At 39.3% G+C, this 72,089-nt stretch overlaps 3 protein-coding genes across 3 annotated transcripts in view; 1 reads left to right on the forward strand and 2 right to left on the reverse strand.

Moving 5' to 3' along the window:
* Positions 1-14,191: 14,191 nt before the first annotated feature.
* On the reverse strand, positions 14,192-21,514 carry nae1 (nedd8 activating enzyme E1 subunit 1). The gene is made up of 20 exons (XM_078244839.1): positions 21,324-21,514; positions 20,776-20,879; positions 20,630-20,690; positions 20,506-20,536; positions 20,209-20,280; positions 19,955-20,034; positions 19,599-19,708; positions 19,165-19,274; positions 18,990-19,052; positions 18,805-18,868; positions 18,625-18,716; positions 17,496-17,555; positions 17,215-17,348; positions 16,969-17,044; positions 16,384-16,423; positions 15,694-15,780; positions 15,468-15,560; positions 15,142-15,256; positions 14,987-15,036; positions 14,192-14,873 (listed from the first exon to the last, which is right to left on the reverse strand). The coding sequence occupies exons 1-20, from the start codon at positions 21,371-21,373 to the stop codon at positions 14,764-14,766; spliced, it is 1,602 nt and encodes a 533-aa protein (XP_078100965.1). The 5' UTR covers positions 21,374-21,514; the 3' UTR covers positions 14,192-14,763.
* A 1,296-nt stretch (positions 21,515-22,810) lies between these two features.
* ca7 (carbonic anhydrase VII) lies at positions 22,811-31,066 on the forward strand. The gene is made up of 7 exons (XM_078244840.1): positions 22,811-22,847; positions 23,482-23,679; positions 25,356-25,474; positions 25,733-25,828; positions 27,453-27,515; positions 27,618-27,773; positions 29,669-31,066. Exons 1-7 carry the CDS (start codon positions 22,811-22,813, stop codon positions 29,786-29,788), a joined length of 789 nt encoding a protein of 262 aa, XP_078100966.1. The 3' UTR covers positions 29,789-31,066.
* Positions 31,067-45,783: 14,717 nt separating this feature from the next.
* cdh16 (cadherin 16, KSP-cadherin) overlaps positions 45,784-72,089 on the reverse strand; it is a 26,395-nt gene continuing 89 nt past the window's right edge. The window contains exons 2-17 of the mRNA XM_078244833.1: positions 71,903-72,001; positions 69,430-69,564; positions 68,880-69,009; positions 67,399-67,557; positions 65,995-66,191; positions 62,063-62,188; positions 60,178-60,328; positions 58,970-59,182; positions 57,493-57,569; positions 55,219-55,410; positions 50,824-51,065; positions 50,602-50,732; positions 49,527-49,766; positions 46,929-47,045; positions 46,217-46,333; positions 45,784-45,955 (exon numbers count right to left, since the gene is read on the reverse strand). Coding sequence (XP_078100959.1) covers positions 45,855-45,955; positions 46,217-46,333; positions 46,929-47,045; positions 49,527-49,766; positions 50,602-50,732; positions 50,824-51,065; positions 55,219-55,410; positions 57,493-57,569; positions 58,970-59,182; positions 60,178-60,328; positions 62,063-62,188; positions 65,995-66,191; positions 67,399-67,557; positions 68,880-69,009; positions 69,430-69,564; positions 71,903-72,001 — 2,427 coding nt within the window. The 3' untranslated portion in view covers positions 45,784-45,854. The remainder of the gene's footprint in view (positions 45,956-46,216; positions 46,334-46,928; positions 47,046-49,526; positions 49,767-50,601; positions 50,733-50,823; positions 51,066-55,218; positions 55,411-57,492; positions 57,570-58,969; positions 59,183-60,177; positions 60,329-62,062; positions 62,189-65,994; positions 66,192-67,398; positions 67,558-68,879; positions 69,010-69,429; positions 69,565-71,902; positions 72,002-72,089) is intronic.

Raw genomic sequence — 72,089 nt, forward strand, 5'->3', positions numbered from 1 at the left:
TTATTTTGATTAGTTAAGCTGCTCCACAATCTTTCCAAGTACCCACTGGCTACAGCAGAGATACCCCTTGCTGGGGCATCACTGGGTGCAGCGTGATTTGAAGCCACTGCAGTGGGCATTGGTTTCCTGGGGATTTGAATATTTTCTAAATATTTAGCTTTACACTTGGTGACACATTTAGATATAACATTTACATTTAACATTTAGATATATATTTACGATTTAGATTTAGATATAATATTTAGATATATATTTAAGATTTAGATATATTTAGATTTAACATTTAGATATAAATTTAACATTTAGATTTAACATTTAGATTTAGATATAACATTTAGATTTAGATATAACATTTAGATTTAACATTTTTATATATATATATATTATATTTAATTTCTGTCTCAAATGTGAGGAAAGTGAGCTAAATGTTGAAAATTTATCAGCTAAAAGATTTTAACCGAACTTTTACATTTGGCACCCCATATTTTCCAGCGTCGCGACTCCGAACCGTAACGTTAGTTGGGACAGACGCCTTGTTTCTTTAGGCTAACTATATTAGCTTTAGCCAGGCAGGGAGCAGCTTTCTGCGGTGAAAAATGTCCAGTAGACGTCATGAGAAAGTTGCGTTAATCAGGTAATTTAGTTTGTCTTTGCAGAGAACAGAGATGCTGTATTTTCTGTTTTGTAGCTGATTGTCTTATTTTGTTTACAAGTTACAGATGGAGTCTGGAGAAGATTTGGGGTACTTATTGTTTACATCTTACTTTACACAGTTCAGGCTGTTGCAGCTAGCTCAGGGGAGAGACTGTATGACACTAGGTGGTACAGCCTGAGACATCAGTGTTTCCCACACATAGACTAATGTGTGGCGGTGCGCCTCACTATCAACACCGGCCGCTGCACATTGCGTTTCGTTATAATTTTTTTTTTTTAAAACGCTATTTAAAACACGTTCTTCTGCATTTCCTTTCCCTGCTCTCCTCCGTCTCTCTGTCACTTGTGTCCCGCTCGCTCACATACACACACACAGCTCCTCCCACCGTGCCCCCAATGTAGCCTTCCAGGCAGCGCGGCAATGGTTATGTCAAAGAAGTTATGTTAGTGTTAAGGTGAGGGTTAGCTGCCTGTAAGGCGACATTGGAGGCTTAAAACACCATTGAGCCCACTGTGCACACAGCTGTCTGTCTCTAGAGAAGGAGAGAAGACGGCTGGCGAAATTCACAAGTTCACTAAAGGTTGGTATCTATCTCGTGAACACCTTTACACAATCACACATTCACAATCACCGACCCGACTCTTAGCAAACAAGCGATTGCGCCTACTTTAGAAAGTTAACTAGTGGCAAGTTTGCGGTAAAATGCAGTTGGGTTGTCGAGGTCAACCCAACTTGCAGAACCGTGATGTCTGAACCGAGGTATGAAACGAACCGTGACTTCTGTGTACCGTTCCACCCCTAATATATATGAGCAGTTGGTGTGCAGCTCATTTTGTATACAAGACAAAATTGCAGCTATTGTTTCAGAATGTGGCAGGCAGGACTCATAAAAAAGGAATCCCGCCAGCTTGGCAACACAGCAGATACACACATAAACACACCCTACGCCCAACACACAATCACGTTAATAGTCTTTTTTGCTTCCATGTGCACTTACACATATTCAATAATATGCTTAGGAAAGTATTTTCTGGTGCCTGCATTTGTGCACTAGTGTCCATGAAAGACAAAACTGAAGTGAAGGCGGTGGACAAAAGGACTGAGATGGAAAGTGTGGGGGGGGGGGCGGTGTCTTATTGTATTAGAGTAACAAGGACTTCAAACTGGCCCCTCCTTTAGATGCACTTACAGAGAATCACTGGGCAAGTGTCAGGACCTCCTTCAGTCGCTGACCCCCTGCACGCCTCATTAAATCCCTAACTTTGTCATAGATTCATCCCAACACACACACATATGCACACATACATTAATGCCCACATAAACACACACACACACACACACACACACACACACACACATCATACACACAGTGCCCTGTGCCTCCACCCCCCATGATGCCCCTGGCCCACGGCATTGCCATATGTCCACCACGCAGGCCCTGGCAGCTCCTCACTGCTTTGTACTTTCTGCACACTTCAACCTACTGCAACATGTGAGAAAGACCCTGCAGAACGACTGGCAGGCAACTATCAAACACCCCAGGCTTTTGTGAAAGATGGTGATTCAGCTGATCCCACTGTTGCCTTACAGAAATACTGTTCAATTGGTATAGACATAATCGAGCACAATCTGATGTAACAGTTATCCACGAAAACCCTGTTTCATTACAGTTTTGGCAGTTTTTCCACTTAATGGATGACATATTCCCTTTTGAGTTTTGACATTTCTGCAAGCTCTTATTTTCTCACTCATTTTGTGTGTGCTGTGGAAAGTATTTATAACGTTCTTTGATGTATTCTACATCAAAATTTCAAACCCTGAAAACGACCTTGTTTTACTTAGAGAGAAATCAATGCACACAAAGTGGATTATTACCGCTTGAAGCCTTGGTAATGTGTAAGCTGCTGCCCCTCACCGAGCCACTTGTACTGCCCCTCTAATGTTACTTGTTACACCTTTTGTGCATGTTGCACTCAGTGAGAATCACCACCGTCTCCGCAGCAGGATAATCATTTGACAGCGTTGATTTTCTATCATCTAGGTCATGTCAACCATTGACAAGAGTCCAGTGTATTCTTGTCACTCAGGATCTTGTTTCAAAGTGTAATGAAGTAACTTTTTTAACAGTAACTTCATTCTACTTTAAACCCTGTGATCAGTTCAGGGTTAATGGTTAAAATCCAGAGATCCGTTATCCAAAGAAATGGTGCCAGCATTATATTAATTAATTATTTAACAAATGACTGTAACATTTCAAATTGCAGATACAATATCAATACATGCATGGCTTGCAAAAATGCGGTTTGTTTTGATACGAAAAGTGTTAAAATTAACGTGAGAGGAAATGATCTGATGCTGAAAATCATGGCTTGTATGTTACAAAGTTGGTCACACGGGCCCCATTTTTGTGTATCAGAGAAAATTTGGATACCAAGATACCACAGGGTAACACAGGTACCACTTGATTTGGCTACACACAAGGATTTGAGAAAGTACCACTCACTTTGGCTGTTATCTTCTTTTTATGCAATAGGATGGGTATTTTTACGTTGGCTTTGTGTGTTGTAGAAACATTTGAGTATTACTCTGAAATAAACCCATCAGATCAGTTAGACAATCTGCCTTTTGGAGTGTTAATCAAAGATGAAAGATGAACAGAAATAAAGTGATGAACAAAGAACCCCTCCAGCTCTATGTTGTTAGACTTTTTCACAGAGATAGGAACTCATACGCTAACTGTAAACATTTTGACAGCAGAGTCAATATGACCATGTAAAAAAAGACATATACAGTACAAGCATGATTTAAAAAAGTATATGCTGACAAAACATAGAGCAGAGTTTTGAGGCAGAAAGGATGTTCAAAAAGAGAGATAATAAGGGGAAAGGCAGGATTAAGTGAACAATGAAGATGGGTCCCCCTCCCTCCCCTTCACAGCGCTGCTCTATCCTCTTGCAAACCAGCCTGGCGAGTTGCTGGAACAGGTAGAGCCGGCAGAGTGACTCAGCACCGGGCACTGGGACGTGACCCAGATCCACCACTGCTGTGCATTTCTGATTGAGAAGTGTCAGATAAAGCAGGTCAGGACCTGCCATCACTTCAAACTATTACTGACATTCAGAGGGAACAAAGGAACAGCTTCTCTGGCACTACTTAGCAAGACAGCCAACTCAGCTGATGCTCAGGGGAGAGCAGAGAGGGAGTGAGGTAGGAGGAGAGCAGCACTGTGTGTGTGTGTGTGTGTGTGTGTGTGTGTGTGTGTGTGTGTGTAACACTTAAGAGTAAACCTCCCAGAAAGGTTCTCAATAAGTTTCTTTCCAAAAAATAACAATGAGTTATCCTTAATAATTTTGCTGTACAACTACAAGATCAAGCTGCTGACTTTCTCCTGACCCTTACAGAATTGCTTATTGAGGCTTAAGGAGAAGGATAAGATTACACAAGTGCATGTGCAAAAGAAGTGGGAATGCAGCATTACACACAGCGTGCCGTGCATACATTGTATGTATGTACTTTGTAAATTCACACTAATATGAGCTTACAGCTAATTAACCTTCTTAAATGTTAACAAGATCTTACTGTATTGTGGAAAACTCTACAAAGTTCTTTTATTCAGAGCGGTGGACGCAGCCTGCTGCAGAACATGGAATGTAAAACACTCTTTTGAGATGAGACGTCCTGTGTTTTTCTTCAAAGTGTGCCTGTAAGAGGGGAAGGGGTGAGGAGGGGGAGGCTTGTTGAGGGTGACTGAGGGCAGGCAGAGATTGCAGAGAGCAGAGGTGGATAGACAACTCAAGTTACTGCTACTTGAGGGTTTCTCATGTTGAAATCAACTCACAAATTGATTTTTTGAAGACTACTGTGAGATGGCCACATATGCTCACTATGAAAGGGCCAATGTGGCATAATGATCATAATAATTTGTAAGGAATAGTTCCACATTTTGATCTGCTTTCTTTTCGCAAGTTAGATGAGAAATTGATACCACTTTCATGTCTGCATGCTAATTATGAAGCCATATCAAGCAGCCGGTTAGCTTAGTTTAGCATAAAGACTGGAAACAATGAGAAACTGCTAGCGTGGTTCTGTCTGACAGTAACAAAATCTGCCTACCAGCACCAGTAAAATTGGCAATAATCCCTCATTACACAGGCAATGAATACAGCAAGTACGGCATGCCAAAATTGTAGTAGGAAGTCTGTGAACTTTGATGGTTGTTTACAACTAGTCAAAGTATGTTTCCCCATCAATTATTGTTTCCCCTTATCTAAACCTGACCCTAACCTCAGCCTAACCAGTTATCTCTGAGAGGCCTAACTATAACCTGACTTAAGCCTTAACCCCAACAATGGAGGGCAGCTGTGTGGGAAACTGTTTATGGAAACACAATTCAAGCGCAAACTTCAACATAAGACAACAGACTTACGGACCTGATAGGATTACATTTGACTGAAATTGTACCTTGTACTATTAATGTGACAACAAAAATTGATTGATTGGTTGATTGATTGACAGTTTGTGTAATAGTTTTATTGTTTGTTTTCTTTTCCAAATACGTTTGACTGACCTGTGGGTTTGTTTATAACATTTGACCACTCATGCCTCTTGCCCCATTTGATTTATTTTTAGCGTTGTCGCTGCGTTTCAAGATCTCAGCAATTAATCTGGGACAAAGGATGGACAAAAAAAAAAGAAAGATCCAAATTAATAAAAAACAGAATTATCCCAAAAACCCGCCCAATTAGATATATCTAGCTCACTAGTTGACACATTTAATAATTTTATCTATTCATACAAATTACAAATACAAACAGGTTTCAGGAACAATATATGCTGGACTATTTCTTGGCCAGGAACAGTAACTTCCCAAAATAGTTTCCAAAATGTCAAACTATTACTTAAACTCTGTAATATCCATCTTTTCCAGAAGTTGCTGAATACACCTCATAACACATCAACATATGTGAAAATACAAGACTGATTTAAGCCGTTTGTAAGATGATATTTGTTGAACAGCTGAATAAAACTGAGTGTGTGTGTGTGTGTGTGTGTGTGTGTGTGTGTGTGTGTGTGTGTGTGTGTGTGTGTGTGTGTGTGTGTCCGTCTGTATTAGATAATATTCTTACAGCCACAGACATCTTCCCCAAGAGCTCTGCCAGGCCTCAATCTCCTAACATGGCAGTACAATCCTCCACTTGAATCTGATTGCACCACACACACCCTGCTGTCTAATGAGAGGATTAGACACTAAATATTTGTTACGATCCCCCTGTCTCCTCCTCCTCCACTCTGTCAGGCACACTGCTGTGTTTATCGGTCTCTGTGGTTCAATAGAGTATCTACTGGCCTGCTGACACATGCAAAGCACAAACATTTACGCACGCGCAAATACAACCTTGAAACGTCTACACACACACACACACGCACACACACACACACACACACACACACACACACACACACACACACACACACACACACACACATAACCTCATGTATACACTAACACAAACCCAGGCTACACACAGCAGAGAAGATTTTAGGCTCCAAATGTTTTGGTTTTGAACATGCTGTAAATAGAGGTGCCTCTGTTTTCCCCTCACAAGCTGGTGGTTCTCCATAGTGTGTTGTGAGTGTGTATGAACATAGCAGGATATGAGGATGATCAGCACCATCCTTCCAGTTTGTCGATAAAAGGCATAAAGCTGAATCAAACCTGCCAGTCTAATTACAGGCAGGAATCTGAAGAATGCTGTGATCTGAAATGAGCCTGACACCAAGTACAGGGCCCCATGCAGCTGATTTACCCGCTCCCACAGTGTGTGGGTGTACGTGGGAGATTTTGACCTTGGTGTTAGCGGATGCCATTTGTTATAAATGACACCTTTTCCACAGTTTTCTGGGCATCATGTATCATACCAATCGATCACTAACTTTGCCTGATATTTAAGCAGATTTTTGGAGACTGCTCCTGCAGTAGTGGAGTTGCATCACTCTAAAAGAAAATGTACAACCCACTTTCTCACTGTACACTCCGAGCCAACGAGCTCCAGTTTGTGTACACATGCGTTCCTGAGGTTTACCATATAGAGCCTGTGTGCTGTTCTCTCTCCTTCATCCAGAACAGAAAGAGCCCATGTCACTTATCTGAGGAATTCACCCTGAACATCTCCTCTTCATAAACACTCCCCTGTGGAGCTCATCCCTCGCTCACAGTCTCTTTCTTTCACACACATATACACACCCCTCTTGATCTGTGCTTTATGACTAGCAGAAAGTAAAAGCTATACAAGAGGGTGTATTAACTCAAACAATATCCATCATGCAAACCCTACACAACCACAATCACCACCTGGAACTTCCATAAACTTCCCACATTGCTGACATAGTTCTCTGTCTCTGTTTTCAGTGTCGTGGCTTCACCGAACAGGTGGTCCTCATTAATGCATGTCTTGAAAAATGAGTTGAGACAAAGAGTAACACGTGCAAGCGTCTCTCGTAATGGTGTTCATGTTGGTGGAGTTTGGTGGAGGCATATCTGCAGAAATTCCTTACCAACCAGTATGAACATCACACACATTTACAGGAAGTGACAATAGTTTGTTGAGGTAAGGGCATTGTTAGTTAGTCTCTACCTCACAAGGGCAGATGAGTATCTGACAAAAGCATAAACACACACATAGACATGGTGGCACAAAGGAAGGTTGTGTTTTACTCCAATGGAATTCCGGCCGCCTCGTTTCCGACTGATCTCAGCAATGATGAGAATGTCAGAGTACGACGACAGAGATAAGAATGGCACCTGGAGAATGTACTCTGAAGCACATTCATGTACTTCTGGAGGAAATGATATGCTAGAAATGAGCAAACATACTGACATACAATACTGTTGTAGACCTTTCTACACAGCCCTGTTAAAGATAGGAAGATATGAGAATCATGCTGAATGTCTGAAATGTAAACACTTACTTATTGTTAAATTAGGACCAAGAAGTTAGGAAGATTGCAGACTAATCATATGAATGTTCTGCATACTGTATATAAGAGTGGCTGCCTGTGTCCTGTGAGTATATGTGTACTGTGCTACATTCTGTGCATACACTGATGTGTGTGCTTGTAAGTGTGCATTTTAGTAATGTAACGTGATACCCATAGGTCTCGCAGGGACTGAATCTCTGACCCCATCTGGAGATGTTGACTTCCAGACTCTCTGCTAATGGAACATGAATCCAGATGAATGGATGGTAGATGTGTACAGACAATAAACCCATTAATCCCCTGAGCCTCCACCAACGTCATCCCATATAAAATACTAAACAATAAGAGAAGATGGTTAATCAAAGAGTTTGAAGGAGGTGTATGACACCAAAAGATATTCCTGAATCAGTGTCAAAGGTTTAGGGCATAATTCGGATTAGATTTGATGTGATTAGACCTTTTCACAGCAGACATTTTGACTTTTCATAGCAGGAAACAGGTGATAGTAATACTACTAACAATGGCTCTGTTCCAGTGTCCCAGTAAGCCATGACAGTGAGCCATAATGCACATTACCAGGGACACTAAAACTGAAGCAGCTAAATGGAATTCAGCCATCCTTAATTTTATTACCTGTGATTTTCTTACTGTGTACATTGAGAAAGTGTCAAAGGCCTATAATCCCACAATGTTTTAATCCTCAACTGGTCAAAGAAATGTTGGCAGAAGCCTCAAAAACATTGTTTTTTCTGCCTCCGTCCTGTTTTGACCCATTCATAATATCAGCGCACTCTATCATAATCATGCAGTCACGTTACGTCATTGTTACCTTGTGTGGCCCGCATGTCCGATACATTGTGCAGTTGCCCATTTTACACGCACAGATGCACATTGCACCAACACACACACGTTTGGGTTAGTTATGCGGAAGTATAGTTGTTAGGATGTTTACCTTTTGTCACAGCATTGCCTGTGAATAAATCTATGACAAGTTTAGCACAGACACATATATTATCTGACAATTCTTATATTAACAATCATTAGTATCTGTTTTATACTGTATTTAGATGGCCGTCAGTAAAGGAAAAGTATGAGTTGTTTTCTTACCTCAGCTCCAGAAACGTTTGTCTTCAAATAGCAGAATATTTAGATGACGACAACAAGCTGAGAAAATTAATCATACAGTGTACAGATAAACAACTTTCTTTGTCGTTACTGACGGCTCCACAAGGAGGGTTTTTATCAACAACTCCAGCTCAAATAATCTGAGTCCCACTGTAAACTGTTTGTTTTGCTAAACTTGAAAAGCAGCGCAGCACTTTCTTCCGTGCTTGCTTGTATGCATGCATGTGTTGTGTATACTGTATATTGCATTGCATTCCATATTTCTAATGAATATAACAATGAGAGCGGTAGCTTGGTCTTCAAATACCTTCCAGTTTTGGCAGAGGTCATAGTCATATCTCCTCCTCAATCAGTGGATTGGATACCAACTGTCCTATGTGTCTGTGTGTTATACATGAACTCATTAACAATGCAAGCATACTATAACCATTAAGGTCTGGCAGCTGCGACAGCTCCACCCTCACAGACTCTTGCTGGCTTAAACTGCACCGCTGTTAACTGCATATTTCATAAAGCCTATAGACCACTTCTATAAGCTGTAATGTGCAGTACAGTGAAACATGCACAGTGTTACTAATTTATTACTAATGTACTTTAATTCTCACTCACTCAGGCAAATCATTTGTATGGTTTTAATGTAAATGGATTTACAGTCCTCTACATCTTGGTAACAAGGAAACACAACTGTTGCTGTTGCATTGTTCGTGTCTTTCCTTCATTTCCACAAGGATCTGTATGTATTGTACATATACATTCCTCCGTCACAGCTCCATCTGTTTGTAGGAAGAATAGAGAGGCCCTCAGCAGACCCCTGAGAGGTTTAAAGTATGCCGGCCTCCTGCAGTCTCCAAGCAAGCACACTGAATACTCCACTCTGCTCTGGCAGGCCGGTTTTAATTCAGCCTGGGCCTCATGAAGAGGTGAACTAGTTGGACCCCAGCCAGGTAAATGGCTCAAACTAACAGCCATGAGCCATCAGAAGACATCACTCTCAACCTCCTCATGCCTTTGCCTCTAGCTGCCTTCAGTGTAAAATGCAAACTTTTATCCAATGACAGGGTGTGACAAGGACACATACACCCCTCGTCCTTGAGGGAGATATGAGCAGCAGTCTGCCACCTTTACTGTGCAATTTCCATCATTTCCCTAAGATGACTCATCCAGTTCCCTCCCCCTTTTTCTCTCCTGTTATTGCTTAAAGCTTCCAGTGAGAATCATTGTTGGCAGTGTGGCCCTTCTGCAGGCCGTGCTTCTTGATTTACTGATTGATTTTAGTATTATTGACCAGCCCCTCCTCCCAACTAACCCCAAACACACACACACACACACACACACACACACACACACACACACACACACACACACACATCCGAACACACATCTATTGTTGGGCCTCTCCTGTGGCTTTAAGATAGAGCAGTTGAGGAACAGAGAAGGCAGAGTACATATACAGTATGTTCATCGAAGTGTGGAAAAGGTTAATTTCCATCTTGTTTCTATTAGCTGTATTTTCACTCTCGTTTCATAGTAAAACAGATTTTGAAGTAAATCTAGAAATCATATGTATTGTTAGTTGTCACCTGTTTCTTACAACGGCATATTTGGTTGACGAATCAGTGGGGTTGGTATGGTTGTAGTGTGATTGGCATTATCTGAAGTAAAAGATTACAGAGCAGTGGATAATAATCTCTCCTGAAAGCAGCTACAATCAATATGTTTTATCGTTACAATGTATCAAATGATACATAGATTCTCCTACAGAGAATTGTCATCCGAATCTGCAGTTGTATAGTGAGTTTCAACTTATTGTTTTTTTGCAGCTACAGTCCTATTTGGTCTGTTATGACCAGTAGGTTCTGGCTTGATCTGCCGTGTAATTGACAAGTGACAGGTAATTGACATTACTGAGTCAGTTTGTGAACTTTATAACTCCTCTCTACTTCTGTTGCACTATATTTTAGCATTTTACCATTATGCCACGCTTCTGCTGTTCAGCAAGAGACATACATAGGCTCACTTTAACACAAAAATGGGTTTGGCCATAAGGCCCTAATTCACACTATTGATTTGAATCAACCGTTTGCTGCAGACTGTGTTGCTTGTTCAGGAGATCTTGTGACCCCCAAGAGAAACATGGTAATTTATGAACAGAAGGTACTGTGTAGTGGTTGTGTGCTTTATAAGCCCTGAAATTATGACCTGCAGGCGTGCGATAGCCATGGGGCTAACTAAGAAAATATCACTTTTGGTGCGTATTCCGATCAAGCAAAATAATACACAATAAAACATGTCAGGTCGGCACAGCAGGAACTGAGATAGGACAGAAAAGCCATAATCAAAGGATATAGACCTGATCAATTTGAAATGAATAAATCAATTCAGTATTCAGGTTTCTTCTATGTTTTATTAGAAAAGCAAGGCCACTCTTTTTAAAGTTCAAATGTGTGATTAAGTGTTTAATTTGTCAATTAGTTCTAAGAGGAAAATAGTAACCGCATGCTAACATACCATGGACCTGCTACTTACTACACCATTATCACTTGCCTAATTATTACATAATACAGACACATTTTCTGTTTTTGTGGAATATATTAAAGCATGACTAATCCACCGAAAGGTATTTCAAAAATACAATTCCAGTTCTTTTTTATAACCATCAAGACAAAAGGAACAATCAGATTAACAGGTGACTGAAAAACAAATATGTCAGTTTGCCTCGTTTCCCTACTGCAACAAAGGACCGTTTGTTGTACCTACTGTACTGATTTTGGTGTATGTGACGGTGCATGTGACAGTGGAAAAAGTAGGTATTTTATGTATTTGGGAACAGTCTGTGAGAGCCGTGTGGAGACAATCCCAGCCTGCTGTTTTTAATCAGAGAACGGCCCTTTTAACCTTTTTAGAACTAATCATGTTTGGGTGTCCTCTCTCTCTATGTCCTCTATCAAAATATACCATTTGCTTTAGTACTTGACTTTGTTTACCATATAAACACTTGAGGAGAAATAGGCCCAAATATGTTTGGATCAGACCTCCTTGGCCTGTTTGTTTCTGTTATCTCGTCAGTAACCATTCTTACAAGAGTGGGGGTTAGAGAGACACACCCGTCACTGTAAGGACTGTGATAGTGAAGCAGATACAGTGCAATGGCTGAAGCTGAAGCTGTTTAAAATGGTCAGCACTGAATGTTATACGTTGGGATGTTGACACAGCTGTATACAAATTGGTGGATGCACAATAATCAAAATTTGACCTTGTGCCCCTTCTGCACTCTGCAGTGTCTTTGAGGCACAGAGGTAGTAGATGTTGAATAGGATAAAAAGGGAACCAAATGAGATTCAGGATTTAGGAGTATGAATGGAGGCAATTCTACGGTGGCCCTGAAGTGCAAATCACAACAGCAAATAGAAAAACGCAACAGCAAATCATAAAACACAACGGCAAATAGGAAAACACAACGGCAAATATGAAAACACGACAGCAAATATGAAAACACGACAGCAAATAGGAAAACACTTCAATAAATCATAAAACACAACGGCAAATACGAAAACACGACAGCTAATAGGAAAACACGACAGCAAATATGAAAACACGACAGCAAACATGAAAACACTAGCAAACATGAAAACACGTCAGCAAATAGAAAACACTACAGCAAAATACTAAAAACAAGACAGCAAATAGAAAACATCGACAGCAAATATGAAAACACTGACTAGCAAATAGGAAAACACTTCAATAAATCATAAAATACAACGGGTAAATACGAAACATCGACTGTGCTGGTAGAAACACTACAGCAAATATGAAAATATGACAGCAAATATACAATGACAGCAAATATGAAAACACTTACAGCAACACGACAGCAAACAGCATCAGACATCCTACCGGAAAAGGTAGGGCCTATCTAGCAGAGGACGGAGCCTCCTGATTGGACAGACGGACTGTCTCTCTGTTAAAAGTAGGCACTTTTCCGTGTTTTTCACCTCTCCTTCCTGTTAAAAGACAGACAGTCCGCCTGTCCAATCAGGAGGGTCCGTCCTCTGCTAGATAGGCCCTACCTTTTCCGGTAGAAGTTAATGCTGTCGTGTTTTCATATTTGCTGTCGTGTTTTCCTATTTGCTGTCGTGTTTTCATATTTGCTGTCGTGTTATTTGCTGTCGTATTTTCATATTTGCTGTCGTGTTTTCCTATTAGCTGTCGTGTTTTCGTATTTGCCGTTGTGTTTTCCTATTTGCTGTCATGTTTTCATATTTGCTGTCATGTTTTCCGATTTGCTGTCGTGTTTTATGATTTGTTGAAGTGTTTTCCTATTTGCTGTCGTGTTTTCCTATTTGCTGTCGTGTTTTCCTATTTGCCGTTGTGTTTTATGATTTGTTGAAGTGTTTTCATATTTGCTGTCGTGTTTTCATATTTGCCGTCGTGTTTTCGTATTTGCTGTCGTGTTTTCCTATTTGCCGTTGTGTTTTCCTATTTGCCGTTGTGTTTTATGATTTGCTGTTGCGTTTTTCTATTTGCTGTTGTGATTTGCACTTCAGGCACTGCGACTACACGATAATCTTAAGAGGCAGTGGGTGGATGGATGGCAACATGTTAATCTTTTAGGCAGTGGACAACACTCTTCATTTATGAAATGGCCAGAGTACTTCTTGGCATCCTGCTCTATCCTTTCTCAGACGGAGGGTGGGAGTGTGTGTGTGTATGAGAATATGAGAAAGATCGCTGCATGGGGAAAACTGGGAGGGATGAAAAGAAAAGATCTGCTGAGGGCTAATTTCCATTCTGCCAAAGTCTGGGGAAAAAAAACCCGTCAACCTCCGCAACAGTTACATCACAACGACCCCCTCATAACATAATTGTCTCTCTTTCTCAGGAGTCTGTGCTGCCTCATTCCCATTAGAAAGACTAACGTCCTCTACACTTTAAGGCATCTCAAGACAGCGATTGTAAAACAACCTATTGGTTAATAAGTAACATTGCAAGTGTTTTGTTAACATACCACAGCTGAATACGTCAAATGCAGCCTGTATCCAATGGTCAGTGTTCAGGAATTGGTCAATGAACAGGTATGTTAAATAAACTTGGGACTACATGTTGATCTATGAATAGTAAAACATGTCAGGGTGCCCTCTGGTGTTGGATAGAATAATACCATCAACTCCAGACAAAACTCATCATGGGGACAACTCACATTACAAGCTTCTCAAGAAGCTCTAAATAACTGTGTAATCCTTGTTTCAACAATTTTACAAGTCAACATGTGACGGCCGCTTAACTCAAAGTGTTTACCAGACTCTAGTTGAACAGAGATGACACCATGCAAGCCCGAAAGTTGACGGATGAGCAGAAGGTACAAATCATGTTTGCACACTGCAAGACACGTGTGCTGAATAACTTAACCTTTGTCATAAAATAAACACGTTCAGGTTAAATATTCAATGTCTTTATAGCAATGCATGAGAGTTAAACACTACATACAGCATGTTCATTTTTTTCATTTTAACCCAAAATCTTCCACCTTGTTTCAAACACAATAAGAGACAGTTGTGATTAAAGTATACAAAGTGCTGCTACATTGTAATATGCCATACATAAATGTGGAGTTTCACGGATGAAATTATACATTAAGGTTTTGAATTTGTTAGTTTGAGTTCCAGCTTTAATGTTGTCTGCCACACAAAGAAATGTATGAAGAAATCCTCCGTGGGTGCTATCCTGATTTCTCCCCCTTCATGAACTTTAAGGAAGAAGACAAGGCTGTATGGTCGATACTCTAAAGAGTTCTGACCTTTGATCTTCTGCATGAGAAGCATTTTTGGGTTCTGATGAAAGTGCACACATTTGAATTTCTCATTCAAATGTGATAAAAAAAAATCTCTTTCTTCATACTTTCAGTTTACAGTATAGATTTAATAAAGCAAGTTGGTAAATGCCTATTTTCATCTTGCTCTGTTTTCTCTGATAATATCTGGAAGCAAACTCAGGATCAGTAACTGTATTCACAACTGTAAGGTAGCGGAGGTCTGTGACATTGCGTTGTAAATGAAAGTGTTGTTGAAGGGCACAAACTGGTGGCTGATGATCTTGATGGCCTCTTGAGCAGCAGATCCTAAAGAAACCCCATTGAAAAAGGATAAATAAACATCTTTGAGTTATTAGCACTGTATAGGTGAGATATGCTGTTTTAGGTTCTTACATTCATGTAGAAAGCTAAAATATTACCTCCCAAAAAAGCAGCAACTGTGTGTGGCTCTGCTGCACCATATCGACAGCTGCAGATTATGAAAAGCGTAAAAAAGGAAAAAAAGATCATAATTATTTGGCACAGTCTTCAACAACCAGTCCAATCAGTAAACCCAGCAGTGGCCATGACTTACAACTCATGGATGTAATCGTCTTTGATGTTGACGTTTAGGCTGTACTCCTGCAGTAGGCTGTTCACACAGATCTTCAGTTTGCTGATGTCGTCCTCCACCTGGTAGTTATAAACCCCTGGTAAGAGAGGACATAAAAGATGGGGATAAATAAAATCCTTTTATTTCTGTATACTGGCATCAGGAGGAAAAACATTATTCTGCAGAATAAAATCAGACTATGATGCGTTTGATTTTGTGAAGCTGTAAGGTTTCAAGTCAGTTACATGGAGGAGTTTCACATCTTGTTCAAGTCTTTCAAGAACGATCAGTATAATCCTTGGCCGTACCTGGGTAGCGGGAGTGCTGCTGATAGAAGCGATCAACAGCGCGAAACATGAGGTAGAACACCATCTCGCTATCTGGATTATCCATGCTTGAGGCTGAGGACACACAGCTATCGTTAATAGGTGAATATGCTTTGTGCTTACCAGGACGAGAAATTAGTACTAGCTCAAACAAATAATAAACAAGACTGAACAGTTCAATCAGAAAGGACATTCATCTCCAACTTACTGATTTCATCTTTGTTTACTGAATCCACACTATATTCTTCAGCCAGAGATCTGCAGCGCACCACCCTCAGAAAGAATGCGTTTTTACCTAGACACCAACGCAAATGCTTACAGTTAGCAATACACTTATTGCAGGTGCAGCAATAGTCATCAATAGAGCACATTATGCTCCACTTGTATGCAGACTGAGTTCTCGAGACCAGCAGGAGCATACAGTGACAGCATTACAAATCTTAATCGGTCTGTGCTCAGAGAAATGAAAACTTTTGAAGTCAGAGAAGGCAACCCATGACAGACATGGAGCAAGACAAGTGCTGCTACATTAGTAACTAAATGGAACTGATGAAAATACAGCGTAAGGCAGTTTCAATTCACATACACGTTTGTCTAAAAAGGTCCTCAGTAGGTAGGTTTATATGGATAAGAAGACACTAACTGCCATGAATAATCAGATCAGCCAGTGTAATTAATTAATGCATTATTTGAAGTAGATATTTTTACCAATTTCCAGGCGTAACATAACATTTGAAAATGTGTATGATTAGAAGTGTGAAACCCCAACTCTGCATCATAAAATAAAATAAATGCCTCTAAAAACAATCTATATAGTATCTATTTGGACAGCATGTTGTATTAATCAGGTTGAAATCAGATTTGTATGCATGTTAACTGTATACTTCATAATACTTACAGAACAGTTTGATGTCCTTTTCAGAGATGCTCTCTGGTGGCTGGTGGAAAGGAAAAGGAAAAGGTAATTTCAGTGGAAATCCATTTTTAGTCAAATGCATTGTAAGTAACACAATATTCACCCATATATTGAGTATTTCAGGGCAAAACCTATCAAAAGTTACCAACCGCCAATTCTGTTGCAGATCTGAACAGTTTATCACAGATTTGGCTTCCAGAGTTAGTTAAACTTGTTTGGATGCAGTTGTAGAATGTATTTTGATGAATGCATATCCTTCAGTTATTTTTTTGTAGGTGCTTTTTTTTGTAGGGGCGCATCACATATTTTCTTTTGACCAGCGTTTGCTGAATAGATGTCCCTATAGTAACCATCTAAGCAGCTAATTGTTAGCCTTTGACTACAACAGTAATATTGTCCCATTGATTTTAAAGTTTCTGGTGTGATACATCAAATCGAGTGCTTCCTAGTCACACCTCGTTAATCTGACCTATCAAACATTTATTTAGGATAGAAATTAACTGATTTAATTAAGCCCTAAATACAAACCCAGACTTCTTATTCAGTGACTACATGGCTACAGCATACCTTTCCAACAGACTGCAATAGACGTTCTACATGCTTAGAAACAGCTGCTGCATCCTGCATGGCCTTTTCTCTGTAACTGAAATAAAACACAAAAATGAACAGCAAAATAACATTATTAAATCATGCACTGTTAGAAAGAAAGATATAGAACCGAATGTACTGTTGGATAAGATAACGTTTAAAGTACTTTTCTGTTCCCTCTACAAATCTATCTACGCAGCTAGCACCCACATATTCCCCACTTACACATTTTGGAGGTTGATGAATTTCTGAGAGTCTGCGATCATATCTGGGATGGTTCCCCGTACAGGTAGACTTCCATTACCTTCCTTGAGAGCAAACTCCTTGACAGCTTGCACCATCACCCAAAAGGACGGGCTCTGGTGAACACGCACCAACAGAACACACTTCACACTTTAAAAAAAAAGCAACCATCTCAAAAACGACATATCTGAAACTATGATTATAACTAGGTGTGTACTTTTTTTTTAAAACCATTCTCATAAAAAAAAAAAAAAAGTTGAAACCTGTGATGTGATGTTGTTACACTGCTCACAATTGAAGAGGTCTTCAACAGCACTAGGAATCTGCAGAAACAAGAGATGTTACTAGAGGAGTCTCACTAGACTTGACTGTTAACTGTGACACTACAGAAAACAGACAGAGATTAGAAGTACTCACTTCCCGTACTCAAGTAGAAGTACAGATACTTGTGTTAAAAAATACTCTGGTGAAAGTAGAAGTACTGATTTAACTTCTTTACTCAAGTAAAAGTAACAAAGTACAGGCTTGGAAATTTACTTAAAGTATAAAAGTAAAAGTAACCTTGCGAATTACAACCATTTTTGATGCAAAGCTACCTGGACTACACAAATGTTACTAGAGTGCAAGCTGAGAAACTTCAGTGGACATGGAAAAAAGGCTCTTTATATGCCATTGCCTACATTTTAAATGGATGTCTGTCAATAGGCCTAAAACATCACATGTACAGTATGATTATTGTGACAGAGACTGGGACTCCAGGTTAATAAGATTTTGACTGAGTAGCAAGATATGAATTCAATTGTGATTCTCTTTTTTAATCTTCCCCTTAACATTGAAAGGAATGTACATGTATGTGTGTGTGCTCAAATATGGCTTCTGGAAAGAAAATAAAGGCTAAAACATGCCAAATCTCTGGGATCTCCTCTCCGTTTTCTTCATTTTCAATCATGTCGCCGTCCATACTACTATGTGCTAACGTTACCGCCATCAAGCCGCAATGATTTGCTGCGAATGAATGCCGCCGAAATTGTCGAGTCGTCTTGTAGTGGTGCGTCAAGTGCAACATATATAATCCCATCCAATTAGATTGAATTTGGTATTGATGACGCAAAAAATAATAACGGAAACTCCACTGAAATTAACGAGCCAATTTTGTAAAATGTAAGGAGTAGAAAGTACCGGTATTCGTGTAAAAAAAATGTAAGGAGAACAACAATAAATAGTAAAGTAAAGTAAAAATATCTGAAAAATCTGTACAGTACAGTACAGTAACACAGTATCTGTACTTCGTTACTTCCCATCTGTGAAAACAGACAGGGTTTAAAAGGTGACATATGTTCAATGGGACACAAGATAACTCTTAAAAACCTAAGAGTATTTGAGATCCGGCACCTTGGTTGGATTTAAAGCAGTATTGACATTCTTAATAGCTTCCTCAAAGTTTTCTTCATCCTCTGGGACACCATTTTCATTCTTCAGGATCCCTGAAGGAAATAAAAATCACAGATGTGTTTGCAATATACAGCCAAGTCACTGATTTTAGGCAAATGCAATACAGAGGTCCACAAATACCTTCTCGAATGAACTGTCTAAAGGCCTCTTTCTCCTTGTAATTCTTCGGTGGCTGACAGTTGTGCTACAACGACAAAAGTAGAGTGACATTTTATTGTACAGAAACACCAACAAAAGCAGTCAAGCATTAATATCAGTGATGGTGAATCTGTCAGTCTTGGCACAGATGTACAAATGTACGGTACCTCACTGAGCCATTTCTCCAGGTGTTTAGCAACAATAATAATCCACGGCGTGTGACTGTGGTCCTGCGGATTAAATAAAGAATGCAGAGGAGAACTATCAGCTGTGTAAACCTGACATTTTGCGTTTAAACTGACTAATGACCATAGACAAATGTGCTGACCCCAAAGTACAAACCTTTTTGTCCATGCTGTCAAGGTCGTAGGACTGAATGTGGTTCTTGAATTCGGCAAAAGGCTGGTTTAACCTCAGGTCCTCCAAGGCATTGTCCGGGTGGGATTCAATCACTGAAGAGAAGCGGAAAAATGTCAACATTCCTTTTTAAAAACTCTAATTTTACATATAAACTACGAGCCACAGTAAAATGACGATGTACTAAAAAGAATAATCTCATGTAAATACTCATGACTATAGAGGGTCATTTATGAAATGTTATTTATCACAATACTGCATTAGCAATTTCATGGGTTCATGTTCCACTGTGAACAGAAAGCATTACACGTGTATAAATATGACACAAATTAAAAGTCAAAATTAAAGGTTGTTATTTAAATGTGTAACAGTGTCATAATATGTGAAGTAGAATCAAAGTGAAATGCTGTTGAACTAACCTGTATGCTCCTGCACCGCTAGTCTCATGTAGCCAATCAGGCCGTAGCTTTTACAGACTAGGAAAGGGACAGAGGCACTCCACAGAACTGAGCCTAGCCTCAGACATGTGCTGTTGGATTTGAGAGAAGATTTTCCAAATTCATTTGGCAGAAAATATTGTTAATAAAAAAAGGCAATTAAAAAATAAGGTTTCTACAAAAGAAGTAAATAAGTGTTAATCTGTATTATATTGCACAGATATTTTCTTTGAAATTACAGTAAAAATACTAGTCTAGCATACTTTATGTTGCCAAGTAATTGATCATTAACTCATTTGTTACAATGAAATTTGGAAGTAAAGAACTATATTGTATACCTTTCTGGCAATTGGACACCGATCACTATGGTAAACCTGTGGAAAAACTCTGGATCGTTGTCTAGAAGCTTGTCTGGACTCTGCAGGTGTAACAGAAAATAAAAGAGGGATCTCTGTCACTATCAGAGCGATGATACTGATCAATACATTTACGTATTTACACAGCGCATATTCAATTCCTTCCTACTGAAACATCACTGGTTACTGTTGTTTAAACATCTGTGGCACCATGTCAAAACGTAAACAATACCAACCTCCTCAACAAAGTTTCCAGAAACATCACTGTTAAGTTCTTGTAGCAGCTCAGTGGCAGCCTGTCCTCTGTTCTGCAACGTACATAAAAACTAAGGTCAGGGCTAATACAAATGTGCAAATACAATGCGCTTATATGATATATTATTCTAAAAAGAATATTAAAAATGAATTTATGAATTACCAAGGGGGGAGAGCTGCAGATGCAGGTAGCCAAAATAGGATAGGAAATAATGTCTGTGTGTGCGCACTTGCAAATGTTCATAAAACATAAATGAATTTATTTGAGCAAAACATACCTTTCCAATGCTGTTGTTGCTAAGGAAAAAGCTGCAAAACAAGATCAAGAGGTCAACCTTGAACACACAAGTAAAACTAACACATAGCTTAGATCAACTTTTTTGAAAATAACTGCTGTCTTACTTGTTTCCAACATCTTCCCCGGAGACTGTGTGTCCATCCACTATGGTGAATGCTCCAATGCCTGACAAAGAGATCAATGAATTCAATAAGAAAGATGCTTTTAATCAGCACCTGCTGCACCGACACAGAGCCACATCTGGTTTTACCTGGAAGCACGAGGTTCTTCAGTATCTCTGTTCCAGTTGCTGTGGCGTTGATGAGACAAACATGTGCATTCTCCAGTGATTCTTGACCATGGTCACCCCACAGTCTGAAACATACAGTAACATGGACATGTGTTGCCACCTAGTGATACAATCCATCCTCCACCGCTGTAAAAACACAGCAAGCCACTTTGCAGGAATGACTTAGCTAGCTAGCTAGCTAGCTAGTGCTGTGACAGCTTCAATAGCTTTGACTTATGTTACCATGTATTGTTACTTGCTTAACCATCAAACACATTGAATATGAATGATTTCAGTGACGGCTGTCGTTAGAAAAGCTGGTGGTTCTGATGGACGAGCAAAAAACAATCATACTACCATATTAACCGTATAGCTAATAGCTGCTGTTTTTAACATAGCTAACGCTAACTAACGTTGGCACTGCTGCCCCCAACAATGTTTCTGCTGTATCCTTTCAAATGAAATGCGCGCAACATTTATCTAAAACTCCATAGGTTCTTTGTGAGATCTACGATCTAGTTTAGATTTACCTGAGTTGTCTGTCGTATTTCTGTTCTTTGGAGGCTTTAGTGGCTGCCATAGTATATTTGTATATTTCCAATGTCTATGGACCGATGACTGTAAAAATAAGACGACGCTGAAGTTGGCTTCCGATTCGCAGCTTCCGATTCGGCGGTTAAGGGGAAATTTAAAGGAAACTTAAAGCTGAAGTTAGTGTTCACAGTTTTTTTCCAGGTCCAGATCCAAAACCCCTACACCTAAGACTTGTCAAATCTGGACCAAATTATCCCAGAGAGGCTAAAGATTCTTAAAAACACAGTTTCAGATTAGTAAAAGCTTTATTCATTTATATATTTGTGAAAATGCAATAAAGGAAGAATTCTCTTATTCTAATGTGTCTGATGTGGTCTACATATGAAAAAAACTGTGAAATCCCCCTCTATGGCACTTTCACAAATAGAATAAAGATTTCACAAATTTGAAACTGTGTTTTTAAGAATCTTTAGCCTCTCTGGGATAATTTGGTCCAGATTTGACAAGTCTTAGGTGTAGGGGTTTTGGATCTGGACCTGGAAAAAACAGTGAAAGCTAACTTCAGCTTTAAATTTCCTTAAATTTCCCTTTAACCGCCGAATCGGAAGCTACGAATCGGAAGCCAACTTCAGCATCGTATATCCTCAATGACAGATTCGACACCAACATTCGCCTGTGAAAACTCAGCTGCGCACTTTCGACACAAATTCTGACTCATGTAATGGAGTCCTTAACTGGTATTAGGTTGTTAAATTGTGAAAGCCTATAAATAATGTGTCAGTACGACAAGCTTCTTGGAACTGTCCTGCAAATTTAATGAATATATACAGTAAAAAATAAAGCGTGTTGGAGACTGCAGCGTGCGTAGACCTCCCGGAGGAAGGGGCAACAACAAAGGAGCAGCATCCATGGATGATAATTATATTACATCTCGCATCTCACCGATCTCCCCCAAGATGGTGAGATAAATCTGACAAGTGGGAACTTTGTGGACATTTGTGGCAACCAGAGCAGCAATTATGATATATATTGTTTTAAAGTTACTCTTTAATATCCAGAAGTGGATGTATTCATGGGTGACATAATAAGTAACGTTAGGCTAGCCTACAATAATAATAATAATAATAATATCAAACATGCTCTAGCCTAACATTAATAATTTTTTCCATAATCAATTAATCTGGAGGTTATTTTCTCAATCTATCAATTATTACACTACATGCAAAATGTCATTACATTTTCATAGATTTTATCTTATTGTGTGTGTGTGTGTGTGTGTGTGTGTGTGTGTGTGTGGGGGGGGCGTGTCACGAAAGGGGCGTGTCAAGAAAGGGATAATTGCCAATCCCCTTCAGCCACTACATAAACTTCATCAATAGCTCCCCCGTGCGCTATCCTGACTTTGTCCACGTGCGTACCGGAGTGCAGGAGTCAAACACTGAGAGCGTGGCCTGACTTGAATCCACTAATCGTTACGGGGACAATGACAGGGAATCCCTGGGGATATGGAAAACAGGACGGTAAGATCTCACAGCATCCAGGCTCCCCATCCATAGTGGAGGCATTTTAACCTTCTATCCTACAATGCATGTTTAGGCTACTGTTGTTTCGTTTTGCTGGGGGGGCATTGCGTGTTTATCCAGAGGAGCAACGCTGTTAATGCGAGATTAGCTACATGCTTAAAGAGATGCCTGCTGTCACCTTTATTGCCTTTCCACCCGATTTGTCCTGGGCTATTGAGTGAGAGACATTGCATTGCCAAGTTGCTCTTTTTTTTTTTTTTTACTGTGCTACATTGTTTAGTGTGGATGAGACCGTATTGAATGAATTTCACTGATTTCTTTTTGATACTTGGTCTTTATTTACTCTGATGATGGTCCCAACTGTGAGTTGTTGCTTTGGAAACAGCCCTTGATCAGTCAGTGGTTTACAGCAGCTTTAACTAAGTGGTTGTATTAAATTAGAAACTATGACTGTGCTTTGGAAAGAATGTAATATTTTTCTTTACAGTGAAATCTTTTAATCTTCCTTCTTTTTTTTTTTTTAAGTACATTTTCACCCCATGAATTAGACCTGAAGGCATATGTGCAGTACTGTGTGTATTAAAGCTGTAGAACATTTTCTGTTGATTGCTTATGGTCTTTTTATGCTAAGGTCCTTCTGTATGGCACAAAAACTACCCTGTTGCTGAGGGGGACCGGCAGTCTCCCATTGACATCGTCCCTCATCAGGCTTCATATGACCCCAGTCTGGGTCCGATTGTCCTGAACTACGATAAGTGTACCTCCATCAAAATTGCCAACAATGGACATTCTGTTGTTGTGGAGTTTGAGGACTCTGATGACCGTTCAGGTGAGAAAAAAAATTGGTCTTTATTTGAGTTTATTTATCAATTAAAGTTTAGTATCTATCTATCTATCTATCTATCTATCTATCTCAATCCATTCAAGTATGCTCTGCTGCTTTAAGAGCTACTACTCTTATCTTAACTCTTAAGATCTACTTTGGTGGACCTACTATTAAAAGGTTATTGACTGACTTGTAATTATTTACAGAGTTCACAGTTCAGGGATAATCTGTCTGCACTATAAAAATATGTTTTGAAAGGTGGGATTACCTTTTTTATTTTTTGAAAAGTGCAAACCTTGCACATAACTGACCATAATCAAAGGTTACATATAAACCCCTGATTATGCTGCAGGGAAGTGCAGCCAGCAGTTAACTGTATGAGTATCTGTCTGCTGGACAAGAGATGTTCTAACCTTATGTGATCTCAATGGTTATTATGACCCTATTTGCTTTTATCACTGGGTGGATCCATGTTAACCACCCTGTCATTACCATGAACGATATACTCAGAAATTTGGGGCTGTTTGGCTCAGACAGTTTCCACAGAGCAAACAAGTAGCTATCACCAAAAGTAATTAATGAAAGAGGAGACCTGTAGGAAAACTAATGCACTTCATCAGCACTTTTCTGCAGTTTAAATGAGGTGCACAAATCCCCTAAACCTGCTGTTGTCAGTTTGGTCTGGGTGTACACATGCATATATTCACAATATGAAAGTGTTCTGTTTCACTGTTTGTGTAAGAAAAGGAAGATAGAATAAAATAGATAAAAGCTTATATTAAGACCGATGTACAATAATTCAAACTTGTAACAATATATCATATTACAGTCTCAAAGATCTGGCTTTGAATGGGTTAATTATAATGAATGCATTTCTTTCACCAGGAAGTCATTAACGTTAGCATTACCAATGTCAGGTTTTACAACATTATATCACCTTTTAACTACATGATTTAGCACGTCAGTTATTTATAAGTGGCTATCCACTAATCACATTGTATTCTTTATACCTGATACTATCACAATTTTGCTGTTAACAGATTTCCTTTTAATAAATCACATTGTTCTTGTGGTTATCCTACATCTATATTGTAAGATGGACCAGATAAATGTTTTTCTTTCTGTGCCATTTATGCCTCACTAATCTGACCTGGACTGGTGTGACTGGTTTGTCAGAAGGATGTCAGCAGCATCACAATGAATAACAGTCAGATTAGACTGGTGTTCATACCCAGCAGTGCAAGCCATAGGCTCTGAAAACCGTTTATTCTGACATATATATATTTTTCTATTCATCCTTGTTGGCCAATGGACTTGAATGGAAAGCTAAACCCAGCCAAATGTAGCTTTAATGTTGCTTTATTTAGGATAGGATTGGCTATTTGTGTCTCCGACTAAAGCTTTTGCCACAAAGCTCTAATGATCGATTTGTTCGTGAAGAAGGCAGCCTTTCTGTAGGTGCTCATGTCTCAGCTTTGAGTTAGGAATTGAATAAAGTATGTTGGGTGTTACCAGGTTGACTCATCCTGCAGTGGTACCAAACTGTTTGGATGATGCTGCACACAGAATGCCCTCTGCGGTGTTCTGCTAGAAAGCAGTTTGTCTAACACCAACAGAGTGGTGTGGGTGAACATTTCTATAATTTGTCTTTATTTATTTTTTTTACATCTCTTCTACAGTGATCCAGGGAGGCCCGCTTGGTAACCCCTACAGGCTGAAACAGTTTCACTTCCACTGGGGCGGAAAGGACTGCCATGGGTCGGAGCACACTGTTGCAGGGAATAGCTATGCATCTGAGGTCAGTGTCTGAATACTTCAGTGTGTCTGTTTCTAATTACCTAAACACAGAATAACACATTTTTGTCTAAGGTGTGTAGTAAGGTATATGTGGTAACATCATTTTTTTTTTTTTTTATGAAATAAAATCCACAGCTTTGGATGCTAATAATTACATACATTTTCCATCTGCGTGTCAATATCATATGTGACTTAATTTAACTAAAAAAGCCAGTTTTGTTTCATTCTGTTTTTCTTTCTTCTTATTTGCCCCCTCCAGCTTCATTTAGTACACTGGAATGCTGTCAAGTACAAGACGTTTGGGGAGGCGGCAACAGCTCCTGACGGCCTCGCTGTCCTCGGCATCTTCTTAGAAGTAAGATGTTTCTTTTCAGTGCAATCACATTGTCTATCCTTGTGCCCCCTTTCTTCTCCGTTTCATATCTTTATGATAGTAGTAGTTCATAGTTATCATTTATCATATTACTATCATAGTTTCGCAGTTGTTTCTTAGGTCATGGCAACTTGAGCAGAAACAAAGGCAGAATGATGTGTTGCAGTCCAGCAATTCTGCACGCATTCAGAATTTTATCTTTACTTAGTGACTATATGAAACTTTTTTTTCTGAAGCTCTTTAATTTTTCATACAATGATCTTAAATGACCTGTAACAGCAAACGAGACTAACAGTGAAAAGAGTGCTATTTTTTTTATATAGTTTTCAGTAAGGCCTTTGCCCGGGTCCGATATTTTTTATTTTATTTTTTCCCCGCAAAGTCACAGAATGATTTGCGGCAGGTAGACGCCGCTACAGTAACACATTTCTGAAGGGTCACAGATTTGTTGTAACACCGGGAAAAGCTTGTGTCCAGCCAGGTAAAAGGAAGCAGGATATCTCTTTATATAGGCCTAATTGTATTTACATTTTTTATTTTTTTAAGTTATCTGTTGTAGTCATGGCTGATACTGGGGCAGGGCCATCACAGAAAAGAAGGAAATTAAACAAAGAACAACTAAAAGCTAAACAGGAAAGTGAAAGAAGACGGGCGATAACGCGAGTCAACTTCGGTCGGGCTTTTAACAGATGGAGACAATTACGGGATTGTAAATGATTCAAAACTGACCCCAAATTGGTCCTCAGGTATGTAATATGTCTATTTCATTCATAGAATAACTTTTACAATGTGCGATGTGGTTGTACGCCAGTAGCCTAGATTAAATGACACCCCCCTTCCATTTAGCGCGGACGTTTTACTCTTTGTGTTGGCCTATTTTCTTTTCCTTTGTCCCCCTGTAATGTTACTTGTGTAAAGCGTCCTTGGGTTTCATGAAATGCGGTATATAAATCTAAATTATTATTACGGTGGTTGCTACAACAAACTCTTAATACTTTGGCTCGTGACACAGTGACAGTGATACCCGGTTTAGCTCACGAGACATCCAAAGTAGGCTAAGTTACCGTATGCAACACTTGAAATGCAACGATGCATGTGTAACGTATTCTCTTATTGTAAATGAATGAATTTTTGTCTGAGCAAAACCTTCATTGCGACTATGTGACCTCCCCGTAATGCTAACTCGGTAATCTACAGTGGGCAATAAAGCACTGTAAAGAAGACCTTTACGACAGCAGGAGTGGTAAAAACACTACTGCGTTTGTCCAAAGTGGCCGCTAGAATCAACACAAACTGAAAGTTACACATAGCCACTTTAATTATTTGTATTCTTTTTGTGTACATAAACCATTTCTGCATAGCATGGTTACCAGACTGAATTAATATTTCGTACAAGTTGTACGAGAAAAGGATTAGTCACAAAGGTGTGTGTGTGTGTACTACTGTTATGAGTGTGGTGAGGAGAGTATTTGCTCCCTTCACCAGTGTTGTGGTGCTGCAACCTATGTGTTGATATGTGTAAGCTTCAATAATAATAATATATAAAGATTTGTTATGGATTCCCTCAAAGACACAAATCAAATTCAAATCTTACCTATTACGTAAGACAGGTGACGACCACAGGTGGCTCCACACGATAACAGACGTTCTGTACACGGTCAAGTTTAAGGTGAGTACTATGGTTGTCGCTGGATTTTATTACATGTAGTAATCATGTGGTTTATGAACTGCTCTCAGTATAAAAGCTGTTGTCTTTGTATTTCCGTTACAGGGCAGTGTCACAGATTTCAAAGGTTTCAACCCCAAGTGCCTTCTGCCCAGCAGCCTCCACTACTGGACCTACCTGGGATCACTGACCACACCCCCCCTGCACGAGAGCGTCACCTGGATCGTCGTAAAGGATCCAATCATAGTGTCTGAAAAACAGGTGTATGTTGCAAACATGTTTCTCTGACCACAATACATGCAGGTTTCCAACACGTAAAACACTGTAGTAGTTATTCCTTGTTCCAAGTCATTCGTGCACAGCATTAACCCCAATCCATTAGTGGGCAACCCCTCTGGAGATAGATAGATATTGGAGTTAAATAACACTGTGGCACACAGTTACCTGGAAACAGAACTTGTATGTTTCATCTGTACAGTAAGTCAGTGGAGCTCAAGGCATTGATGCTGCAGTTGATCAGTCAGTTGTGACATCCATGTTTCCTGGCCTGTATAGTTTTAGGCTATGCTCCACTAGGCTCCTAGGATCCACTGCCTCCTTGTTGTCAAACCACAGTTGAGCATCAGTATGCCAGTAGTTGTGGGTGTGAGGTGCTGGGGTTTACCTATGTGCTGTAGCATGTCCAGAAATGTACTGTTTGAGTATGGTGCTATATTTACAGGCCAGAACAGAAGGCATCATTCATGGGGGATGCTGTGTTTAGGGTTGACGTGTTTTTTTTATCCACCCCTCTTAGCACTGTCTCTTAACCCCCCTCGCACAGTCAGTACACATTACATTAACACACATCCTATTACCATTGCGCATATTGCAGTATCAGTCCAACATTTGGACACACTTTCTCATTCAAGTGAATGGGGAAAGTGTACCCAAACCTTTGGATCATACTGTATATTAATTGTGAACTTTTGCACATCCAGATTAATATTTAGCACAACTTGAACAAAACCGTAAAGCCTTAAAAGTTATATTTTGTTTTTTTACATATTTTTATTGTAAAATTTCTATTTTATATTTGTTCTTTAACTGTTGCAGTACTCTGCTCAAGTCAACTGGGGCACCAAAGCAAATTTCATGCAAGTGAAAACTTACTATGGCAATACTTTTTTTTTTTTCCTTCCTGATTCTGAAATTAATCAGAAAATGTAGGTCTGGTATGTTGACAGGTTAAGCTGAGTAACCAGATGCCTGCAGCACATATGCCTTCCAGGTCCACCTGTGAGTTGGCCCTGTGGCGACTGCTGCCAGCCTCTGGATTATACTAGCACACTGTGTTGATCTTTTCTAATCTAGTTCTCCATGTTTAACTCCAGGACTGTACATGAGGAATCAGGTTTTAATGCCAGTGGAACCTTGAGTGTAGCCATGAACGGTCCGCCTGTAAACCCATGTGTGTAGCATAGCTGGGTGTGAGGCGTAAACTGGGCAACTGGCCTCACAACCTATGACTCCAGGCCTCAAGCCTTTGATCCCTTCCAGCTGATTATCCTGACGGATGGGTGACTGGATGGGTGCGGGGCTTTAATTGAGAAATGCTTGCATGGGGATCCAGCAGGGAAAAGCCCTTTATATAACAGGGTATTATTTTGTTTTTAATTTCCCCTCATAATGGACATGGAGCTAAAAGAGAAATATCAAAGTGGGTGGGATGTGAGGGTAGGTTTACATATTGGAAGTGGAATTAAAGAATAAGTCAGGTAATATTCAATATATTTCTTGTTATCAAATGTGTTTTAAAAGAACCTAACAACAAATTGATCCTACTTAAGAGTATTGTATGTTTAGCCAAAGCTTGACATATCTTATCCCTCTGTGCCATAGAGCTCCATTGTTGTCCAAAAACAAATCACAAACAATCAGTGAGTCATACAGCTGCACACACAGGATAGGAAAGTCAAAAGTATTCAGAGACTAAATAATGTCCTGTTGGCTTTGGTCTTCTAATGGGATTTTTGATAATAGCATACAGAAAAAGTCTTATCCTTTTAACATGCTTATACCAGTGTCTAATGTGGAGAAAAGGTGGTGAACAAATCAATTTATGTGTTATTTATTTGCAAAAATATCATTCTGGATTTCTGTCTCTTCCAATGCAGCTGGGCAAGTTTAGAATGCTTGTGTTCACTGGAGAGGAAGAGGATCAGAGGACACGCATGGAAAACAACTTCAGGCCTCCCCAGCCTCTCAAAGGCAGGAAAGTGCGTTCCTCCAATTAATGTGACCCCAAGACATCTAAAGATGTGAAGATAACGAAGGCTCTTTCAGATCACAATAAATGCATTCATTTGATTGTACTTTTTTACCTCATGGTAGCTTCTCCTGGGGATTTCTGATATACTTTGGACAGAAGAGTAATTCTCATCACTAGTCAGAAGCAAATGGCAGACAGGAATATTTTTTTTTTTTGGAATGATTTAGGAAAAAAAACATGTTTTGAAGCAATATAATAATAATAATAATAAGACTTTGCAGGTTTGTTATTTGACTACTATGTGGTATTTGGAGATATTATTATAACTATATGTTAGCGGAGATTCAAAGGCTGGATGTGTCCATAGCTGTTTAAGGAAAACAAGTTTTGCTGAGACGAGCTCTTGCAAGGTGCTATTACTGTATATGTAACTATTCTATGCAACTAGTAAGTCTGTATACCCGCACAGTCTGTTTGTTTGTTTGCAGACTGGTATCACACCACTCTGACGTCTGCAGGTTCAAGGCCTCAGCCTCCTTACTGATCCCAAATGATCCCCCGTTGGTCCAGCCTGTTGCTGGTGGATTCCCAGTCCTTGTGCCATAGATCTCTTCCAGTCAACAATCCCAACTGGAGGTGGGATTAGATTAGCGCTGTGTTTGCTTAAACTTCTCTGTTTGGCCATGACTTCGTAGGGCATCAAAGTCTCAGGTCTTTAAGAGCTCAAGAGACTGAGCTATTCACCACCAGCAGGTATTATTTTTAGCATGCTCTCTAGATTTATCAAAATCCTGTGTTCACAACTATTTCTCATTTAGGATTCATTAAACTCCAGCAGCCCTAACAAGGGGACAATGAATTCAATATTTCAATCAAACTCAGGATCTTTATCTTTAAACTGCATCCTGTCTGAAGTGTCGCATTTCCTGGTCACGTGTTTCTACTATGCAGGAGGTGACGCACACTGCTATTAAGAGCTCACCTCTGTAAGAGAAACCCATGCACAGTCCAGTATGCAAATGCATGACAGAGGCCCTGTTGTCTCACTTGGGAGAGTTATGGCAGCTTTTTGTAATGCTGGTCCTTTTTTAGATGGACTTGGATTTTACTAATACAGAGGTATGGCCGGGAAAAACATATTTTGTTCACATAACAAAACGCACACATTAAGAATGGCACCTTAGTTATGATTGTTTTATGTTGTTGATGTGAAAGAACATTAAAATTGTAATTTCTGGGTGGTTTGAATATTTTTGTAATGCATTCAAAGTCTTGCCATGTGTGCTGAATGAAATAAAGTTCAAAGTCCTTTTGTTTTACAGAGTTTTCTTGTCACATTTGAAGCCAATTTTTTTTAGACCGACATTTACAGAAACAAGAGCCTTACTTGATCATTTGGGATATTCTAACTATGCTTCTGCTTTCAACCAAAAAACTGCTACTTTATTGTGTTGTATCATTTTGGTGTTTGAAAAACAGACAAATGGCAAACAAGAATACAAGCAGACATTTACATTCATGAAATACAGTTGGCAATTTCTCTTCTAACTAAAAAGCATTATTCACCTCTGTTTAAGATGCTGGGTCTTGTACCTGGTATCTACAATATATTTTTGGACATTGAAGCAAATGTTCGAACTCTCACTGATCGGAAGTAGTACTGGTTTCAAGCTAATTAGTAGCCAGGTTTTAGCCTAGAGGAGGTGAGGGACGGAGAGAGGGATGGGCTGTGATCATGGTCAATTATTTACCAACTGTGTTCACTGAGCCGCTTTATTTGGCCCTTTAAATTCAGCATGGCAAAGCGTTAATAGTTAATATTATTAACAGACCAATGTTAAATACTGATTGGTTGTGGCTGTAATGTGGAGGGAGGCCATTACATCTGTTTGCTCCTGTACGTGTGTTTCTGTCTTGGTTTCCTAAATGGGACGAATAAATAAAGAATGTCCTTGTATCAATGACGTAGGCTGTATCCAATAATGAAATAAAGTAGGTATATTTATTCTTATGTACCTCTGACCCTTTTACTGTAAATAAGATACTGTACATAGAGGGAAAAACCCTTCCTGTCATTAAAGTCTGTGGCTACAATATTAGTCCAGTAGATGGCATGATGGAGGTCTATATTGTGTATTCTTATATTCCGTATACTTTTCCTACTTCTATATTTGGATTGGGTTTACCAGATAATTGTTACAAAACATTTTAATTGAAATGGAGTTTAGTTTAAGCTATTTAACAGATTTTAGATCAGCAAGATCTGTGTAAGGTTGGATTGTGATGAAAAAAAGGTACTAATAGTATCTCCCCGAACTGGACTGAGTTTTTAAAACAATGTAACACAAGGAATTATCTACATGAAACGCATTGTATTAGAAGAAAATGAAGTCTATTAAACTGGATTTTGTGTTTTCTGTGCTGCTATTTTCCTTTACAGACACTTTTCAATGTCATTTGTTCGTCTTATTTACACAATGAATTCAGCTTGTGTGGGTCTTCCTATAGGTGGCAGCAGTGACTGTTTGTTGTATCACATGCAGTGACCTCTGGTTTGCCTTTTACCAGGCACAAGGATTGAATATGAATAAGTAAAAATAAACCACAGACAACTGTACAGCGTCTTGGTTACATGGAATTGGCTTCATTTGAAAATGATGTATTTCGTAGACAATGGCTGACTACAGCAGAAACACATGTCTCACATCCAAAGAGACAGCATATTTTTTTGCTATCAGTAACACTTGACCTTGCCTTTGTCCGTCCTCCATGCCACTATGTATAAGTATTGTTTGAATCAAGAGGTTGCATTACCCCGTCTGGTTTCATGTCCATCTAATTGCTGATGGCTGTGGAAAAATTCAGTATCAGGTTAATGAATAAAGACTGAAAGTGGGTGTGTGTGAAGTATATTTAACACATATTCTCAAATAATCCTTCCAAAATAGCATCGGGGAGCTTTATTGAGACTGAGAATACCTGAGTGGGCACATCATCCTCAGCCACAATCGATGTGCCATGTAATATGATATTATAGTCAGGCCTCAGAAATAGAGTCAGTCACGCGTATTTTTAGCATTGGGATATCTACTTGCTTGTTGTAGTGATTTTTCCCAGACACAGCAACATCTGAGAAACTTGTGTAATACAAACCCACGGGACAAACAAGTAGCAGAAAAAGTTGCTAGTCAGAAAGAATAATGAAGTTTTTTGAGAGAACGGCTGAATGATTTTAAATGATGAGAAATATATGAATTACTATTCGGGCTGCCCTTCACTTTCCTCCTGTCGCCCTACACCCTCATTATTTTAGCTATGCCAAACATGTATGTCCATGTCTACAACCCAAACGTCATGTGGAGTAATTTTCAGCCTGTGGCTCTGAAGGAGCTTTGTTAAGGCTGAGAAAATTGTCCACAAATACTTATCTTACATTACAAGTAAACCAAACTGTTGTGTCTAACCTTCTAATCTCACAGTTTTCATGACGCCACGAGTCACTTCTTCTGTCTCAGCAGTAAAGCCGAAAATGGGACGCTCCACTCCTAAATCCTTTAGTTTTCAAATATTGTCAAGGACAGTGACTCTCTATCTAGCAATCAGGGGACACAGCCAACAGTGCAGTTGCCATGGATACAAACAGCACATGTAGAACAACACAATTGTTGGCCAGCTCATATCTCTCCTACTTGTCTATGAGCCCGTGATCCATCGCCATCACCCTGTCAGAAAATAAAACCATACTACAAAAGTATCCGATGCTTCTTTCCCCTAAACACCCCTCTAGTTACACGTGTGTGTTTCTGCATTCATTAGGGAGCTTTATTTAGCAGCATGTTATCTATTTTTCAGTGAACAGGCCTGTGATCTCCAACTTATTCCATCCAAACCAACCACACACACAACCTGGCCTTCACAGAGGTTCAGGGTCGGAGTTTTAAGGTTCAACTGTAACAACCTGTCAAACAATATAACCCCTTTTATGGGTTGTGTATATACACCAGGTTGTCAGGCAGTGGCCTTGGTTCACAGAGTGGATTATAAATCACAGCAGAGGAGAAGAGATGAGGTTCCCTCTCCTGGGCACTTTGATGGTGGTCTGTTATGATAATTAAAGAAAACAGAGCTTTGCTGTCATGGGAGAGAGGTCATGATCTGTAATTCTATCCTTGGCTGTCAACTCATATACCATAAAGGCTTTGATCTATGGACTGTTTTTCAGAAAATATCTGTTAGCTTCCTCTAGCCTTGGTGTTTGATTTTTTGCCTAATCTTCAGTAAATGTTGATTGAGATGCTGCTAGTGACAGTAACACTCTGACCCCTGACATCTGATCTTGACAGTGTGGGGTTACCCTGCATTGAGTCATGACATATTCTGAGTGGGCAACAGATACCGACATGGTCTTCAGGGAACTCGTCTGACTTTATTTGGTGACCCTAGACCGCCTTGAGTCAATCCAAGATCTCACTGTTTGCACCGGGTGTCTATAGCAACACATACAGTCAGCGCTGCATCACAGCTCAGTCAACCCCTATTTATTTTATACACATCTGTTTAAAATCAATGTCTGAAACATTTGGCTTGCTGAGGAAATACAGTATGTAAAGAGAGTCGATATAAACCAGTGGTCCCAGATATTACAGTATAATGTATGAGTTAAAATTGGCCAAACAGCTTTTTGCTTTCATTTCCTTACGTGAATTACTAATAATGTGTGTGTGTGTGTGTGTGTGTGTTTGTGTGTGTGTGTGTGTGTGTGGGTGTGTGTGTGTGTGTGTGTGTGTACCAAGTTTGTGCTATTCATCCAATACTTGAAACATTTGACTAAAATCGACAAATGTCGAATGTCATGGTGGTGCTAGAGGAAAAGTCAGAGGATCACCAAAGTCAGTAGGATGCATCTTCTGAGGACCATGTGAGCCATGGTGCTAGCTTGACTAATATTGAATGTTTGTATGTGCAGACACTGCTACAATATTACAAATAAAGTAGAAAAAGAAACAGCACAAACTTGAACACATTGGTTGGTAATGAGAGCTTGTATGTATCTGGTGAAATGTACTAGATGGTAAAGATTGAAGAGTGATATCAGGCATATGCTTCACATTTAATTTCAAATCAATTGAACCAGTGCAAGTGAACTCGCTCAAAGCTTTATTTGAATTCCATCCCCAGACGGACTAATTAAAGAAAGATCTGATAACTTAATGGGTTTGACTGGAATAGACCCATGTGATCACCTCTCTTTGTCTGTCTCTCTGGATTGACTCCAAAAACATCACAGACCTTTGGCCAGTTTGATCCATCTGCTATCTGCTACAACTCCCATAACCAACCACCAGCGACACATTCAAGTCAGAGGGGTCAGTCACAAGTTTCCAAGATCCCTATCCCCCAAGCCCACTGGGTCAAAAATAGTCCCCGTTAGCCTTTTATAAATCAGAGTGTTTCTATAAAAAGCCTTTGACTGACCAGAATCCTGGGCTGAAGCCACATCACCCTATCTTTAGCTTTATTTATGTCCCGTTGTTGACAGCGCCACTTGCAAAGCTTTCCAGTCACCGTTCAATAGGTCACGTGTGCCGAGCCCTCTGCCCAATGTTGGAAAGCCCGGTCGTGTAAAAAACAGTAATCTGTGGGCCTACAGTGCCGGTCAGCCTGCATCCCTTACAGAAACAAACCGCCTAACAGCTGCTGAGTTAATGGCTTGATGATTCTTGCCCTCAGATTCTTTCCATCCACTTAGTGTTTATGAAGCTCTCATCTGATGACAGATAAGCATGTCCACTATTGTGAAATGATGATTAACATAATGACAAGAACTATTGTTACATGAGTGATGTAAAAATAGACATCCCCATAACTGTGGCTTTATGTGACTAATGTCACTGTCTTTTGTTTATCTTTTTTATTCATGGCGTATAAAAGCTGATCCCCAGCTTTTCCATTCAGAGCCTCAGTTCTTCATACTTGTATTGCTACAGCACGCAGCTTCGTCGTGGGGATAATGTGTTATTCAGGAGGCTTCAAAAAAGCAAACAGCATTATCAGAAAACTTGGCTTCTATCACAGAATATGTGCTTTTATTGTAGCTTTGAGTTTGTGTACGTCCCCTCTCACCCAATGCATGCTGGGATTGGCTCAACGTTCCTGTGACCCTGAACAATGACCAACAACAACTGCAATGGATGAAAGGCATCCAAACACACTGCCACAATGTCACAACATAACTCACAAGCAGTTGTAATAAACATGCAACACTAAACTTGCATTTTCAAGCTGAAAACTGCAAACAGTGGAGGTGTTGTCTTTGCAGTAGCTCGGTCAGTAGGGAGTTGAGTTGGGAACCGGAGGGTTGCTGGTTCAAGTCCCCATACGGACATATGGTGGTGGACTGGTAGCTGGAGAGGTGCCAGTTCACCTCCTGGACACTGCCAAGATGCTTTTGAGCAAGGCACTGAACCTCCAACTGCTCAGGGCCCCCTCACTCTGACCATTAGTGCATGTGTAGGTACTGAGCATGTGTGTGTAATTCAGGCCTGTGTATAATAATAACAACAGAGTGAAAACATTGTAATTTCCCTTGCGGGATTAATAAAGTATAAATTATTTATTATTATTATAAATAATTATTATTATTTATTTATTTTAGAGATCTGACCTGGACAACCTGACACTCATTTAATGTGCACATCAGTTGATTGAAAATAGAGAAAAATGTCATGACATAAAAAAATATAACAGGACAACACAATGTACATCACAAAAAAGTATTGGTGCTAGCTCTTAAAAATGCTTAGTTTTATCTTCTTTTATCTGCCTTATGTATTTTAATTATGTATGTTTATTTATTTATGTTTGTATTAATGTGGTATGATAAGCTACTTTTACAGTTTCCCTATACAAGAAATTATCCCACTGCAAGAAACTTTACAATAGTTTGAGTTTTTGTGAATGGCCACCAACAAATGTGTATGGACTAGACTGGGTTTAATGAGCCTAATAAGCATATGATGTTTGCCATAGGCTCCCTCCTGTTTCAGGTGACTGATCAAACAGCAATGCTTAAAACTGCTAAAAGCCTAACTCTTTTGGGAGTCGGGGATCAGCTGGCCTTGTGCACTTCACATTCAAGGGAACTCTGAAGAAAACTGAGTGTGTTACTTCTCCTTCACCACCTTTCCTAATCTTTGTCTCTCCTTCTAACCTTTCTCTCATGTTTTTTGTGAAGAATATTTCAAAGCAGAGTTTGCCCACACAAGGACAGCGAGGTCTCATCCCACTCAAGCTTCAGTTTATGACTGATGGCAGAGGCCACATTCACAGTGAACAGACTAGAGATGGTGTAGGTGGACTGTGTGTATACATGTCTGTCTGTGTGCGTGGGCTTTTTACTCTCTTCTCAAGACCACTGCATTGTTACACTAAAAGCCTTAGAGCTTCCAAATGTGGGGGTGGCCATGTCTTATTAATGTACGAGTGCCTATTGCTCTTTCAGCGTCTCCATGAAATGATTATATTAACCCATGTGACAAAACGGTGGCCATCATTTCTATTTATAATCCCCTATTGAACCTTGTATCTTGTACCGTTGTATCTGTGTTGAGTCTGAGGGGCGCGATCATGCAAATGCATGTGCCAAGATGGAGATGTGTCAGCGCTTGTAGATAATGTGTGTGGGATGAGTGAGTCTGAGAGAAATGAATGATTGGAACATTTTCTTGTAATTTTTTTGATGCTAATTTGCAGTTTCTACTGCTGTCACTTAACAGGAAATATACGTATGTGGGTGCTCTACAGAGGCAAATGAAAAAGTATTTCGATGCGATGATGACCATTACCTCATAAGCGTAAAACGATTGAGAACAGAACTAAATGGACTAAATGGATATTGAGATTGGTTTGTCAGCAGTTTCCAGTACCAAGAATGAAATTTAAATCTTACATTTTAAGACATGGAAGAAAAAGTGCTCAGAAAGAAAATGAAAACAATTTCATGGCAGCTGATGAAGATTATGTGGTCAGCTAGAAAGCTCCAGAAAAGCTAATGACTGGATTGCATATGACATTAAAATCATATACAGTGGAAGCCTCTTTTTGTTACCATAGAAACAGCTTGCTGAGTTCTAAAAGCGAGGAAAATAAATAAATAAAGATGGCGATAAGAAAGCTAATTTTCATCTCCTTTGTTTAGTTTTTTTTATGTCATTAACTGTTCTTACTGTGCCCTGATTGTAGATTGTAATGTCACAGAATAGTTTTTTTAAATGATGCTTTTATCAGTACCTTCTGGATATTGCATCATCAGCACCCTTTGTCCTGATCCATGATATGAACCTTTTGTGATCCTCTCTTTCATATTCCTCTCCAGTTGTAGAGCACACTTCACTCAGTGCCTCGCTCACTCTCACATGGCTTTTTCACAACTACTGCGTAGAATAATTAAAGTAATAATCACACATAATGTGTTTTTTCTGTTGTCCTGTAGTTTGATGAATTGTGTTGTATTAGTGTACATTAAAAGAATGGATAAGCCTGGTGATATTTCACATTTGTAGTACTGTCAACAAATCAGATAAAAAGACAAAAACAATGAATTGATCCAACTTACAAGTATTATCCAAATCTCTACATATTGTAGCCAAAGTCTATTTATTTCACCTTTATTTATTCAGGGGGGAGAACACACAGGAATGCCCTGATTACATTCCCACCTGGAAGCTGCCCAGTACAACCACAGTCTGATCTGCTGGGCACTGAACAGCTCTACTGGAGCGGTTGGGGTTATACCTCATAAATGTTTGAAGAAGATGAATAAATGTAACTGAGCAGCACATGAATAACAATTCTACCCCTGAGTACTTTTGAAACCCCACGTATTATAGAGTGAGGGCAGCATTTCCACCGTGCAGTGCCGTAGAGTCAGGTTTGCTTTTATGTGCGTATATTCCAGCTGATTCTCGAATCAAATTGTTGCTTTCCAGCTTCCTGTCTTGGTAGCCTGAAATGTTCGAGCGATTACAGTCTCTGAAATGCCATAAATAGCATGAGTGACGCACATACTCTGTCAAATGTCCATTTCATGTGACAAGCAGTTTAAACTGTTTTCCTATCCAGGATATCAAATTAACGTATTAAACGAATAAAAGAAAATAGAAGACAGAACTGTGACCCTGTCTCCTTTAGGACTTTATCTCTTAACATTTCAATTCTCATGTGTCTCAACGAGCTCTTCTGCTGTACACACAACCCCTCTTTATTATGTGGTTGTAATGCTGTAAACATTGTTATTATGCTTTTTACAAGATACTAATTGATACTGTTTCAATTGAGCATGCAAGAGTTTAACATGTTATGAGAATGTAAATGAGTTAATAATCAGATTTCGTATTAAGAAATAGATACATATCCTTTACTTAAGTAAAGCAGCAAGTAAAGTACTGCAATATAAAATACTCCATTGCAAGTGAAAGCCCTGTATTACAAATGTAACTTAATGTACTTAATGTGAATGTACTTCAAGTTTCTCATTAACCGCTGTGGGTTTAAACATTATATATCTACTAGTAGGCCTAACTATAAACTGTCAAATAAATGTAGTGGAGTAAAAAGTACAATATTTTACCCTAACGTGTAGTGGCGTAGAAATTTAAAGTAGCAATGATAAGGAAAATACACAAGCACAAGTACCTGAAATTTGTACTTAAGCACAGTATTTGAGTAAAAGTACTTATTTATATTCCGTCACTGCTGGAGCAGAGCCATAGCAAACAGAATTAACAGCTTCTCATGCTGACAGTGACAACCATAGAAATACAATTTTATTTCTACGGTGACAACCTTCTAAAATCAGTGGTCAACTCCACTCAACCCAATTTTAAAGTTGAAGGAAGGATTATTTGGTACCAATAGTTTATTTTTCTGTATTTTCATTCACGATTCCTTTTGCAATGACGAGCATCATTTGTTAAGTGAAGCTCAGAGTTTCTGCCAGATCGACTGCTAAAGTGATGTTACGGTAAAAGTGGACAGCTGGAGCACATCAGTCACAATGATGCAACATAACGCACAAGTGACTTGTGCCGCTGTTATGCAGCATCATTCCTGTCAGTAAATCCATTTATCATGCAAATGGAAAACCCTAACCTTTTTCATGGTCAGTAATTGCAGGCAATTTATATTAGTCAAACATAATTTACTTACAGGAGATGCTGAAACAACTAAGAGCCAGTTTATTCCCACACTGCTGGTCATTTAATGTAGCATTTCTTGAGGTCATTTCAAAGTGAGAGTGTTCATGATTTTAACCTTTGATAATAACTATATGTAACTTTTAAATGTTTCTGAAACTGTGTAATTTTTCATCTGATGATCATAAATGACCTGTACCAGCAAACAAGACTAACGCTATTTTTATATAGTTTTTATTAATGCCTTTGTCCCGGTCAGACAGTGAGTATCCAGCCAGGTAAAAGGTAGCAGGAGATTTTTTATATAGGCCTAATTATATTTTATTATTATTTTATTTTTATTTTAGAAGTTATATGTTGTAGTTATGGCTGATACTGGGGCAGGGCCATCACAGAAAAAATTAGGAAATTAAACAAAGATCAACTAAAATCTGAAAGGGAGCGTAATGGACAACGGGCGAAAACCTGAGTCAATCTGGAATCAACACAAAATGAAAGATACAACTAGCCACTTTAAGTTTTAGGTACAAAATTAACAGGACTTAGACGTCCTATGTGCTCCTCCACTTTCGCTGGTGGGAGTTTGTATTGCACAGATATTAAAATGAGAGCATGTATGCTCTGAATGCAATTGGTGGTAGTAAATAAGATGGTAAAAATGAATTTGCTTCCAGATAAAATGTAATCACAGATATTGCATTCAAAATGCAAATGAGCACTGTATATGAATCTGTACCTACTCTCCAGACCTCTGTAATGTATGGAGATACGACAAATCACTCAAATGACAAACAATGAACTGGTCTCTCACACAGAGCCTCTGAGTAGATCTGTGTCACAACAAAAAAAGATTTTGTGCCTAAACTCTCTCAAACCAACAAGAGATGGAGATGATTATACATGCATCAGATCAGGACCGTTTCTAACACTGGAAAAAAAGAATACTAATACCAATATACTCTTTTCTTGTTTTTTAACCTTAAGTTGACCTCCGCCTGATGAAAATAGGCAAAAAACAGGGGTTAAATTATTGCTTATAATTGCAATATATTCATATAGGTAGCGAGTTGCTGGGCTTAGGAGATTATGGATGGTGATCATGGCAGTTAAGTCCTTCCAAGGAGGCAAATGTCTACTCTATCTTCACAGTGACATTGGAGCAGGAGATACATTTTTCATTGAGCCACAAACAAAATGCTGTGACCCACTTTTGGGACGAACAATTAATAAATCTGGTGGTGTTAGAGGAACAGTTCTACATTTGAGTAATTACGCCTATATGCTTTCCTGCCGAGAGTTTGATGCGAAGATCAACACGTCTGTAGAGTAAATAAACTGGAGACAGCAGCTGGTTAGCTTAGCTTAGCATTAAGATCCATACAAATACAGAGGGTGCCCACCTGCATGTGTATGTATGTTCATGAAGCTGACTTCTAAGCAAACAATTGTCTTTAGCAGCTAAATGCTCCGGTATGTTCACCAGCTATTTTCTAACTTTGTCTGTCCATTGTTTAGTGCTGGGCAGGTATAGTGTACAGTGGGTTTTAGAGCTTTCATTGTAAACCGCTGCACGCAGCAGCCGAAAACGACACTATATGCAAGTATTTTGGCCGGGGAAGTGTTATTCTTCATATAATGGAAGACTTGCATGTAATGTCTTGCGGAAGTACTGATACACAGCAATATTCTGACAGCTACAGATGGAAAACTGTCAACTTTGGAGACAAAGTGAAACTCCACAATCTTAAAACAAGCTTAAAATAGCCGAAGCTGTGGGGAAACTCAGAACAGAGGGAGGGGGGATTAGGAAAAACACTTGTCTGTGCTGGTAAACGAGTAATGGAAAACCAGCCGGCCGCTTGGGGAAAACCGTCCACTGCTCCACTGTTCCACTGTTCCACTGTTCCACTGTTCCACTGTTCCTGTCCCTAAGCGTCCGTCCATATGTGGTGAATTATCTCTCATTTCCCAAGCTACTCAAAGTGATTGGAAATCTCGCCCCCATTTCTCTCCATGGCCTTGCACCCCAAGTCGGCCAGCTGAACCATCTCCTTGGAGGATCTATTGGAAAACATCAAGGCTAAAGTTGGAGGCTCATTACCTCCTAAACGTAATGCTTGACCCCCATGTCACAAGCTAATCCCTTCCCCTCTGCTCTTTCGTCTCCCTCGGGTTCCCCTTCAGTGTATACTTTTCTTTTACTTGGAGCTATGTTGCTTTGATTGGAACAGCTAGCCAGAGATATAAATAGCCTAATATAAATGGGCAGTGGGTGCGTACGTTATCAGCAGCATTGTCTGTATGTTTGGTGAGTCATTGCACATTGAAAAACGTCCAGTTGATGGAGCATCTAGTCTTTACACATGTGTATTTACAATAGTGAATAAGTAAATGTGGTTTATTTTTAGAGTTGACATCTAATTTTTGCTCCTTTGTTGCCGTGTTTTCTTTCTTCAGTTTCATGCCTGCTGGAACAAAGGGGGCTACGAGCATCTGAAAATGTGCTTGTTTGCTTGTTTATTCCACAACAGTATAGCAACTCTGACCTGGAAGCTAACCTTCACACAAATGAGGCCAGCTCCTGTGTAGGTGTGTACGTCATCATCGTTTCCAATCTGTGACACTTGACTCAATTTTTAAAAATGCCTCAATATTTGTTCATACTGTGAGTATAACCACTACTACAGTACAATGTGTACCTTAAAATCCATGTTTTATAGGTGATAGGGACTGTCGTAACATTAATATAGCTGTCTCTAGATAGTCAGTTGGTAAAAAGCCTTTTGGAATTCATGTTGACATGCGTCACAGTAGGAAAAGCACGGGTGCAAATAATAAAATGAGTGACGGCTGAGTTTGATTTAGCTGCTTCCATTTCAGGTCCCTGGTATTGTGCATGCCGGCTAACTATCACACTGCCATGGCTTACTGGGACACTTGACACTTTAAAGCTACACTGATTGATTTGGGGGCACTACAAGATAGAGGGAACTGCAAAAACGCTAACAGACTAGGGCCAGAGTGCGAAGGACCTATTGAAACCGAAGGAATTATTATTCTTCCGGCCTTTTTGAGGGGCTTAACATATTCAAAACCTCACCAAAATTGGCGGTCGCATCAATCCTGGTGAAAACGTATTTTAAGGGTTTCGGGAATAGGCGCACAAAAATGGCTCGTTAGCCCCCTACAATGTTAAAAAAATTGAGCCCCTGCAGTACGTTTAACGTAGACTAACGGAACTTGGTACACATATGTAGCATGTCAAGGCATACAAAAAAGCTCATTGGAGCCATACCCTAATCCCAACAGGAAGTCCGCCATTTTGAATTGAAAGTTCGAAATTAGTGCGATTTTGGCCATTTCCATGTCATACTTTAATGAACTCCTCCTAGAAATTTCATCCGATCAACTTTAAATTTGGTCTGTACCATCTTAAGACGTTAAAGATGAAAAATGATTAAAAGAAAAACTTTTCGTCATATGGCATGGCCGTGGCGGGGCGGCCATTTTGTGCGTTTCGCCATCGAAACAGGAAGTGGGTGTAACTTGAGTGTACATTGTCCAATTGGCTCGAAACTTTTCAGGATTCATAAGAGTCCAAACCTGACGACATCTACAGTCCAATATTGGCTGAAAGTTATAGCGCCCCCTAGTGGCAACAGGAAGTAGGCCTAAAAGTCAAGGTGCTAGACTTTAACAAACTCCTCCTAGAGATTTCATCCGATGGACTTCAAATTTGGTCTGTACCATCTCAACACCTTAAAGATGAAAAGTTATTAAAAGAAAAACTTTTCGCCAAATGGTGTGGGCATGGCGTTGTGGCCATTTTGAGTGTTTAGCGATGAACAAGGAAGTGGCTGTAACTACAGTGTACATTGTCATATCTGCTTAAATGTCCCACAATCAACAAGAGTCTAGGACTGAGGACATATACAGGCCAATATTGACTTTTGGTCATAGAGCCGGCAACAGGAAATCAGCCTTATATGACAAACATCAGATTTACATGAAACTTAGAATGTGTGCTCTACTTGTGATACTGAATCTATTGATTTGAGTCGTTATTTTCGTGTGGTGAGCACAAATTTTAAAGTAATGTATTTCAATGGGAAGCACAGAACGATTACGGTAGCGAGTAGTATTGATAAGGCGAAAATCCGCGTAGGGAGGTTGGTCGGGGTGGTGGATGGGTCAAACAACACAGGACTTTCACCCCGGAGACCGTGGAACGCGTCCCGTGTGATGGTTCCTTTCCCCGTTCTTCTTTTCCTAACCACAATCGTCCCGTTGTTGTCGCCGGTGTGTGGCATTTCATTTCCCCGTTGTGGCGTTTCATTTCCCCGTTGTTGCGTCCCCCGGAGCAGCCCAGTGTCATGGCAGTTCGTGAAATGGTCACGATTTGCAGTGTCTGAGTGCTGCGCAAATGCACGTTCGCAAGAGCGGTGTCCGCCAGTAACCCCGACACACGCAGAGGCGCGAGGGCCTGTCCAACGCTGCTTGCAGCTTTAATTGGACTTATGTTTCTGTTCAATATTCACTCATCTTTTAGCTTTAAACATTAGATTAATTTCTATTCTAAAGCAAACCCATTAAATTCAATTTCGTTATTCGTCATTTAGCCTCTGACCTATTAGTGTCAAATACGATGTCTGTGAATACATTTTTGTGAGTGTTAAGTATTTTCCCCTCGCCAGTAGAGTATGAACAATTATTCCAAATTAACTAAACTTTTATCACAGCAGGCTAATTGATAAGTATGTAGCAGCTATTCAATTTGTAAAGCTTTGTCTTTTGTGAATGAGAGGTGATTAGTGTGTTGGACACTGCTAGTTGAGTGCCATTTAGTGGACCTTCAAATGTTGAGCTATTCATAGCAACACTTTGGTCTGAATATAGCTTTGCTTGCCTGTGAGGTCGCCTGTGTCAGCATTTATAAAGAGAGACTGGAACGCTCTGCTAATGCAATTACAAACACAGGACAATTTCAGGCTGTCTTATTGGATTAGAAAAGTGTTTTGGTTTGTATTGTGGAAGCCAGCTGGTAGAAAAGAAACGATTCGGAGTGAATGAGACAAATCCATAGCTACAGGTTTGAGAGGCTCAGATGTAAAGCACAGTTTATATACAGTTATACTTGGATCAAATGAATAGAACAAAAGAATCGATATGAAGATTTGAACTGGAATGGAATTATGCAGTTATGAAGCTTGCAACATGTTTTCATTCTGAATGTATGTGTTAAATTAGGTTAAATCACATCAAAGCATTTACAGGCATATTTCTCCTGATTTATAGTTTTACAACAATCGTTTCGTAACAATTTATCGTAATTAGGAATCAAGGATATAGCATAATATTTCAATGACCAGGGCGAGGATATATTAAGAGAAGACATAATAAGAAAAGGTCCAAAAGTCATTTAAAAATATTAAAAAACTTTTTTTTTTAATATTATGACTTTAAACTAAAAAAAGGACTTTCTTCTTAAAAATTACAACTTTATTTTTGAAACATAGCAACTTTTCTCTTTTAATATTATGCCTTTATTCTCCAAATCTCTCAATTTTCCAAACCATGGCCCTATACTGTTGTTCTAGTGAATAGGCACCATTTTGAAACATATTCTACAGCAATAAAATGTTTGCAAACTAAAACATAAGTCAACATCATTTCCCAGGCACAAGCCTAAGCACTTAACATACATTACACGTCTTGATTAATATGTATCTTGATATTTTGTTTTCATGTCAGTGTACATCTGAACTTTGATCCAATAACCGAAAACAAATTCCTTTTTAGACATTCACTTAATGAATTCAGTGCCCTGGAAGCAACATTGTTACATTGGTCCAGTTGGCCGAGGCAGTGAGCAGGACTTACAATACAGTGTCATCCTAATTAGACTGAAATTTTCAGGGGAACTCTCTCCTGGCTAGTTGTGCTCGGCCGTTTGGGATTCTGGTACGACAATCTCACGAACACAACAATGAGGATAGTCCCTGGAATTAAAAAGCAAAAAAGCAATGAGATATTCAACAACATTGCTATGTTATTGCTTATTTGTCTGTAAAATATAATGACTAGACACAGAGTATCACAAAGCCTTGAACAATTAAATGCAATCCAGTACAAATGCCCTGCAGAAACTACCAAACACTAGTTTTATAAAGCTTGTAATGGAGCTTATGATGCATTCTCAATTGCATGTGTTTACATGGTATAGTGGCATTAACGGTGTTTCCTTCAGCCTCTCTGCTTACCTATGACTGCAAAGGTGCCAAGCAGAATCCCCACTGCAGACTGAATAGTTGGCATGCCCTGCAATTGCTTGGCAGCCATTTTGCAGTTCCCTCTGACGTTGCAGGGACACACTGTCACTAACAGAGGAGGCAAAAGGGAAAATAAAAACAACTCACACAAGAGGGTAGTTCTGACTAAACAGTAAATACCAGTCATTGAAAGTTAATCATGTTATGTTAAGGATTGATGTTTGATGCCAAGATTCTTCAAAACAATTTTAAGTCATAAACAAAACCAAAAACATTTCTCAACTAAATATTAATGGAAGATTTATTTGAGACCTCAGAAAATAACTCATATAAACTCTGTACAGTTGACAGGGGATAGGTGTTAATTGTTTACCTGCTCGTACATATGACTATATTTGTTATATATCATAAATGAAAACCACATAGTTTATTCTAACCTGTGCATAATAAGTTATGTGCTATTTTGTGCTATGTATATAAGGTGTCAGCAGGCCGTATTGGGCAGAGCACAGTCTTAAGAGAGCTGTGTAATCACAAGCCTGGAAAAATCATTTGTAAAGCTCCATTGCATCATTATTAAACAAGAACAGTGTGAGGACAAGCTGGCACACACAGGGGTTGATCTCTATTGATTGTTCCAACACTCTGGTCCCATAACCTCCCTGTGATCGTTTTAGCTTATCAGCAGGAGAGTCGGCATTACCTGGCAAGTTTATGAAGGTGCTCCTGGGAGGAGAGCTGCTGTCAGAGATGGTGAAGGGCACAGTGTAGACTTCAGGGGCCAGGTATGGGGTGTTTAAGGACAGGTTGGTGTGAGTATCTGAAGGACAAAACACATAAATGACACGTAAAAAAATGTGCTGTTAATTACAATTGTGTTATAAAATGACACATTAGACAAAAACATCTTCTCGGGGGGAGAGAGTGGGGGGACAACATACAGCAAAGGGCGGCGGGTCAGACTGGCCGCTGACCCTGGCCACTGCGGTAAGGACTGAGCCTTATTATATGGGCGCACGCTCAACCAGGTGAGCTTCCAGGGCGCCCCTTTTCACAATTTCATTACATTTACTTATCATCAAAGCTCAATGTGATAACTTGGCAGCACCCTATACAAAAGGTCTAAATTCACAACTGCAGTCTGTTGTATTTTTGATGACTGCTGTGTGGTACTTGTGCTTGTAGTTAGTGGATTGTGAAACACAAGCACAACGATATAAGCATTGTTTTCATAATGTCTGCTCATAAGAAGAAGAAGAAAAAAAAAAAACACTCCCTGTACAACTGAGTACCAGTTTGGTTCATCACAGAATAGAAAAGTGAATTCTGAAAAGTGTTAAATTAAGCTTAATGTTTTGTAACATCTTTTAGCAGTCACTGAAATACTGGTACACATGTCAATGACGTATGGCTTTACATTATTTTACAATTTCTTCTACAAGGAGCAAAAATCAAGCAAAAACACATGTATACAGCTGTATAACTACACAACACACCAAATGAGAGAGACTGATGGAGCTGTGCATGGAGCGGTCTGGAGTGTGTGACTCTTTATCTAATCTGTGTAAATCAGTCTAAAATACACGCCTGGCTGCATGACGTAAAAGCCCTGTCCCGTAAAGAACTGTTTTATCAAGCTGTTTGAACCCTTATCGGAGGGTCTCAAACTCCACGCTCGCACCTTCCCATCATTCCCCTTCATGTTCCATTCGTCAGTCAGCGAAACACGAGCTGTGCAGGCTGTTAATTTATCCTCTATCTGCACTGACATTTTCCCAGGTTGGATCTGTGACCACCTATCTACGCAGAACTATTTTGGATGATTGTGATACCAACAAAGATTGTTTTCATTAAAATGCTATTAAATGCATTACATAAAGACTGGATGTGTCACATTTATCTCCTTACTGCTATGGACAGCCATTAAGAGTGGACGTAAGTGAAATAGGATGAGCTGCCTCATTAACTGATTTCTGCAGTGTAAAGAACTGCAAATTATTTTAAAAATGGTACATTTGAGAGTCTCTGAAAGACTTGAGATGAATGGCTATGACACACACACACACACACACACACACACACACACACACACACACACACACACACACACACACACACACATGTTTTTCTTTTCATGAAAGGTTGTGTCAAACTGTGCAACTCTACAGCAGACATTATAATAGCTTAAGTACACATTTTATTGGTACGACCATTACTTGCTGTGACCAGGTGCAAAGCATTCTGGGAGAATCCTCTTTTAGCCTCCATTAGCTGTCAGGAACCCAGCGATGACGCCAAAGAAATTACACAGAAGATATAATTACAGCTTGACTCAATCAATACCAACAGGAACAGGGGAGTGAAAGAGGGAGATAAAAAAAAACCTGAGAGGGAAGTTGTTGAGCTGTTTGAATGGCTTAATGACAGGCGTCATTGCAATAAATAGTTTGCATTAAATGAGCCCAACACTAGCAGTTTGCAACGGCAAAAAAGGATAATTACATTATACCTCATTTCCCAGATAGGATTGACAAAATTATGCAGGAAGAAAATAGAACAGGGTAATTTGCATATCTTCAGGGCCACATCACTCTGTTTCCTTGACGATCTTTCTTCATGGATGGCGTATATCACCTATTTTAATTCATATAAGTCAAAGTAACTCAAAACATTTAGCACACTGTGGTGAAGAGGCTGTATTTAAAAAATCAATTCATCAGTGATGTCACACTGCACAGCCTTGTGGCTGAATGACATCAACCTGTCTTCAATAAATTAACTTCCTTACTCTACATTATTCAGAAGCATGCTGATTCTTACCAAAGTGGACTTGGCGGTTTGCTTGGACAATACTAGAAGACACGTTCACATATCCATCTTAAACCATCTCAAACTATAGGATACTGTATAAAGTTGTCCATATTAAAGTAATAAAATGATTTAAAGTAGTAAGGGTGATGGATTTTAGGATTCTGATATGGGCTGATAATTAAATTAATTTTGCACTCTGGCTGGCTTTATGACCATGTTGGCAACCAGAACAAGACCAAAGTACTTAAGCATAATTGATAATTGAAACACCTGATCGAAAAACCCAAATGATAATTGAAACACCTTTATTATAAATGTGTACTTTTGATTATTGGCTACAATTAATCGCAGCTTGTTTAACTTACCAAACCAACGTAGAAAGTTACCTTAGGATGGCTTCTCCTAACAATGTGACCTTATTGACTGTCTTCTCTTTTCACCGTGACTCATAAACCACCAGGTAAAGTAAAGTAATCTGCGTACACCTCACCATTAATAGGTGTTAGCTTCCAGTTACGCCGGACTGTGGCATCACTGCGCAGGGAGAAGTTGAGTCGTCCTCCGTGCTGTGGCCCATCACTGTCCCGCGAGGCCAGCACCAGAGCTTGGTCCTCCCATCGAGGCGTACACAGGTACTTCCAGGAATAGTCTCCAACCAGCACTGGACTGTTGTCGTTCACATCCAGGATATGGACAGTCACCAGAGTGGATGCAGATAAGGAAGAGTTTCCTAAACACAAGAGAGCGTCAAGATGTGCCCCCGAAAAAATAGAGATGAGGTGCTGTAAATTGCGCACATTTAAAAGCGCAATTGAATGGGCGATGTCAAAGAAATCCTGCTTGATGCGTGATATTTCGGCATTAGTGGTGGGGAAATGTATGTGCTTAGTAGCGCTGTAGCAAAGCGTTAAGTACTGGTGCTATGATACGGCTGAGTGCAGACTGCGATATTCCCACTGCTGATGCTATGACTGTTTGAAATGATCCTGATGCCAATATTTGTAATGTAGCGAGGAGTTTAACAACTGCTGGAATGGAATCCAGCAGTTCCTTTCCTTCCAAATCCTTTCAGCTCGTCTCCTTGGCCTATGTCTTCGTCTTGCTCGGATTACTGCTGCCATTTCACCAGGAGGCATATGTGAGGTAACCCGCTTCCAGGTTTACAACTGCTTTTAAGAGGCGGAGAATTTTCACCACAAAATAGAGGCGCGCTTTCACAGGCGGTTTTTGTACATACCGCGGAATACATAATTCTCATAAAATACATAAAAACTCCCACTTTCCCCTTGACCCTCCCGTGAATGCATATGCATGACACGGAAAAGCGCAATTTGCCATTTTCGACAGGCAGTCTGCGCTTTTACCTCAGTGCGGCCACAAATCAAATAAAATGTGTATTATTGATATTTGTGAACCTTAAATAAAATGTAGGTTAATTTATAATTCACTGGAAATGATTAATTAATCAAATAGTTGTGTGGCATTTATAATATATATATATATATATATATATATATATATATATATATATATATATATATATATTATATAGAAAATGAACTTACGCCCATCCACTGCAATGACCTCCATGGTGTATGTGCTGTTCTCCTCTCGGTCCAAGGCCTGCACCGTCTTCAGTTCACCAGAATACTTTCCTATTGAAAAGTATTTCTTGGTGTCTCCTTGAAGAGAATATCTGCACGCAAAAAAACACATGCGACTCAGAAGAATTAGAACTGGGGAAGAAGATCATTATTCCTACAGCAGTCATCAGTTCTTAGGCTCACCTGATTGGGTGAGAATCAGGGTCGTAACCTCGGATGGTGGCGATAACCCGTCCTGGTTCCTCGCCCTCTCTGACAGTCACCTCATAATGGCTTTGAGACAGGATTGGACCTTCATTCACATCGTCGACATAGATGGAGACTGTTGCCGTTGATGCAGGTCCATATCGGCCACGGACCAGAGCCACTGGGTTCTGAGCACTGAGCACGAGGATGTACTCACTCTCCCGCTCAAAATCCAAGACCTGTATAACATACGTACACACACGAAATTACACACACATTTATAAACCCCAATTGCAGTGTGCCTTTCCAGAGAATACCTTCTGGTTAGGTACTCTGCTTTATCTTTGGTAGAAAATAATTCCCAATGAAAACGGTTGACAGTGACATCCGCAGTAACCAGGACATTGTTGCAATACAATGCATAAAACCAAGCGGATTAGTGGAAATTACGCTTTTTTTAAAAATAAATTATTCATGTATCACCAATTGAAATAAATATAAGGGAAGTAGTTGAATTTGTTTGCTTCAATTACATTTTATAGGCAATCTGTCAGTCAAACGCCCACATGTTGAAGAAAAACAGAATGTCGTCTTTGCCAGAAGGACACAGAACAGTCCCCTGTGTTCAGTCCCCTTATCTCACTTAAGGAAACTGGATTTCCTGGCAGAGTTTTGCTGTATTTTCAATATGAGCCAGACACTGGTCACAGGGAGATGAGACAATTGATGCACTTTGTCACGAAACATTTTCCATGACGATGCACTGAGAGCAACTCCTACTGTATGTGACAATGTGATAAATACCCCTATATGAGCTTGATACACTGTTTTGTATGAACATAGAACATATATGAAATTATGTTACGGTTGCAGTGTATTCGATATACATTTTTGAGTGTGAAAGACTATAAATCTAAATAAATCTATCCATAAACTTTAGCACTTTTACGTGTCAACTATATTTGGGTCCAATTTTGAAGCAACATTGGCAGTAGCAGATTTCAGGTGATAAGATTCCATTGAAGTTCAATGGACCCATATATAAAAATGATTAAACTACACTAAAACAGTAACTGTGACCTGTTGACTTTGTATGAAGTATTACAAATGTAGTTTCATAGTGGTGGTATGGAAAGATTAACTGCAGGTATGATAGTGTATGCTTGTCATACATTTATAGATTTCATAAATGTTAGAGGCGAAAGAATCAAACTGAAGGGATCGTTTTATTTTATCTTAATCTCTAATGTATTGATTATTTTTAATGTAATCTTCGGAATCCTGCAGCTTGTACTTGCTGTCAGGTTTTACCCTGTAATGTGTTCTGTCTGCCCATGGAACAAAACATTATTAAACCAGCGCTGGCTAATATCGTGCTGCTCAGGCATGAGTGCGTCTCTGTTGCCAGGGAGAAGAAACGCAGACCTTGGCGGGTGCATGAGTGCTGCCGTTGACTGGAAGTGACGCATCAAACTACTCAGTGCACCAGAACATGTGCATGGACTCTCTCGAGGCTATAGTCATCTAAACAACTATATTACTCAAAGTCTTCACATGATGATACCACTTTTGTTTTAATTATCTTTTACTCATCTTTTTTAATAACGTTACTCTGTATTTTTATTTTTAAACAAAAGTGTCGTGAATTAGCTTCAGATAAAAACACTATGATCCTACATCAGATAGCTTATCTATGTTTTTTGTATCTGTCCCTATCTAAATAAACCTTTAATAAAAATACCCTGAATCAGGTATCAGTGAACCGCTATTATCTAAAACAATTTTTTATATATATATTTTTTGCAAGTATTAACTGGTACTGATTGTTCTTTTTATGATAAAATAAAATAAACTATTTTTTATTCTAACCAACGATAACAGCATTTTTTGGCTACTGGGGGGAAGTGATAATAAGCTGTAAACACAACTGATACACTGATACATTATATCCTTTTAAGTTGATATGGCAAACTTGTTAGCAAACAGTTGCTTATTTACACATCCAGCATATATGGACCATCATTAACTTGAAATTGTGCTTCTGGCCACCTGATGAATGTTACTCCAATATTCACTCTCCTTTTAGCTCTAAGGGAAACGCTTCACTATGTTCACCAACTAGTCGCAAACGGTGTCTGTCTGCCATTTGGTGTTGAACAGGTAGAGTACCGAGCAATAAGAGTGAACCAAGACAGAAGAGTTGCGGGCCAAAAACCAAAACAATGTACTGGAAGTGGCTAAGAAGCTCCATAAAGCTGATGGGAACTGCAGGTGGTCATTACCAGTGACCCGTTTCACATACAAGTAGTCATTTGATTCATTAATGCTAATCATAGCCGCTTTAAATACTACCATTACATGAGCTTTTCTGTCCATAAAAAGATTGGACACCGCTGTTCGTGTCCCATGTGAAACCAAGTCAACGTTGACAGATTTTAACTGGCGTACGGAACTAACTTACGTAACGTACTTAACTAATGTCATGTAAATAAACATACTTATTTTAACCCAACCCACAATCTTTTCCTAAACCTAACCAAGTAGTTTTGTTGCCTAAACCTAACTCTACTATACATGTTACAAAATGAAGCCGAATGGGTACCCAGAGCGCCAAAAACACGCCAAGGGGTCCTAATCAAGCATCTGTATGTGACAAGTTGGGAGTAAGAATGTCGTGGGTGGACAGATTCATGACAATTAGTCCCAGTACAGAAGTACAGTACACAAACTCAAGAAACTATTTTGTTTGAATCTTTGCTGACCTGTCTCCTCTCAAGACACAGGTCTGTGCTGCTGGCTCAGCCGTTATACAGGCCGCTATTCTGTTATTATGTAAGCCATATTATAGCTTTAAAGCATTTGTCTGAGTTGAAATGAAGCATATAACAAATCTTTGTGTAATAATACATATAGCAATGATTGAAGTGATTAGAGTTACCTACCATTAAAGTTACACTGTTATTCCTGCGAAGATCATTCTCATAGGATTCAGTTTTCTTACATTACAAGATTTGCACTTTAAACTGACGACTCACACCTGTAGTTAGTAATGGATAAATATGTATTAAGGATTTACTTGCTGATAACTTTGAATGAATTCATTAAAGGTAAATATTACATTTACATAATTAATTGAACTGTTACAAAAAGCTCCAATTCATATAAATATCAAGCAATGTTTCATTCAATCTTTTCTCTAACAAAATGGTTTTATATTTGACGTAATGTCTAACGTTTCCTGTTCTCCTCAACCTGATTAGATTCCCCTCAATTCCCCTGGTTCATTATACATTTACCTCAATCGGTAGCCTCTAGCCTGTGCAGTAAACTGCCATTAGTGTCTTCTCACACAATCTAATTATTCACTTGGGCTGTGAACAGTGTGTAATTTCTAATAATGAAATGTGTCTGCCTTCTGGCTCTGACCTTATACTGTAACACGATGAATAAAAAGGATTTGCTCGAGTGCATTTTAATCCACGGGGGATTTACTTATGAAGGATTTAAGCTTTCTTTTTTTTTTTTACTAAAGTGAGCTAAATGAACAACAGTATTCCTTGATACAAAGTAAGTTACAGTTACGTTTCACAAGGTCAATACGAGCTTTAGACACAGCTGATGAAAGAGACGAGAATTTAATCTGTGTAACATAATTTCTAAAAAACAGAAGTCCTTGTGTGTGAATCGGAAATAATACGAGATCCATATTTAGCTTTTAGACATCTGCTTTATCTCAGCGGAGCGTGTGCTGCTCACAGTTCAATCACATTCGTCAACTCCCACAGAGAGGTTGAAAATAATAGACTGTCTCGTGCCTGGCCCACTTACAGAGAGCAGACCATTAGAACACACACACACACACGCACGTTCCCTCATGCATCCCTAAAACATCCTGCTGGATTATACGGGGCAGGCGAAGGGTAATGAGCCCCAGGGACAGGAGAGATTATTGGGTGAAAAAATTCCATTGTCACCTGGACTCTTTTTTTCTTTGAGGCGTGTCCGACTGAAGTATTGACATATTGGAATATTCTTTTCCAACCTTTCTGCCAGTGCCTCAAATATACACACTGTGATGTAAAACCATGTTCTTGTTAAAATGACCTGAGTTATATGTCCCTGCTAATCCAACACTACTGAATGATCTCTTAGGACTGCACAGACACAGAGACAGACACAAGCCATCATGCCAAAAATTGTCCTTGACATTAATATTTGTGCTCCTGAGAGGAAAAATGTGTTTGTACTCTCATACCCTAAACAGGATAAAGAAAACAATTAACATATCAGTTTCATTTGGACTTGAATCTTGAGCTGATCTTTGTGGTATATAATCAATGAGGCGGTCAAATGTGTGTGTACAGAGGTCGCAGCATGGTTTGTGTTGTTTACCTTTGAAAGGATGAGTGATACCTCATTGGTCTGCTTGTCTGTCACTAACGTAAAGACCTCCTCCTCGTTCCCAGACTCTAAACGGTAATCCACCTTCCAGCTGTCTCCTCCTCGAACATCTGCATCCCCTGCCAGCACAGCTGTTACTGTGGTGCCCACTGGAGCGTCCTCTGGAATGTGAAAGGGCCCATACTGACAGGACAAAAATGGGAAATATATGATTACCCAAAACAAACCCTACATTTGAGACACTCTTGCGAGAAAAGCACCCAAGAGTGCATGTATAGTAACAAATTATAATAAAATGTAATCTAATTAGCAATTTTCTTCACAGATTTCAGCTCATTTCAAACCTCACTGACTAGAAACCTCTCAAGGAAAACCTCCCCCCTCCCCAAGAAAAAGAGAAGAAATAATAGGAAAACATAATGGTAAAAAATGGAGCATTTAATTATTACTCATTCTTATTATAAAACATGACTTTATTGCTCATAGCGACTGAGGGATACTGGATTTTGGCCACAATATCAATCCTGATATGTTTAGAAAAGAATTGTGAGATGTGAGTATATGTTAGCCCCCTCCTGCCCTCCCGGTGTTAGCTAACCTTTATTCACACACCTCTGTGTGTTTAGACAGCTGTTTAATCTGCCACTCACAGATGTCCTCTAGTGAAGCAGCCATCCCTCTGATCTGGCTGCCCCATCCACAGAGTCGCTGAACCCAGCCCTGTCACCACTCGCCTCCCACATCCCCCCCTATAGCGCTGCCTTCACATCGCCATGGAAAAAGCTGCACTTCTCAGGCGTGACCTGCTCAAGAGCATTTTCCACCTCTGTGTGTGTGTGTGTGTGTGTGTGTGTGTGTGTGTGTGTGTGTGGTGGCAATTATCTAAGCAAGTGTGCACATTTATTTGTAACAGCTTGAAAATGAGCATTCTGCAATGTTTTGAAATATGTGGTTATAATCCTGTGTCTTGATTGGAGCAAGGACATAACGAATACAACAAATGTATAAAAATAAAAATATTGCGTTATCTTTTATCAAGCCTGTATTCAACAATACTGTCTCCTGTTATAGGTCTGGATATATATCTCTAAAAAAAGATCTACAGCCAATTCCGACTGTTACATTTAAAGGCAGTTCCTTTTCTCCCTGCTCAAAATGAAATGTTCCTTCTCAGCCCATAATGTCTGTGCAGCCTTTCAGTGTCACTGTGGTCTGACAGAGAGAACCGCTCGAGACTGGTTCCCCATTATCACAGCATGATGGCTCTCCTATGTAACTCCCAGCCCTCATTACTTTTTTTCTCTTCTATTATGTGGCACGTGTGGGAGAAAAGTGAGGGGATTTTCTGTAACTGCCTTTCTTTAAAACGTTTTTCTTTCACACCAGCAGCTACGCCAAAATGAGGGAAACCACTGTCACATTTCATGCTGGGCCTGTGGCTGCAGCATTAATGATCAACTGGATCACTACGAGATAAAAAATAGATGTTGGCGTTAGTTCGCAAACATGTTTTGTTATTGCAAAAACATAAATGAGGATGCAATAGAAAATGTAACTAAATGATTGTTGGATTAACATAATTGCTTATGTTTTTTTTAATTAATATTTGTGCATGTTATTCGAGGGGTGTTGGGCTGTGGTCGGCACCTTAACCCCTAGGCCACCAGGGGACCCCACTATTGCTTATCTTAAACACCCAAAGTCATTTTGTGGGGAGTGCAGACTCAGCTCATGTAGGCTTTAAAGATGGCTGTAAACAAGAAGTAGATTATGCTGTGGGCGGAACAATAAATTTCTATTTTTCTATTCTATTTCTATTATTTTTTTTTTACAGTTTGTTTTATTTTCTACAGTGAAAACATCACCACAGAGAAGCTTCTGTAGATTTTCTGTTTTTTATTTATTTATCTTTTTTCGCTGTGAAAACCTGTCAGCATTGGAATCTATTGTAATTAACAAAAACACACTCTGACCACAGCTGCTGTTCTTCATGATTAAGGATAAAAACTATAACCTTTTTACAGCCAACTTTCAAGAACATCATTTCTAATGCCATTGCTATAATCCTGAGATTAGAGGGCATATCTAGTTCCCTGCCAAGGAAATTGGATCTGTGACCTGCAGAGCGGATTCACAGTCCGTAGTCCAATAGCCACTTATGATGACCTGTGATGTTTTTTTCCAAAAAAGTATTGTTCATCATGTCCTGAGCAGTCTGTTGCATCAGAAGCGTTTCTGTGTCTGTTTGAACATGTGCTCTCGTACCTCATGTTGGGAGAAGACTGGCGGGTTGTTGTTCTCATCCTGCACCGTCACAAACACAGTGCACGAACTGTTAAGACCTGCCAGGGACATCATCACAGCTTCTGTTAGTAAATCAGGGTCAGCCTATCACACACATTAAATATGCTGAAGGAACAGCAAGTACATCATCTTGTTTTCATCACAACCTGATGCATGAGTCATGCAGACAACATCATCTATCACCCCAGAGGCGAGCATACATGCATCCCCCTGGGCGCTGTAGTGTCAACGAAGCTACTGACTCTCTAGATCACTAAGCTCATTGACTTTTGTTTGTGACAGTCATTATGAAACCTGCGTTGTTGCATTGTTTTACATATCCATACAGCATGTTACTCCCTAGTACAGTAAATGCTTTATAATTGTGCTATTTTTTTAATCACTGCTTTCTTTTCTTTCTCTCCTCTTAATTGGCACCTTAAACATAATGTCCTTACACCAGCTTGCAGCCTGATTGCCCACTATTTCTTCATTATGACCGACATTTAAGGGACACTGTGATTGGCTATGTACTGTATTACACGCAATCACCAGTAATATAACAGGGATGGTGATTGGAAACCTGGCCCTGTAAAGTCTATTTTCGAGATGCATATTGTTTACATTGGAATAGTTCATTTAGCTTAGCCCCAAGAAGTAAGCCAGGAAAACCAAAGCACAGCTAATGAAGTTATAGCATACGTTCAGTCAGAAAGACTATAGTTTTGCATGCTTAGTTTCAATCCTCACAAACACACTCACTCATTATTTCTTGCTGTCCTTTCAAATGATCTTATCAGCTGGTCTCATCAGCTCTCATCTATCCAATAGTTCAGCGACACACCTACATTGTAAGCCTAATATCCTGCTGCTGCCTCTGTTTAAATATGATTTTCTGTCCACCTTTAGTACGTTCATGCGCACAGTACGTTCACGGCTGTTATGCTATTCAAATCTGTTCTCCTCTCTGTTGTTGTCAGCTGTCATTTCAGTGCAAATCATCATAAATGGCAATGGGCCCCTCCACCTGCCCATCAACGCCAGTTTTCGCAGATTCTTCAGCTCCATCAGCTCCATCAGCTCCATCAGAATCATCAGTGTCTGGACTCCATGGGGGCATTTATCTTGCTGCTGCTCAGGGCAAATGCCCCTTAGTTACAAATCTCCCTGTAAAGTCTAAGCGCCAAAGACTTTCTACCAAGACTTAAATATCACATATCATCTGTTATAATAACTTGTCTCTCCTGATTGAACTGTTTCTTTCTACAGGCTGTCTTTATTTGTCTACAATATAAGCATAATGAAGCATCTATTATTCTATTCCTTCCCAACGTAAGTTCCTACTAAAGCAACAGGAAATACCAGTAGATCAAATTAAAGAAGAAAGTCACAGTTAAAATGGAATTTCAAAACTCACAACAGGGAGGAAAGTTGTATTTTGCATCGATGAAAAAATCACCTTTGGCATCCTCAGCAGTGATGGTGAGGGTGTATTGAGGTGCTGTGCCCTCCATACTGTCTGCTTGGACAGAGATAACCCCTGAGTCACGGTCCACTCTGAAGAGGGCACGAGGGCTCTCTGGAATTTGTCCGACTAAACGGTAGAAGATCCGCACGTTGTCCGTCTTGGGATCGTCGTTATCGGCTGCCTGCACTGTCAGGATTTCTGTCCCTGGGGAAACACACCAGTAAAGAACAGTAAAAACAGGCCCTCTAAGACAAGATAATCTACCGATTTAGAGCCATAAGATCTGTGAAGATACAATTTTAACATAACGTTTTTTATTAAATGGAAAATCTTTCTCCTATAATTTCTGATTTTCTTGTGACTGAATTTCAAATCTTCTACATTTTTAACTCAGAATCTGAAAAAAAACTACTAAACACTTTAGACAGGTTCTCAGAGTTTTTAATAATACAACCTAAGAACCTAAAATGTTTTTCTCTTTACAATAACTTACAGTCACAAAGCACACTGAATAGGACTAAGGAGGAGGAAGGAAATAACAATAGCTTTGTCATTTATCGATCACTCAGTAATTCCGTTTCTAGATTAACAGATTGGCCAGTCTAATTCATTTTCCAGAATCAAGCGTTTTAAAGCATCAACAAAAAAGCTCTTATGCCTGGACCTGATTTGTCACACAACACCATGTGCTTTGTATGAATGAGGGTGCTTTCCCCCCCGTGTCCTGGCAAAAATCTCAATCTGCTTTCACAAAAGGTATCTGGCACTCTCATCTCTTTCATCACTGCAACGTCCCTTCCAGCCAGTGTTTCCTTTACGTTGTTGTGAAATCAAGATTCCCATTATAGAGTAAATGTGACAAAGGATTATTAAGAGGTCTCATTGTGTTGTTTCATGATGATCACTAATTTCACCAGTAATTAGAAATAAAAAAGTTATTCAGATTTGGGTATTTTAAGTATATACATTTCATCAAAGTATTTTTACATGGAAACATTGTAAATATTGACATGTTAGTTTTGCCTGAGTTATGCAAAATATAAATATCCTTTTGTAAACTGTCAGGGCAGTTTTGGTCTGTATTTTCTAACACATCTTGGAGAAGCAAAAGTGAGACTCATATGAACACATTTTTTACAAACAAATTTCCAAATCGTCTTTGAGACTGCTAAAATATATAACAAGCTACCAGGAGTTACCTCGAGCAGCCAGTTCCTTGACCACTGTGTGGTACTGTGCCTCTGGAAAGGTGGGTCTGTTATCATTGGCGTCGCCCACCATCACCCTCAACTCCACAGGCTTGGCAATCTCTCTGCCATCTGGACGCTCAACCACAATGCTGATCTGAAACTGACATGGCAAAAAAAGACAAAAACAATATTTGAGACATATCTGGTCAACTGGTGTGGTATATTTACATTATGACCTCTATAGATCCTGTAAATCCTTTTAAACTCATATATGAATTACAGTTACAAGTTATGAAAGGATAAACCGGGCCTGCAGTAGACTGGGTGACTGTTACCCAGTTCAGGGTGCTCCCCTGCCCACTGCATGATGGGATAGGATCCTGTAATAGGGATAAGCTGGTGAACAGAAAAGATGGATGGAAGTGAGAAACAAGGCATCTCTACGTTCATCATTCTGCACTTCTGACAGGTGGGGCCACGAAGATTACTTTAATATATACAATATATATGTTAAATGGGTGTTGGTTTGGTAAATATGGTAGGACTTTATTAGGAATGATGTATTTAATATGGGTGTCTCACTGGGGTGTCGGTCAGAACACAAAGGAGTCGATGTCATTCAATCCAGAACTTTACTTGAGTTGTTGAAGGATTTACACAGCACAGCAAAGCTCAATAGAGTACACTTTTGGTATGTACCAATGACTATATGTTTATATAGTCATCTATGTGTAGGTGATTAGGAATATATTTGTTTCTTTCCAGCAATGACGCACACATCACACACAACTGTTGTCTCCCTCTAGCCCCGCTGCTGCATCTACCTTGAGGTGACGGTTGGAATGTTCATACTGACGCATGCGCACAGGCACGGCCTTTCCAACAATATAAAAAGGCTCCATCAACACCATCACCCATTAAGGATACAGACTTAATGATGGAGCTGCATTCAGACAAGAGAAGTTTGGCATGTAGTGGCCCATTAACAAGTCCACAGCTTATCAATCATGTTTGGAGTGATGGTGCAACTACAACCTTTCCATCACAAGGGGTAGCAAAATAGCATAATGTCTTCTGCACCTTTCCATTAAATGGTCACTGCAGAAGACGGCTAATGCAATATGCATGTGTTACCATCACATCCACTGATGTAGCGCCGCATCTCTGTGTTGTTTTCATTTTTGCCTGGATATAATGTTCAGTGAGCCATTCAAAGCTCTCAGGAGCTTAAGTTGTATGCAAAACTCAGAGCAAAATGCAAACAAATGATGAATTTTAATTTGTAATCCTACCACAAATAATGATCCTTCGCTTAGCCTTAAGTGAACAAGATTTTGAAAAAGCTTTTTCCTTTATAGTTCTTTTCATAGCACAATAATATTCTTTTTGCCACAGGCAGAATATGTTCGAGGAACATAGCTGTGCTTTTCAGGTTTTGGGTTGTTTGCTTAATTACCTCTGATCGGTTTGAAAATAAACTGTGTTCAGCTTTGTTGCAATTATGTGTACCAGGGCCCCTTTAATTAAATGATCATTAAGCTGTAATATGAGAAAAGATTAAAATAGGAGTTTTCTTATAATGAACAAGATGAGAAATTGTTTTGTGCCATCAAATTTGTCACTTTGTATTATATAACACAGCATGTCTTGTGAAAGCCAGGAAATAATGAGCTTTTAAATCCAAGCAAGCTTTATATTAAGATTATAGGCCAACCGCACTCATTTATTCTCACATGTGAAACAAACACAAAAAAACAGAGTTCAAGCATATAAATACATCCGCTTCTGTCTGTCTTAAAGGAACAGTGTAGCACTTACAGCCCTAATGTTCAGAAATCATAAACTGACATTTACTATTAGGTGCTGAAGATGTTCAGCTTGCAGTTATACAGACCTGGTCTTGTGTCTCTCTGTCCAGAGGGGCGTTGAGATAAATGACTCCTTCTCTGCTGATGGTGAAGAGCATCTCTGGAAACTCCCCCTCTAAACTGTACTCTGCCTGACTTCCACTCCATTTAACCTACATAAACAAACACACACAACAAAAAGTTTTCTAAATACAATATTTAAATACATAAAGATGGTCAACATTTTCACGTCATATTCGTCTATTCATTTTACCATAAAGTGCTTTTTATCTTGGTGCAAGAATAAATGTATCATGGGTCGGCATGATGTATGTAAAAAGCTAAGCTACATTTGTGTACATGATAAGGAGCCAGTCATATGCACTGACAATGATGTGGAACAGAGAGCACAGCCAAAACTAACTATGCAGGCTGGAGGGGATTTTCCACTCTGCTTTACAGCCCTTGACAGAGGGCTGTGCAGTGGGGCTGAAAAGGCCCTAGTAGTCATCAAACAGCACCCAAGAAGGAGAGAAGCCCAGCCGCAGTACAGCTGATGCACACCCAGGGCATGTGTCTCACCTCAACTCACTGTCACACACTCCTCCCTTGTTTTGGAGATGGCTGCCCAAACACTATGCTTCTGTATACACAAAAGCTGCTTCACACAGCTGGCTGCCTCTCAGTGTTATGGTGTGTTTTTTTAGATCTCAGAACTTAAAAGAGATATGTTTAATGAGCTGATTAATGATCACCGACTCTATATATAAGTTCTGTACAAAAACATCTATGAAGTCATCTGTTTTGCCTTCGTCAGTATTTGAGTCTGCACAGCACGTTCTGTCTCCCCTGATAGCTTGGGTTTGAGCTGCGTCGAGTAACGCCTCGTGGCTGCGTACGTGCTTTTTCTCCAAGACACTGTGGACTGGAGAGTTATCAGCTGCTGAATTACAGTAAAGAATACAATGTCCTGCATTAAACACAAAATCAGGAAATACTTAAAATATCACAGCAGCTTATAAAATAAAACTATGATATGAAATTGATACTGACATGGTACATTTTGGATATCTTCGAGGGAGCAGAGGCATTTTTATTGCTTGTAAAATCACCAGTATCAAAATATAGAAATAACAGTTGATTTTGACTTTAGCAGGTGACAGATACAACTACAGTGTGTATTTTGGCTGGAAGGCAGAACAATAGTATTTGAGAGACAGAAACAAAGGAAGAGTTGTCTTTGGTTTTGAAATATTACACCTGCAATAACAGGTTAATAACTAAATGGTTTTTTTTGGCCACTTGGGGGCAGCTTAAACAAGTTGTAAACAAAACATATTATCACATTATCAAGTTAAGATAGCAAACACATTTGCAAACAGTTGCTTATATACAAATCCAGCAGATAGTGAGCAACATTAGCATTTATTGTTAACATTACATTTTGGTCATAGCGGCTTTAATGTGTGTGTTATTCAAACCAACATGATCGCCTCTGATGACTAATGTTAGCTGAAGCACCACACGTATTATTTGTAATGCTGAACACTGATTATGGGGCCATGACGAAGGTCTAGTGGGGCTCAAACTAATTCGGCAACAAATAACTAGATTTCATTTGACTGTGAAAACTGACAATTCAATGCAGTTAAAAGCCTTGACTCATTCATTCACAGACTCTGAGGTCCCTCTTCCACTCCAAAGTCTCAATAGATTGCATTACGAAGTTCAAGTAGTTCTACTGATTACACAATCAATGTTTTAGGCAGGCAATCAGAAACATGCAATACATAACAGATTGAAACATTTGTTACAGGGAGTGGATGTGAACATGACTGCTCCATTTATCAGACAGTAGGGGAGGTGAGATCCACAGAGTGGGCCCTTGAACATGAATATCTTTGTATGTGTCATAACAACAGTTAGTCCCACCACCTACTGAGCACAGCAGCACAATCACTCAGCGTGGACAAAATTAGGCTTCCCCCAAGTAAAGATCCACGGTAAACAAATCCAGTTTTTGTGTGATTTAGATTCTGTATGTAACGAATGGTTTTCACCATCAGCAGAGAAGGAGTCATGTCGAAAGGTTCAGTGATGGAACAAAAGAGGCTTAATTTCTCACTCTCTTAACACATTTTGTATTAGAAACTAAAGCGGATACACAAAGGGAATCCGCTCAGTGAAATATTTTCACATAGCCTCATTTACATAAAGAGGCACAATGACAAAGTCACCAAGCTGTGTACTATAGCATTAACTATTAGGTATTAAACCTACATGGCAACATATTTTATTGTAGATTTGAACTGGCCTTTGAAAACTATGGGAATAAAAATCAAATGTGCCTACACTTGTGAATCCACACGTTTTCAGTGGGTGGAAGGGGCTGTTAGAACAGGAGAGATGAGAGGCTGAGGGCGAGTGTGGGGGAGGTGGGAGAAGACAGGAGGATGGGGAGGTAATGTGATGTACCTACCCCTGGACACAAGAACAATGCATTTAATTCAGCTCTACAAGCCTCTTTGTTTCCACAGTTCTCACTAGTGAATAAATAAAGTCTATTTTCCCCCGTGCATAAAGAGTAACTGCCACCGCTAGCTGATTTTTTTTGCCACGTGTTACAAAACCTCTGAGGGGTTTTGGTTATTTATAAAAATGTAGCTCATATGGCTAATATTAAAACAACGAACAGGTTAGACAAGACAACGGACAAACACAGTGATATGTTAGGAGAACGTGAGGGAAACCTTTAAACAACATTTACATTACGGCACTGCAGTAATGTAGAGCAATAGTGTTAACTTCTATAAAAACTTAAAACTCTTAACTGGAACTCAACGTATTGATTAATGATCGGATGTTAGAAAGTGACACTTTTGTGACACTTACAATGAAACACTTAGTGGGTATACTGGTTTTTTTGAGGGAGAGACTACATCCAAAATGTTAACTGAACACAGGATTTCCAGCTATAGATCTCAAAATGTGCCTAAATCCTCATAAATCCACCATGGTTACTGTTGTAACTGTTTCCTTATTTCGTTCCGATTTCTAATTTTTACAAACTTTATTGGCATGTAGGCCAGCAATCAAACATCATTTGCATCATTGATCTATAAAATGCCAGAAAAAAGTTGAGAATGTTGATTAAAGGTTTCCACAGTCGAGGATAATGTCTTCATTTGTCTTGTTTCATCCAAATAGCCCAAAGATATTCGCTTTACAAAGATGTAACTGATGTAGAAAAGCAGCAAATCCTCACAACTGAGAGCCTGGAACTTAAGAACGTGTGGCATCTTTGTTTCAGAAATGACTTAAATTATTGATTGATTATCAATAACAGCTGCTGAATTATTTTCTGTTGATGGATCAAGGTTACATAACAGTTGAGATATTAAGTAGACATGTATGCCAAAAAAAGAATACTAATGACTGTGGTCCAGGGTTTATCTTTAGATTACATGACATTCTTAAATATTTATGCTGAGCTGTAAAATATGATTAAAATAAAAAGCCGTATGTGAAGTCTATTTTAGAGTGGATTTTTTATAATACCCCTCAGAGTGGTGGTGGTGGCTAGTGGGTGGAAGAGTGAGTGATTATGGGAGTTAAAGTGACTCAGTCAGGAGGTAGCCTGAATGGATCCATGGCATTTGAACAACATTAATAATTCAGTATTTGGTCACTTAGGAGGACCCAAGAGCCACTAAAAACAGCAACTGGCAATATGATGCCACTTTACTCAGTCCAGGCTATTGACAGAGTTTGTTTTATTGTAATATGATATAACACCTGGAACTGCATAAACAATACAGTCAGCAAGTACCCCTAAGTTGTTTGCAGGATTTATGGTAAAGATCAAATAAGTAAAAGTGATTTCAATGTAGTTGGGTAAAAACACTTTACGTGCTGAAGTGGTGGATTTGTGTTTCAGAGTAGACACATGTTGATCAGAGGCTGAGCTTTGCTGCCTTACCTGTGAGATGGGGATGGGGTAGGGGCCGGGGAGGTTCTCCTGAAGTCGTACAGGGTCGGGAGATGCCCAGGTGTTTCCAGTCACCTCGACAGTAACGATGCCGGAGGTGAAGAAAGCGTTCGCCTTCCCAGCCATGTCCTTCACCATCACTGAGAGCTTATAACGGCCGCACATCTCTGGGTCCAGAGTAGAGGCTCCTGGTGGTCACAGTGGGATAGATGATACAAGTACACCTTACTTCAAAAGGATTCTTTCAGTTTTATTTTTTGAATTAACCTCTTTTACAAAGACATTCTGCAGTGTTTAATGTCACGATACTGTATGTGTGCAAAGTATATAAGGAATCAAAGGAAATAACAGATTTAAAGAAACATTGTATTATGTGATGATTCATGAAAACACACAAAAACTATAATAAACTTTTTCCCCTTAGATATTGAGACATTACACACAATGCCTGCTAAATTTAACATGTCCATGAGTACTCCATTCATCACTGAATTTCCTGCTAAAACGGAAAATAAGGAGGGGGGAAGGAGTGTGTGTGTGTGTGTGTGTGTGTGTGTGTGTGTGTGTGTGTGTGTGTGTGTGTGTGTGTGTGTGTGTGTGTGTGTGTGTGTGTATGCCTAAAATAAGTATTATTGGCCAACACACTTGCATCACTTTTGTACACATCTTAATAGATTGTTTGTATTTTATTTCATACATAAAATGCAGTAAGTCTGAATGTCAAGTAACTTGAGCCCTACCAAAATTAATGAAAGTTTTTCTTTGTAATATCTCATGTTGGCGTTTACACAATGTATCGGTGAACCTTTATCTTTTTCATAAATTCAAGCTATTTCAAGGCAGATATCAATAACGATATATCGGCTGATACTCACTTTTGTTTAACATAAACATCAATAAACTCAATTTTTTATTAGAAACCCTTACATTTGTTTTTGTTTTTAAAGAAATGTGAGTAACATACAGTATGTACTGTACAGAGCAGGTTATTTTATATTTGAAAAATAAACTTCCTACTACTGATTCTACACTTCCACAAACACATCTTGGTGTGTACTGTACTGGAATGTATTACTATTTGTTGGCTGATGTCGATCTGCAAAATGTTAATGGACTGTGTTTAATATTTGTGGCAATGTGGCAACTAATGGAATATGAAATGAAGACTAATGGTTCCATAACTAAGCGGCTTGTTGAAACATTGCCAACATGCAAAAAAGAAGTGAGAAAGCATTCTTGAGTGTAAATGTAAAACCTCTGAAGTTGCAGGGAGTTAACACATGCATTGTGAGCTCCTTGAAAAAAAAAAAAAAACATGCACACTAAAACCTCCCTTTGGGGACAAAGTGTCACACCAACTTGATGCTTTCCCTACAGTCACTAGTTTAAACCGACCTTCCTCGGTGAGGGAAACCTCTCCAGTGATGGAGCCAATGAAGAACATTTGGCTGGAGGGAATCCTGGGTGTCTGTTCCATGAGGCTGAACCGCAGCTCAGCGTGGGCAGTGTTACGGTCATCACGATCCAGTGCCTCCACCTGCATGAAAGGGATCCCTGAGAGACACAGGTGGTGCAGGGTCAAAAATATTATCATAGACATCTCTCTCCACCACAAGCTCAACGCACATTAACTTTCTCAATTTATACAGAACATGATAGAACACATGGATTCTTTCCAATCAGGATGCACAAAACCAATGGCATACAAGCATTTGAAGTATGCGCTTGGTTTTGTAAATAGGTAAAAGTATACTGGTACCCAAGTTAAAAGATGATATAGCTACAAAATGCCTGATTTATACACACAACAACATGATGCAATAATATCTTCAGGCATTATTAAATGGTTTGAGAGCTGGTATTATGAAGTGACCCTACAGGTGCATGTACCCTCATATTTCTTTTGAGTGATAAGACACTCATTAAAAATTATACAGTACAGTAGATTAGTATTATAAATTTATCTGCAAGTCAGATGATATTTTTTGAATGTAAAGGATTGTTTGTTGGGGGTCATGTAGCCCCAGTTTTCATGTTATACTGACAATGCTTTTATTGTCCATTATATCCGAGAACAGAGAAAATAAAATAAAATAAATTTGGGGTATTTTATCTGAACCGATGTGATTGCTATGCCATAAGCTACATTTTTGTCAAGGTCATCCACTTGTGTCTGACGGGGTGAGAGTCTCTGCCAGGGGCAAGAAATCCAGATAAACTAAGCTGATCCTACGAGGATTTCTCTCTCGCCAGCCCTCTCCATAGTCATAAACCTTATGTCACAGCAAAGGGAAACCTGACAACAAACTGAGAGGCTGTCATCAGCCCCCTAGATTCCAACCCAAATTCTAATGATTCACATTTTGAATTTCACTTGAGTCTGAAGCTTTGACTGTGGCTTTGAGTTCAGTTTGGAAAGAAATCCAGCTCCCCTTGAGGCATATTTCATGATTACAATTCACCATAACATTGACAGCCGTGACCGAAATCCAGTTTGAGGTACCTACCTTTCTGAATTCAAAAGTCTAAAGCAGTCAAGCAAAAATAAATGCTCCTAGACACACTATCCAGAAAACTTATCAGCTAAGAAAACAAAATACATTTTAATAGTCCCACACATTAATCAAGGAAAACATGTTGTCATTCAGGCTGGTCTTTTTTAGTGTAATCCAAATTGTGAACCAGTATGCCACATCATAGTCTATTAATACAGGGGTTATAGGGTAGTTTGCAGTTTCCAGGGATACATTAGGCATGTTTTCAATTGTTTGGAAAAAACTGAATGAGTTTTTGTATTCCATGTAGGACTGACAAATAAGACCCAGACTACAAAATGCTTTGCAACATGGTGACCTCAGAGCTAAAGGTTCTCGTACCTTTGAGAAGCCCGAGCTGCACGCTGCCTCTCATGCTCTCCTCTATAAAAGTGGGCACATTGTCGTTCTTGTCGATGACGCACACTTCGACAGTAAAGCTCTGACGGTGCTCTGATGTTCTGAAGGACACCTGCATTTCACAAACACACACATAATAATAAATTGAATTTATATAGCGCTTTTCACGAACTCAAAGTCGCTTTACAGGGCAGGTAGATAATAAAAACAATGCAAAACTAAACTAAACTAAACAAAACAAAACAAGATTCAGGCACATACTGTAGGTATCTTTGAATAATGCACTCTGGTGTTGACATTCAGCCTTCCCATGAGAATCGAATGATGTAAAGAGTGATTCATTCTTCATACAATATTGAATATAAGCACACAAACCTCACATGATGAACACGTAAGAATATGAAAAAAAATATTTGTTATGTGAATTTGATGCATCTTGAATTAATTCATTAGTAACAACTATTCATTAGTTAAGACATGTTTGGAAAATTGTTCAATCGCTACTATGATATGACACGATATGATATGCTACCTGCAGAGAGTAAGACGGCCGTTTCTCTCTGTCCAGTGGTTTTAGAGCGTATAGAAACTGAGCGTCGACTCCGAATATCCCCTCATCATCCCCTGCTACCACCAGGTCGCTGTAATTACCTGGCAGGCTATGGAGCTGTACAGAACAGATCAAACAAAACAAAAACATTAGTTTGTGTTCCCGTTTAAAAGCAAGTCATAACCACAAACTGGAGCAGCGAGGAGTTACTGCAGCCATCAGTGATTTCATTTTATGTATTTATTGTATTTGAACATCATGTCCAATTGAGACTTCAGAAAAAAAAAGAACTAAAAGTAATTACAGCGTGATAAAAAAAACATGTGTCACATTTTTCTTTAGTGATACCTATTGTGTGGTCATGTTCTGAGAGGTGAAATGTTGTTTAAGAGATACAATCATACAGCACCCATACTAACTGCAGCTGATATTTCTTACTGCTCCCAGGTCTTCATCACCTTCAACGTCTCATCAGTTCGTACAGAGCTTGGCAAAAAGGCTTTCTCTTTTTCTGCCCCCTCAACTTGGAATACACTGTAGCAGGATCTTAAACTGTCCGACTTGATCCCACTAGGGGAATTTAAACAAATTGTAAGGGTACTGGAAAAATAAATCTTCGGAATCATGTTCTTGTTTTTAGTACTTTAGTGTTTTCACTCTACTTGGCACTTTCGTTAAATATTGTATATAGTACATATTGTGTATACTATTGTAATCTGTTTGTCTGTCTGTAACTGATGTCGTGTATTGTCCTTAACAGGTCTCTCATGAGAATGAGACCATGTGTCTCAATGAGATTACTTGTATAAATGAGGGTTAAATTAAAATAAATTTCAAAAAAGTACCAATTGTTTTATGTGTTGTCAAAGCTTCATATCTATATTTCTGTGAGCCATAGGATGCTATTGTCGTCTAAAAATGATTAAAAACACGTCAGTGAGCCACACTGCTTTGCTGGGTGACATGTTCCTTAATTACAATGAACATATCATTTGAGTCAGTACCACATACACCATCCTGCTGCTTAATCCGCTGCTGACATTTGTCCTCAACAATTACACTGTTTACTGCTGTTTAAATGATGTTGGCTACTGTGCCCAGCTGTTTAAGATGTTTTTAAGAATAAACTATATAGTATAATGTGACCTGTTTTCAAAGGTTTATGTCGTCAGTGGGAATAAATGGGAATGGGAATGAGTGCCACAGACCGGGTAAGGAAGCTGCAAAGTATTAATAGATGGACCAACACATTGTTGGTTTTAGTCTTTTTGAGGGATTTGTTGACAGTACCAAAAATATAGACTAATGCCCACTTTATCCTTTAAATTTGATTTTTGCCGGCATCCTGCCAATAAACTTGTCTGATGAGCAAATTTTTGTTACAACAATCCTACAACTTTGAAGGTTCAGCCTACATGCTTAGGCAAAAGGTTCAGATGTTATGAATTATCTTAAAGGTCCTCTTAAAGCAAAAATATCTTAGGATCCAAATGTCTAATGGTGTGATGGGGCTGGTCATTCACAGAAGCTGACAAGATGATTAACACAGTGCTTTTGTCCTTTATAAGGTTTGATAGAGTGATCATTCAAGAAGTTAAAATAGGAGAACTGATAGGTGTAGCCCTCTCTGATGAACACACTATAATAAAGAGCTTTTACCTTGAACTAATCTAAAGCAATCATTATGTCCTTTTCATTTATAACTCAAAGTAGGCTTATTTTCCAACTCTTCCATTCTGGCCATTAACATGCTATTTGAAGAATGTTAATGACACTAAATTATTACTGTTTCATACAATACAACCAATCAGAGTGCCAGATACTCATGCTGCTGCACAATCCAAAGGATGTCTGAGTGACATGTATGAATAAAACACCCCGCCTGCCACACTGCACGCTGGAATGAATGCAGAGGCTGGGTCATTGTGAACACTCCAATTTTAGTCTAGTGATGACGACAGTATGTTCATACATCTTCAACCTCCAGTGCAGATAGGAGAGAATAAAAGAGCCTGACACAGTTCTGGTTTACTATACCTTCATTTTCTGCCTATTCAATCATGGCCTTTTACCACTTTTCTCACCAATAAAAGATGAACAGGCTCAAACTGCTTTAGACCTTTCCAACAGTTTTTAATCCTTGTTTGCCATCTAGGCTTAGAGTAACTGTTAGTCTCGCTTTGCCAGACCTACTGTACCTCCACAGCGCTGTGGAGGAGGTAGGTCTGGCAAAGTGAACTGTCAACCTGCATCTCAAATTACTACATTCATGAATATGACATATGGGGATAAAAACGCTTTTGCTGATTTTCTACATGCTTTAATCACCAGTTATATTATTACATTGTAAGAGTAGGGAACTTATAAGAACTACACATCTAATTTCTTATCAGAAGCCTATGAGCACAAGAAAAACCCTTTGTTAGGTGAATTCAAGTAAATTGAGACGCCTTACCTTGGCCAGATACCATGGAAAAATACCATCGTAGTTCTCAGGGACACCAATTTTAACATTTGCCCCAGAGCATGGTGCAAATGTGTAAAGTATCATCAACTGCGAAACAAGATATTAAGTGTCTCTTAGTGACATTGTTCATGCAGTCATTTGCTCTTGTAAATGAACAAAGCATTACAGTTCAGAG

The sequence above is a fragment of the Sander vitreus genome, unplaced genomic scaffold, assembly GCF_031162955.1.
Source record: "Sander vitreus isolate 19-12246 unplaced genomic scaffold, sanVit1 ctg311_0, whole genome shotgun sequence".
NCBI classification, from domain to species: domain Eukaryota; kingdom Metazoa; phylum Chordata; class Actinopteri; order Perciformes; family Percidae; genus Sander; species Sander vitreus.

What these genes read in the sequence shown, in the direction of transcription:
- nae1 (XM_078244839.1), bottom strand. Translation starts at nt 21,373, where the DNA reads ATGGCAGCCACTAAAGCCTCCAAAGAACAGAAATACGACAGACAACTC. An exon ending in GAAGAACCTCGTGCTTCCAG is followed by an intron (nt 20,691 to 20,775) that starts GTAAAACCAGAT and finishes TCTCTTTGTCAG; the next exon opens with GCATTGGAGCATTCACCATA. An exon ending in TAGACAGTTCATTCGAGAAG is followed by an intron (nt 18,717 to 18,804) that starts GTATTTGTGGAC and finishes TATTTCCTTCAG; the next exon opens with GGATCCTGAAGAATGAAAAT.
- ca7 (XM_078244840.1), top strand. Translation starts at nt 22,811, where the DNA reads ATGACAGGGAATCCCTGGGGATATGGAAAACAGGACG. An exon ending in GGGATATGGAAAACAGGACG is followed by an intron (nt 22,848 to 23,481) that starts GTAAGATCTCAC and finishes TTTTATGCTAAG; the next exon opens with GTCCTTCTGTATGGCACAAA. An exon ending in TCATAGTGTCTGAAAAACAG is followed by an intron (nt 27,774 to 29,668) that starts GTGTATGTTGCA and finishes CTTCCAATGCAG; the next exon opens with CTGGGCAAGTTTAGAATGCT.